General features: G+C 36.2%; 4 protein-coding genes across 4 annotated transcripts; all 4 read left to right on the forward strand.

Annotated features, from left to right (window-relative positions):
• Positions 1–8,500: 8,500 nt before the first annotated feature.
• On the forward strand, positions 8,501–10,552 carry LOC148212404 (uncharacterized). The gene is made up of 5 exons (XM_088122214.1): positions 8,501–8,649; positions 8,864–9,248; positions 9,347–9,538; positions 10,160–10,298; positions 10,395–10,552. Exons 1-5 carry the CDS (start codon positions 8,501–8,503, stop codon positions 10,550–10,552), a joined length of 1,023 nt encoding a protein of 340 aa, XP_087978340.1.
• A 2,913-nt stretch (positions 10,553–13,465) lies between these two features.
• LOC111023535 (DHBP synthase RibB-like alpha/beta domain-containing protein) lies at positions 13,466–19,547 on the forward strand. Its single transcript, XM_022300997.2, has 6 exons — positions 13,466–13,697; positions 14,691–14,876; positions 14,962–15,193; positions 17,055–17,230; positions 17,821–18,112; positions 19,194–19,547. Exons 2-6 carry the CDS (start codon positions 14,795–14,797, stop codon positions 19,255–19,257), a joined length of 846 nt encoding a protein of 281 aa, XP_022156689.1. The 5' UTR covers positions 13,466–13,697; positions 14,691–14,794; the 3' UTR covers positions 19,258–19,547.
• Positions 19,548–26,361: 6,814 nt separating this feature from the next.
• LOC148212405 (uncharacterized) lies at positions 26,362–26,993 on the forward strand. Its single transcript, XM_088122215.1, has 2 exons — positions 26,362–26,442; positions 26,529–26,993. Exons 1-2 carry the CDS (start codon positions 26,377–26,379, stop codon positions 26,991–26,993), a joined length of 531 nt encoding a protein of 176 aa, XP_087978341.1. The 5' UTR covers positions 26,362–26,376.
• A 2,485-nt stretch (positions 26,994–29,478) lies between these two features.
• LOC111023545 (mitogen-activated protein kinase homolog NTF6) lies at positions 29,479–32,738 on the forward strand. The gene is made up of 6 exons (XM_022301008.2): positions 29,479–29,780; positions 30,040–30,169; positions 30,587–30,724; positions 31,347–31,679; positions 31,869–32,052; positions 32,156–32,738. Exons 1-6 carry the CDS (start codon positions 29,623–29,625, stop codon positions 32,323–32,325), a joined length of 1,113 nt encoding a protein of 370 aa, XP_022156700.1. The 5' UTR covers positions 29,479–29,622; the 3' UTR covers positions 32,326–32,738.
• The last annotated feature ends 39,351 nt before the right edge of the window (positions 32,739–72,089 follow it).

Here is a 72,089-nt window from a genome sequence, read left to right on the forward strand (position 1 = left end):
GCGTATGCAGAATGCAAGGCGAAGGTGATGTTAGTGGCATCGGTGACAAGCTCAACGGGGACCAGTTGGGGCCCCAGCCCACGACCCTAGAAGTCGGGGTTTCATCGAGAGTTTGGACGAGTGGCTTTAGAGTTAGATGCATATTAGTGAGATATGCAAGCACGCCAAGTTTTGTGTCAATCGGAGTTCAGACGTGCACTCTACATTGACGAGTGACTCCTCGCCACTTTGCACGTACACGCTTGCCAGACCAAAAATGCCTTAGAATGTACTTTAAGGGGAGGCATGGTGTCAGCTCTCCACCACCCCTAGGCCCTATGGCCTGAGTGAGCTACCATATGGCACATGCATGTGTCATGGCGTGGGCAAGCGTTGCAAGACCAAGGTCTTGGGTATGTTCCTTCGAGAATGAGAATCTCAAGGACAGTGTCAGACGGCACGGGTGTGCCAGCTTTACGCCTCGTCCCATGGGCTGGAGGTTGCACATAGGGGTCGTTATGCGGTATAGTATGCTCGAACGAGCGCAAGAGTCGTCGTGCCTCGATAGTGTTCGAATGGCTAAATGTTGGGAAGGTCCCGATCATAAATACAAGTCCATGGGTCGGTTTTCGGTATGCATGCCCAAGTAAGCAATGAAGCCTGATGACATCCCGATGCTCGGGTGGCATCTTACAGTACCGGTGGGTACTCGATAAGTGAGAAAAAGCTAGTCATGGCCCGATAAGCGGCAAGACTCATCCCGGTTGCCGAGTTTAGTCATTCCTTGTCCGGATCTCGACATGAATCATCCTGGTAGTATCCAGTAAGGCCATTTAGCTCGTTATTGACTAGTTTCTCGACAGGAATAGTCTTACAGGCGCTCGATGGGCTCGATAAGTTAGTTTTGACATAGTTAAGCGGTAGGAATCTCCCGATTGTACCTGGTTGGCGTTTTAAGCTCGTTCTGATCCCGTCATAGGTAAAAACTCATCATGGTAATGTCCTGGCTCATCGTAGTAGCAGGACCGCCGAGTGGCCGAGAACCAAGATCATTTGAAATCAGTTGCGACGTCGCGTTTAAAAGACCTTGGCCTAGAGTATAGACAAGGTAGAGTCGTGTGGCTTGGCCTAGTGTAGAGTCAAGCCGGCTAGAGTCACGATAGAGTGGAAATGAAACTACGGGCGACGTGCATTGCTGAGACATGTTAGAATTTCGCTGCAAGTGAAGCTAGGTCGAGGAAGAAAGAACATCGCCCAAGGTCCGACCAAGCCAAAAAAAGCGTGAAAAGTGGATTGGGGCTAAAGTTCCCTGTAAGGCTGGCCATGGTTGAGCTTAGATCATGGTGCCGCACGGTTGAAAATTGTATGACCGTGACATTTGGTATCAGAGCCATTCTTTGTGCATTTAGTCAGACAGTTTGACAAGCCATGTGCAGATTGAAGACTCCACAATTGTGTCAAGAGTGCCAGTTTGGGCAGGGCAATTGCGTCAGTCAGTATCAGAGGTAGTAGAGAAGGGTTAAAGATGGGTTTCTTGAAACTCATGATGTCAAGAGTAGACAATGGATTGGGGGAAGTCCATCCCGTAAAAAAGTGAAAACCAAGCTTAATTGCTAAGGGCTTGGGTGTTCTGTGGAACAAGTGAAGAAACCGAAGGCGAACCAGGTAGGGTGTCTTCAAAAGAGCCAGTACCATCAGAGGGATAGTGTCAATGGCTGCAAGCAGACAAATCGAGGTCAATGTGACATGCACGGATAAAATGCAAGAGATGCATCAAGTAAATCCGCAGATGGTGGATAGAGTGGCTGAATAGAGAGCCAGTTCGAGAAAGGGAAGTGACCCGAGATAATGGGTTGCTTGCCCCAAGTTGTGCTCGAGACGTGAGCACGTGTGTCCCTTAAGTTGAAACACTCTAGTGTAATACGAGCTTGTAGGTGCGCTCAAAAGAATGAGCTAGGTTGCATGACGAGTTTAGAGTGACGACTTCGCAGAGAAGTTCAGAGGCTAGTGTTTGCTGAAGAAGGAGTGTCAGCTTTGTGCGATTGTGTTCGTGGGAAGCTGCAGGTAGAGAAGAGTCGTGTAGCGTATTCGCCATATGAAGGTGGCATGAAGGCAGTCGTGTGGGTTGTCCGTGGAAGCTACAGGCAGAGAACAGTCGTGCAGCGTTTTAGCCACATGAAGGTGGCGTGTAGACAGCCATGTGTTTGTTGGGGCAGAAGTTCCCCAGTGTTGTGTGTTGTTGGGCAGAGTTGTTCGGGGCAAAGAATTTTCCATAGATGACGCATGAAGAGTGCTCAGTTGTTTGCCGTGGCAATGTTGCGAGTCTCGGGGCCAAGTCCTAAAGTTGGACGCGTGAAGGTCCGTGGGTGGGATAGCTAATTGATAGTGTGCAAGTTCCGTATTCAGTCTGATGCACGATTATTTAAAAACCGATCAATTTGTAACCAGTCTGAAGTTGGAGTATTGGGTCGTCATCGGAATGATGCCAAGTTTAAGTAGGGGATAGTGTTACAATCCTAACTGTTATCTTTGGATTGTACCTCATGAGTATGTCATCGAGGACGATGACAGTTTAAATGGGGGAGAATGTCAAAACCATAGTAGTAGAGAGTAGGTTGTTGACTGGGCGTTTATGCTGAACGCACGCACTAAGCGTGGTAACAATTCTATAGATTCAAGCGCACACCTGTCAGAGTAATATAAAATGGATGGAGTATCCAAGTATCGATCCACAAGGACTTTTAAATAATTTCCAAACTCTAAAGTTTTAATGAATAGTGAACGTTGAAATGAGTGATTCTTGTAAAATGGGAAGTGGTCACAAATAATGGTTTTGGATTTGGGATTTGGTCTTATAATGGTAAAACCTAGCCCGAATTACTTCAAGTTAGCCAACAAAGAATCAAGGATACGCTAAGGACGATATGCATTTTACTGTAGGAACCAACGACTACGCTTTTCACTTGACTTATGTCTAAGCAAGTTCAAAGTCCTAAGACATTCCCTAATATGTCTATTATGAGAGATATCTTAGTTTTAGGATGGAAATAGTCGCAACCTCGGGTTAAGGTCCTATGTCTAGGCTACTTAAGCGGAACCCTTATGTCTAAGGCGCTCCTCTCCTCGGTTTAACCACTCAACAATGCAAATAAGCAACCTTTTCAGTATTGACTTGTTAAGACTTACAGTGGCCTTCTCTAAATCCTAACTTTTTGGAAAAACATGTTGAGCAATGAATGAAAAACAAAAACACTACTTCTTAGCAACCTTTTTTAGAAATAAAAGGCTAACTATCCATAACCGGGCTAGAGACGGGAATTTAGAAAGACATATTGAAGAAAATACAGCAAGTAAAATGGTTGAAATTGGAATGCATGTGTGAAAAACAAATGTTAACTAACGGAGAGTTTTTCTTGGGATTGAGAGCTTCGCCCTTCTCTTTCAAGCAAGGGGGAGTGTCACGTGCTCTTTCCTCCAAAAACACAACTCTCTTAACTAAAAAATAAAGTAAAGGCAAAGGGAAGATAATCAAAGTGCTGGATTTTTATATATTTGAATAAGTAGAAAATAACTAAGTACAAATGGAAATAAAACAAAGCTCAATAAAGGAATGTAAAGTGCTCGGGATTTAAAACCAAAAGCAACTAATGAAAGCAACTAAAAAGTACTTAGAAAGCAACAAAGAAACACTAAAAGTAATCAAGAGAAGGAAGCAACGCTTGATGAATTTGGTGGAGAAGCTGTGCAGAATTGGTTAGGTAGGTCCTAAAACAATGGTGAATCACCCATTTCCAACTCCTTTGACTGACTAAATCGTGCTCAAACTGATAGTGGAACACTTCTTCTACACGTATGCATCGGTTGGAACCACCAAAACGCATTGGAAGACGCGTTTCATTAAGGGCAAAGTTGGAAGAAAAACTGTTTTCTGCAGCCTTCCCAAGCTTCTGGCGCCTCCCATGTAAATATTTCCGTCTTTTTGCTTCTTTTGATTAATTTGCACTCCCAAATGGTCCTAAAATGTCATAAATACAATATAAGCCAACCACAAACCATCATATATGAATTTTGCATGAATTGGAACTCAAACGACCGAGAAAAAGTCCGAAACAAAGTTAAAATATAGTAAAAACAGCATCTAAAACCTTCTTTTTACGCATGTAAACAAGCGTAATCACACCCCCAAACTTAACTTTTTGCTTGTCATCAAGCAAAACTTAGCAACTTTAATCAGCTTTCTAACACATGGATAAGGTAAAGCAAAAGCAACCGAGATGTTCAATCATAAATTGTCTCAGGGAAAAGATGTCAAAGCCTACCATTCTATTGTCTTTGTAAGCTTAGTCACTATAAACCAAGTTTGAAATGATAAAAACTCTCTTTCAAAATTCTTTTTCCTTTCAAAAACAGAAAACGTTTTCAAATATCCCTAAGGAATCTGCACACTCCCTTCTTACATTAAGACTTTTACATCTGAAAGACAGGCTACTAGCCCCTGAGGTTTCCACACACTAACATCGGTTTCAACCACAGCTACTCGTAGAAAGACTTTGAAACTAACAGCTAGGTCATAAGACGACGACAATGAGAAACACGAAGTCACTTATCACCATCCTTACTGCTATTTTCAAAGTCAACACCCAACCTAAAACTAAATGAGTGTCTACAGTAGGACTCGGGAATCATAAAACATTTTCTTTAACTCTCATTGTTTTTACCACTCTTTTCTTTCTAACACAAGTCTTTTCCCCACTCTTATTTTCTCTCAACAAGACTCTTTTTACTCTTTTGCAACTTTTGTCTTTTTTTTTTTTAAGCTAAGTGCTTTTCAACACTTTCTTTCTTTCCAACTGACTTTTTTTCAAAAGAAAATAGCATGATTTTTCAAATATAAAACACTTTATCTTTCTGAAACAATGACTGACACAACGACTGTCCCCCCCAAACTTAAGAGAGACAGTGTCCTCACTGGGAAAAGACTTTTGCATCTGATGAAAAAGGCTTAACAGTAAAAAGGACAAGGACTTTCTATATAGGGGCAAAGAAAAAGCTTAAAGTCTGTAAAGATCAAAAAGACATAAAAGAAAATGAGTTTATCACATAAACGAAGGAAATAGCTCAAAGCTTAGTCAGGCATAGAACAGAAAACTCAACAATCTCTTAGAATCATCATTGACATGAAATCACATGCACAGCACAGATGCTTCAAAGTAGCCATGTGAAAAAGCTAAACTAAGGTTAAGTGAAGGCATACTTTAAGTGTTCAGAAGATAAACGATACTAATTTATGCATGCTTCAACTGAGCTTGAAACATAATCAATACAAAAAACATGCGTAGTAAGGCTAGAATATGCAAACGACATCATTAACCAAAAGAATAAAACACAAAAAATAGCAAAGAAAGAACCTCCCTTTCATGAAGTTGGAGGTTGTGGACTAGGATCAGTGTCGATTCTAGAAGATGGATGACCAAGGATAGCAGCTAGCACTGGAGGCCATGAAGGTAAAACCGCAAAATCCAATGAAGCCCTCAAGTTGTAGATATGTTGCACGACTTCTCGAACCTGATCTCGCAGCTGTTGGTTCTCCTCTCGGAGACGACGGATCTCCAATGTATGAGACGTCCCAGTACCTTCCCTTCTTTGTAGCGCATGGGCGATAATTCTCTGAATATTCTTCTCGTCCACAACTGGAACATTCCCTAATATTTTTCGAAATGCACGTTTATGCTGAACGCACGCACTAAGCGTGGTAACAATTCTATAGATGCAAGCGCACACCTGTCAGAGTAATATAAAATGGATGGAGTATCCAAGTATCGATCCTCAAGGACTTCTAAATAATTTCCAAACTCTAAAGTTTTAATGAATAGTAAACGTTGAAATGAGTGATTCTTGTAAAATGGGAAGTGGTCACAAATAATGGTTTTGGATTTGGGATTTGGTCTTATAATGGTAAAACCTAGCCCGAATTACTTCAAGTTAGCCAACAAAGAATCAAGGATACGCTAAGGACGATATGCATTTTACTGTAGGAACCAACGACTACGCTTTTCACTTGACTTATGTCTAAGCAAGTTCAAAGTCCTAAGACATTCCCTAATATGTCTATTATGAGAGATATCTTAGTTTTAGGATGGAAATAGTCGCAACCTCGGGTTAAGGTCCTATGTCTAGGCTACTTAAGCGGAACCCCTATGTCTAAGACGCTCCTCTCCTCGATTTAACCACTCAACAATGCAAATAAGCAACCTTTTCAGTATTGACTTGTTAAGACTTACAGTGGCCTTCTCTAAATCCTAACTTTTTGGAAAAACATGTTGAACAATGAATGAAAAGCAAAAACACTACTTCTTAGCAACCCTTTTTAGAAATAAAAGGCTAACTATCCATAACCGGGCTAGAGACGGGAATTTAGAAAGACATATTGAAGAAAATACAGCAAGTAAAATGGTTGAAATTGGAATGCATATGTGAAAAACAAAAGTTAACTAACGGAGAGTTTTTCTCGGGATTGAGAGCTTCGCCCTTCTCTTTCAAGCAAGGGGGAGTTTCACGTGCTCTTTCCTCCAAAAACACAACTCTCTTAACTAAAAAATAAAGTAAAGGCAAAGGGAAGATAAGCAAAGTGCTGGATTTTTATATATTTGAATAAGTAGAAAATAACTAAGTACAAATGGAAATAAAACAAAGCTCAATAATGGAATGTAAAGTGCTCGGGATTTAAAAACCAAAAGGAACTAATGAAAGCAACTAAAAAGTACTTAGAAAGCAACAAAGAAACACTAAAAGTGATCAAGAGAAGGAAGCAAGGCTTGATGAATTTGGTGGAGAAGCTGCTGGAATTTATAGCTGTGCAGAATTGATTAGGTAGGTCCTAAAACGATGGTGAATCACCCATTTCCAACTCCTTTGACTGACTAAATCGTGCTCAAACTGATAGTGGAACACTTCTTCTACACGTATGCATCGGTTGGAACCACCAAAACGCATTGGAAGATGCGTTTCATTAAGGGCAAAGTTGGAAGAAAAACGGTTTTCTGCAGCCTTCCCAGGCGCCTGGTGTGATGGTCGTACATTCTTCAACCGTGCGGCACCATGATCTAAGCTCGACCATGGCCAGCCTTACGAGGAACTCTAGCTCCAATCCACTTATTGCGCCCCTTTGTGGCTTCGTCGAACCTTAGGCGAGGTTTCTTCCTCGATCGAGCTTCAACCGTCCCGCTCCTACGATGAGCCAGGACCTTACCAGGATGAGTTCTGACCAATAACGGGGCCAGAACGAGCTTAAAACGCCAACCGGGTACAACCGGGAGATTCCTGCCGCTTAACTATGTCATAACTAGCTTATCGGACCCATCGGACGCCTCTAAGACCATTTCTACCGAGAAACTAGTCAATAACGGGCTAAACGGCCTTACCGGGTACTGCCGGGATGATTCCTGTCGACTTCCGGACAAGGAATGACTAAACTTGGCAACCGGGATGAGTCTTGCCGCTTACCGGGCCAAGACTAGCTTTTTCTCCCTGTAAGGCTGGCCATGGTTGAGCTTAGATCATGGCGCCGCACGGTTGAAAATTGTACGACTGTGACACTAGGCGCGCCTCTCGCTTGAGGCAATCTGCCCTATTATTTTTTTTATATTTTTAATGTGTTTTTTTTAAACACCCTTCTCCTTCGAGAAAAACCTACAAGGCCTAACCCTTCTCTCTCTACCTCTCCTCTCGACATTCATCTTCATTTCACCACCCTCAATCTCCATTCGCCCGCTCCCGTCTTCAACCATCGCCGTAGTCGCTGTCGTCAACTGTCACCGTCGTCTCCTATTGTCGCTGCTGCCTACTCCGTCTGTTGCTACCTCAGCTCATTCGTAGGTTTTTTTTTTTAAATTCTTTTATCTCATTTGTTCTTTTTCTTTTCCTCTCTTTCATTGAATCATTTCACACCCATTCTTTCTAAATCTTCACCATGGTTTCTTCACAGTGGATCTTTCCTTTACCTTTCTTTTATTTGTTTATTTTTTTATCTTCCAAATTTTAATTTTAATAGGATGGAAGAAGATGGAAACAAACGTAAGCATCTCAGTTGGAATTACATCATATTGGATGATCCGCAAGATACAAACATGTGCAAGTGCATGTTTTGTGGAAAAGTTTCTAAAGGTGGAATTTGTTGAGCAACACAACATTTGGTTGGGAGAAATCGAAATGTAAAGGCATGTTTGAAATGCTATGTGAGAGAAGAATTGAAGGAGTATCAAATAAGAACAAAATTAAGAAGGAAAGAGAGTAATGCCCTCCCAACATATGAGGATTTAACCTTGATTGAAGAAGATGAAGAAGATGAGATGGAAGTAGTTGGTGGTAATGGATCAACATCAACCCCAACGGACAAGCGAACAAGTACAGGTGATAATGTGAGTAGTATGGGTGGAAAGGGAGATGAAGAGGAACTGAAGGAGGAAGTTGTAGTAACTCTTATAGTCAATCACAGTTAAAACCACCTCGACCAAAAGGGCCAATGGATAAATTTGCTTATCAACATCCTAGAAAAGTTGTTGATGATAGAAATCGATTGAAGAGGTTGAAGCAATCCACTATTACTGAAAAATATGATAAAGAGATGAGGGATGGTACAGTGCAATTCATCATGCATTGGATATCAAGCAGGTATTCCTCTAAATACTAATTGCTTGAGAAGTTTTGAAGTAATACTAGAAGCTGTGGGACAATTTGGTCCTTGTTTGATACCTCCTTCTTATCATGAAGCTTAAGTAACGTACTTGAAAAAAGAAATACAGTACACAAAAAATATAATGGGCGATCATGAGGTAGAATGAAAGAGTAATGGTTGTTCGTTGATGTCAGATGGGTGGACTAACAGGAGGGATAGGACACTAATCAACTTTTTGGTTCATTCATCTGTTCGAACGATATTTTTGGAATCCATCGATGCATCTTCATGCATAAAAACTGGAGAAAAGATTTTTCAACTTTTAGATGGCATGGTAAATAAAATTGGAGAAGAAAATGTTGTCCAAGTTGTGACGGATAATGCCTCAAACTACGTCCTAGCTAGCAAACTTTTAGAAGCCAAACGACCTCATCTATATTGGACACCATGTGCAACTCATTGTTTAGATTTAATTTTAGAGGATATTGGAAAGATTGATCAGGTTAAAAGGTGTCTTAGAAAGGCTGTGGCACTTAGTGGTTTTATTTACAATCACTTGTATGTGCTAAGAGAATTTACTAATCAACATGAATTGGTAAGACCAGCAGTGACTCACTTTGCAACTTCATTTTTAACCTAGTTAGTATTCACAAAAATAAAGCTAATTTGGGGAAGATGTTTATTTCTGAGAAGTGGACAACCTCTAAATGGGCGAAGGACCCAAAAGGGAAGAGAGCAGCTGAAACCGTTATGATGTCGTCCTTTTGGAATTCGGTTGTGTATACTTTGAAGGCATCGAGTCCTTTAGTTCGTGTGTTGAGGCTCATTGATGGTGATAATCCAGCTATGGGTTATATTTACGAAGCTATGGATAGGGCAAAAGAGGTGATTAAGAGTGGTTTCAATGAAAATGAGGCGAAGTATAACCGATTTGGGAGATTATTGATAAAAGGTGGGATTACCAACTTCATCGGCCTTTACATACAACCGGATATTATTTGAATCCATCTTTTTTCAATGACAACAAAGAGAGAATTATGCAAGATCCTGAGGTCATGGATGGTCTGATCAGAGTTGTGGAACAATTAATACCATTTATCGATGACTAAGTTCAATGTACAATCGAATTAGAATTGTACAATGAAGTGAAAAGCATGTTTGGGAGTACTTTAGCAGTAAGGATGAGGGGTGTTAAAACACCAGGTAATGATATTATTTATTACTTTTAGTTTTAATAGACATATCTAAGTTTGAACTACTAAAAGTCTAAATCATTTGTTTAATATGTGCACTACTGCATGGTGGTCTCTTTATGGCGTCAATGCTCCAATTTTACGAAAGTTAGTCATGAGAGTCCTTAATCTAACGTGCAACGCTTCTGGTGTGAGTGCAATTGGAGTGTTTTTGCACACGTAAGTGAGAATAATTTGGTTTTTCCATTGTTAATTGAAGATTTAAAAATTCAATTTTGACTCTAAATTCGTTAATAATTTATTAATTTTGTAGATTCATTCCAAGGAGAGGAACATGTTAGAGCAAAAACGTCTTAATGACTTGGTTTATGTAAAATATAACCTAGCACTTAAAGAGCGCTATACTCTATTGGACCAACTTGATCCGATTTCTTTGGATCATATTAATGAAAGTAATAAATGGTTGATTGGAACACTCGAAGAAGAAGGTAGTTAAGAAGAAAATGAATTGATCTTTGATGATGATGACCTCGCATGGGGAGATGTAGCCGAGGCTAGTGGTGTTGGAGAGCCCATAAGACAAACTAGATCTACATCAACAAGATCTAAAGGAAAGTCGTCTGCTACTCCCACTCCCACAACTTCTAGAGTTCGAAAATCAGTACCAGTGGTGGTTAGTGATGATGATGATGACACCAAAGAATAAGAATTAGAAAAGGAAGATTGTGAGGACGACCAAAATGAACGGAATTTAGATTTAGATGAGGATGATGATCTTTGATCACTTATATTTACTTTTGTTCTATTCCAGACTCTAGTATTGCTTAATGTTGCTTGTCTTTATTTGGAACTAAACTTATAGAATTTGGTTTTTTTATGTATCTTGTTGACATTTACTATGATACTATTTTGGTATTGATTTTTTAAAGGTTTACTATATAAATTTATGCACTATATATATCGACCCCCAACCATTTACCATTTACTATGACCAAGATGAATGGTCGGGGGTCGATATGCCAACTCTGGACAAAGATGAGTGTCTAGGCCTTAGCTATGCGTGGTTAGGGGTCGACGTAGTGAGTCTTAGTGGAAGGCAAGTATTGGGGTCTTGAGAGGAAATGACAATGGCCAATATGTTGCAAAGTCATTGATGTCTTAGCTATGCGTGGTTAAGGGTCAGTGTAACAGTTCGGGGCCTTGGGAAAATGGTCAGGGGTAGAACGCCAAGCGCCATAGAGAAGTGTCGAGGCATTGGCTATGCGTGGTCAAGGATTGGTATGACTCGAAAGAGTAAGTCTTGGAGGAATAGGAAAGAGAACTGTAGTGAATTTTGTCATATGAGACTTGGACTGCGCATGTAGGATGCATGTTTAATCAAGCATGTGCATAAACTGTTTCTTTTATTTAAAGCAATGATATTAACGATAAGCATGATATTTTTGTTGTTTTATAAACATGTTGTTTATATGTGACCCTTCAAGTAAGGTATGCTTATTGAGTACTAATGTTAGTACTCACCCTCCTCCCCTTTCTCCTTCAGATTTTGTAGATAATGAGGTAATCTTGCGAGAATGGTGATAGAGAGAAGGAAACTTGACTGGAAGGACTATATAGCGCTGCATCATTTTATTTTCACTATCTAGATAGGATAGTTGGAGTTGTTTCTTATTTATTTATTTTTCTTTTTTTTAGTTTGAGTTGTTATTTGGTTGATAGGTTAGTTTTATTTAGTTCCTATTTGAAGGATTTTTTAAACTGCCAAGTTGTAACTCTTTTGAGAACTCTATTTAACAGGGTTGAAACTTATTGAGGTTATAGATTAATAATTTTGTTCAAATCGAAAAATAAACTAAACTAGCTTTTACTTCTTTGGTATTTTGAAAGTTGATTTTGAGACTTAGTAAGGTTAGTAAAGTTGCTTAATTGAAGTTGCTGTTTAAAATGTAGTTATGTTCTCATGTTCTTTGGGTTGTGTTGAGCTGAATAGGAGATTTTAGTAACGTGTCCCTTTTGAGTTGTTAGAAATTTGAGGGGCGTTACAGACTGGTCTAAAAACTAGGTCGTTTAGTTTTATGGTCTTTCTTGGTCTCCTTTCTATCACCAGGTACGTGGACTTGTTATCTTATGGTTGATTGACTTACGGACTTATTATTCTTTATGTTTTTACTTGATTTGCTTATGTTTTCTTATGTTTGTTTTATGAGTTGTTATGTTGATGCTTGTGTGTTAGTTAGACATAGGATGCTCCCTAGTTAACTAAATAGTTGTGTGCTTAACTTCGTGATGCTTTTGCTAATGTGTATTGTGACTCAAGGTGAGTCATTCTCTTATTTTATTGTTGCTTATTAGCGAGTGAGCATAGAGTTGGAAACTGTTGGATTAAAGTTCTAGTATAAGAGTAGTGCAGTGGAAACGTGGTGAGAATCTATTATCGTTTTGTGTTGCTAGTAGTTTAATTCTCTAATACGAGTGGAACTTTTAGGTTTTTAGTAACAGTCCTTGTTTGTTTGTACCCTTCTTCTCTTGAAAGTGATAGTATTGTAATTATCATAGCTTTAAGTATTCTTTTTTAAATTGGTCCTTGTTCCCTCTATTCAGTTTTGTAAGCGAGTCTTAAGTTAGAATCATTAAGTTGTTCGGTAGGTTATGATTGACCCAAAATTTATGGTACTACAATTCCTTTGGTATATTTTTTTTTTTCTTACCATTCACTCTATATATTTGCTTTCTATGTTGTTCATTAAAAAGAACGATTTTATATAAATTTGAGATTTTTTAAATAAATTATTTAATATTAAATAATAATATCAATTATATCTTTTTTTTAATTATACAATTGATGATACTTTCAATGGATTATATATATATATATATATATATATATTTACTTCCAGTGGATTATATTTATAACTTATCAAATTAGAAGAATAATATTTATTTTTAATGGAAACCATTTTTATTTGAATTATAAATTAATACTAATTTCAGAAGAAATCATCATGTCCACTTAAGATATGTTTGAAAGTGATGGTAGGATGAGTGATTTTTAAAAAAGAGTTTTAAGTATAATTAATTTTTCAAAATAACCTTTCAAATGATACTTTAAAATCAATTTAAGGTGATTTTAAACTTTCCTAAAATTAAATTTTTAATTTGTCAAGTGTGCTTAGTAGTGATGGTAGAATTAGTAATTCTGAAAAAAAAAATTTAAGTATAATTGATTTAAAAAGACTTTTCATGTCATTCCCATTTAGGTCCGATTTTGATCTCAATTTAAGGGACACTGATTTTAACAACGACAAAAGTAATTTTGATTACTCCCAAATACACCTTAAGGTTTAAATTGTAATCCAAATTTTCTTCTTGATATATTCGTCTTTAGGGAAGAAGATTTTAACTATATATATATATATATATATTTTGTAGTAGTGGGCGTGAGGGATAACTTACAATCTCTTGGTTGAATTAATTAGGTTGAAATAATAAATTAAAATTTTCAGATCTGGAAAAAGGAATTTCTAATTAAATCTTAATTTAGAAATTTAATTTTCATTTTTTAGATTATATAATTAATTTTCATTTTTTAGATTATATCTTGTTATATCTTTAGGTTTCAAAACCAAATCATTCTCCTAAATTTTGGATTTACACGCTGCCCCCTCCTCCCCAGCCCCACCCTCTCGCCTGCGACTCCCTGTGCGACGGCGAACGGCGAACGGCGGCGCAAACCCCTACGGCGAGGCATCCCCTGCAGCGGCGGCTCAGCAACAACAGACTGGCAGCGCGTTCCTCTCTGTGAAGGAGTCATCACCCGCAGTAGACTTCTTCCACCGGGTGGAATTTTGAAGGTAAACTTGAAATGTCAAGGAGCAACTAAGCTCATGGATTGCTATTCATTGTTCTATAGCTACCTAGACCATTTATCACTGTTAGGTATTTCTTTCAATATTGTTGTGACTTGTGAGTAACAAATGAACTGCATATTCTTTTTCCATAGAAAAAATTTATTAGGATTCAAATGTTCTTTTGAATAACCATGCTGCCTAAAATCTAGTGTGGAGGGGAGAGCATATTCCCTACTTTGCTGTGGGATTGTTTGCTATAATATGTTATTTTAACATATGATTTAACATTTGGTCATCAATAATTCTTGTGGTCTATTGTGGTATGGTATCTGAGTGATTTGAAAAGCTTGAATTCATGTGCACCTAAGGTTTACTTTCCTTGTGTCTTGTGGTTCATGAAAATATATCATAGTGGTATACCATATTCTGTGCCTATTTTATTTTTCAATCAAAATAATTAGAGTAATTACATTTTTGGTTGACATTGCCAAAAATGTTTTACCTCTCGCTTTGATATGCCTTCCTCGTTGTTCCTTTCACTCTCTTCAATAGAGCTTCTCTATTGAAGAGAGAAGCTCATGATTGTATGCTTCCCAATTAGACATTGCAAGACGAAATTTCATGCATCAGTGAGACAGTGCAAGACAAAAGATAAAAAATGAAACTGATGTGGCCTTACAATCCAAAAACACAGCAAAAACCCCAGTCCAACAAAATCAAATCAAATTAAAGGTGACAGAGTGAGATTGATAGACAAGAGAGAGCTGAGGTGAGAGAAAGAGAAATTTTAATATTTTTATGGTTTTAAATCTAGGATATAACTGTAAATCCTATGATGGCCACCTACCTTAGGAATTCATTTCTATGTATTTTTCGGCACCAATGTCTTTTACGCATAAGCTTGCCCAGACACTCACGGATATAAAAAAGAACGTCTAGGATATAATTGTAAATTCATGTTTAAAAGTTCTAATATAATACTCTTTATAAACATAGGGTGTTTCTCTTTGCTTTTTACAAAAATCCCCCTTGGGGTTGGCTTCTTGGTGACGAATGCTGGAGCTGATAGCGCTCAAGTTTGACAACAGTCACTACAGACCATGATGAGCACACTATCGGTGAAAATGGTTGAGTCTTTCTCTCTATTCAGAACCTTTGCAACCTTTCCCTCTTCTCAGCGAGGTTTGCTTTGATCTTTTCGTGCTCTCTATTTTGTACAATTTTTAAAGGATTGAAACTCAGAGTGACACAAATTATGATATTATAGGTGTTCCAAATTATGGGCTTGTTCCATTCTTGCATCAAAATAGAGGATCAAGGGTGAGTTTTTCTAAAATGACATGGAGTTTGGAAAAATGCAGAACACGTGTGGACAATAGTTTGCAAGCCATTTGCCCTGCCTCTGAAGCTTTTGCTCAAGCGGCTGTTGAAGCACTTAAAGCTGGAAAGGTGATCGCCGTCCCAACTGATACTCTCTACGGGCTCGCTTGTGATGCTTGGTACACCATTCCCGCTAACGAGTTGTTTACGCAATTGCCTTTTCTCTTTTTAGTGTTCTTATTCTTTTCGTTGTGGAAATTCGGGTGACAACGCCTTTATTTTATTCTTTTCCTGATGATAAAAGTATTTTATCAATAGTATTACTACCAAAGCCTTCATCTGGGAGGTCTAGGTGGAACAGAACCTCCAAATCTTCCACATTTATTTTTTCGTTTCTTTTTCTTAAATGAGAAATTGAGCTTTCATGATGGACTTCATTAAAAATGAAGGTAATGTTTCCGATCCTTTTTAGTACAATGTTTCTTTTGTGGTGAGAGGTCTTTACTGACGAGTGCGTGTCTCACTCCATTGGTTTGGTCATTGCCATGGGTGGTGAGCGTATGAGTGCTGATGGTAGGTCTCTGGTGGCAGCAAATATTGAGAGTTTTTTGAGTTGGTAGATAGTCTTCAAGGAGAATTGTGGTAGTAGTGAAGAGCAGTTTGGGGAGGTCATCTTACCCAATTCTGTTACTAAGTGGCATCAGTGACAGAGTTAGGGTTGTAATTCGATATCATATACAGTAGGCGGCTCTTCTAGAAAAGATGTCTTTCATTTCTGTGGGAGGATGTCAGTTTTTTTGGGCTTCTGGGAAAAGAGATGTGCTCATTTTGTTTGGGTGTTCCATCACGTTTGAAGGATCATCTTATCCTGTGCATTTCTTCCTGGATGATGGTCCAGTGGTTGGTGTTGGGGTAGGTTGCTGGAAGTTGCAGGGGCAGACAATTCAGCTAGAATGGGCCTGATAGAACGTGTCACTGATGAAGGAGGTGTTGTATTTGTGGATAAGGGAAAGATCCTTTGGTGTGCAACATTCTCTTATTATTTTGTTGATCATCTAGCTCGAGAGAAATAAGAGAATGTTATAGTGATTGAGAGCCCTTGGGAGAGGTGTGATCTGTGGTTGGGTTCCCTTAGGGGTGTTAGTTTCTAAGGATTTCTATAATTATCCTCCATTTCTCATTCTCAGTGGCCAGGCTCCTTTTGTAATCTCTTGTTTGTAACTCCGTGTATTTTCTGTACAGGATAGTTTTGTGGTAGACCTTTGTAGCTTTTTTGTATTGAGTCTGTTTGTATTCTTTCCTTTATCTTGATGAAAATTTGGGTTTTCATCAATAATAATAAAAATAAAGAAATAGACCTTACATAAGATTATATTATGGAACTCCAATGTCAATATTTGTAACCCTGATTTATGCCTAGACAGTTGACTGTTTGAAAAGTAGATAAAATTATCTTTGATTATATTCTCAATTTGTTCCTCAAGATAGTTTGGTCTTTTCAATGATATATTTACTTTTATTCGGTTGCCCGTATCTCTCTTTCTGCCCTATTCTTGTTCTCGAATCCACTATTTTGCATAAAATAGTCATACTATGATTTGGATTCTGGGGGTCAATACTTATGAAATACATCATTGTGTCAGGACATAATACTTACCACACTCTTAATGATCCAAAATTGAGGGATTTTTAGGAAATACATCATTGTGTTAGGCCGAAATTGTTACCCACACTCTTCTGATCTGATAATGGTTATTAACTATGTATCCTTGTTGAATAATCTTGTACATCTTTTAAGACTTTCTTCTTTAGAGGAAGCATATCTTATAATTGTGTCAAATCGAGAGATGTGTTTTTCAGAAAGGAGGGTAACATGGTATTCATTTCAGAAGCGCATATGCAAAATGTTTGAAGAAAATATAAGAGAGATGTTTTCCTGTTTGTGAAGTTATATAATACACAAAGTAACCATCTCTAAACTTAATAATGTTGCATTTTGAATTTATTTAACTGTGGTTTCCATGGGGATTAATTTTGCAGTTCTTTGGAGGCAGTCAATAGGATTTATGAGATTAAAGGACGTAAACTTACGAGTCCTCTCGCCATTTGTGTTGGTGATGTTGCTGACATAACTCGTTTTGCTGTAATAGACCATTTGCCTCCTGGTTTGCTTGATTCTCTCCTTCCAGGGCCCGTAACTGTTGTACTAAAAAGAGGTTTGTATTACAAATCAGCTTCTTAGTGTTTAGGTAATAAATACTGCATTGAGTTTGAAAGTACTTTTGACAATAAACCTTTACGACATTATTTGACTTACAATAAATGAAAAATAAGCAGCTTGAATAATTATTTTTATGTGTAGGGTACTTGATAATTTTTGGCAGGTTATAATAATCTTTTCGATTTTCAGTTCTTTTTATCTGATCCCATATCATTTCAATCTTGACGGCTTGTGGCTTATACTCAACAAGGGAGAAGCAGCTAGGCTTCTTCTCTTGGTTAAAGAAAGACAGGCAGCTGGTTCTTGCTAATAACTTTTTTATCCCTTAATCTCTTTTGAAGTTTTAGTAGAAAATTATTTTCTTCAAAAAGTAATTTCAAAATTCTGCTTTCCTGGTAACTTAGTGTAGGTTAGAGTACTTAGGAGGGGTTTTTCGCCTGTAAAAATTAGATGTTCATTTTATATATCTTTATTAATGGTTTGTTCTGTAAATTGCCACACCTTCATATCCAAGATTATGTTCATTTACATTTTAGTCTCTAACCTTCCTATATTCTGAGTTTTTTACATTTAGGTATTTTGCAGGCGAGTCGAGTACTCTTGAGAAGTCTTTGAACCCTGGATTGGACAGTGTAGGAGTCCGTGTACCCGACTATGACTTCATTCGGCTTATTTCTCGTAAATCGAAGACAGCCTTGGCCCTTACAAGTGCTAATTTAAGTGGGCAACCAAGTAGTGTCTGTATAAATGATTTCGAAAGCATATGGCCACACTGTGCTTATGTATATGATGGTGGCGTTCTTCCTGCTGGGCGAGCAGGTTCTACCATTATCGACCTCACCAAGAAGGGGACATTTAAGATTATCAGAGCTGGAAGGTACGTCTCTTTTCTCATGTTCGTCTATTTCTTTGTAGAATTAGCGAAAAGAGTTCCTACCTGCAATGACTTTGTCCTGTGATTCTGAAGTTGTCCTGAATTTTTCTCCTTTCTTGATTGATTGTCATGGTCTATTTATTACCTTTATCTGCAGTGGAGCTTTGCCAAAGTCCAAGAGTCAGTAGTACTATCTGAAGTCCTTTAATTCTCCTTTAGAGAGTTTCTGAGATGGCATTACGAGTTCTATCCTCTTATCGTTTTGTTTTCATTAAAAAAGAAGACTGATTAGCATTGAACTAGAAAAATATTTGGATTTTACCATCTAGTTTTGACATATAACAAACAATTGACTGTTCCATCATGTAAGTAATATCTTTATCAGTTCAGCTGAGCTATACATTCTCATGTCAGCATTCAAAACCAGAAAAATATTCGGATTTTACCACTTTAATATAACTCGAGTCAATGTATATAAAAAGAGAGAGAGGGACATCAATAATTGGAAGTGTAAAATATATGGAAAGTAAGCCAAGTTTTGGTATTTGATCTTCCTTTTTTGGATAGTGATAGTGGATTAGCCTCGAGGGGTAGCCCAATTGGCAAGGACCTGGGATCTCTTGGTTATTTGGTTTAGAGGTCTCAAGTTTGAACTTTCTGGTAAGCTTGATATAAAAAACGTCCGTTCCTTGGGGCGGGAACGGGTACTCCTAGGTATAGAAGAGCAAAACTCTGACTCCCAGTTTTTTAAATCAATATAACAAGACCTATTAGGTTGAACGGTAACTCTACCTAGTTACTGCTGTTAATACTATATAATGATGTGATAGGTATCTTGTGCAAACTTCGATTGATTCGTTACGACGTAACGTAACAAATGGCAGAAGAAAGTCATATTCATTTTTAAGCTACCTGTCAAATTCTTTTTTATGTAGACTGCTATTTTGTTTTGTTTGGCTCTCAACTTTCTGGGATTTAATCATGATAAAAATTGTTGGTTGTGGCTTCTGTTTCTTTGAGTACCAAATATTAAACTCTGCCTATGAATCATGATGATTTTTTTTTTTTTTGTTAACATTTGCAGTGCAAAGGATCTGACTGTTGCAACCCTTGAAAGGTATTCCCTGTTGGAAGAAGCAGCTAATTAATATTTGAGCATCACAATCATGCCAAGTTTTTCCAAACATGTGTTAATTATTTTAGAGGTTTCTGAGTTTTTTTTTTCCTTTTTTTTTTTCTTTGAGGCCGAGTAAAAGTGAAGATGAGGCCTATGGCTTTATTACCACTCCATTTGTAACAATTATATTGCACTTTTTTTTTCTAAAGTTGTGATTTTTATTTGTATGATTATGTAACATTTTGATTATTTGTCAAATTTACTATACCCAATGATGAGAATGACTTCATGGAATGAGAATCAACTTCAATTTTATGTATAGATTTTGGATCATTGTACACAATTAGTACCATTGTTTAACTCGTTTTAAAAACTTTTTTCTAAAGTTTGACTCAATTTAACTAATTAATGCATTCATGTGTGGAATGAATTGTGTAAAAAATAAATTTGAAATCAAATACAATTATTTAGCACATTTCAGGATTATAGAAATGTTACTTAACACAATTAATTTCCCCTCAAATTAAACTAAGAAATTAATATAACAATAAATTCCAGGCAACCTTATTAAATTCTATGAACTTGAATGATCATGTAAAAGCAATTAACTTTAACACAATTGTCAAAATGAGGATGTAAGTTCGATCCTCACCCCACATATTATATTAACAATGAATTTAAGCTTAAATTAAACTAAGAAATCACTATAATAATAAATTTCAAGCACCCTGATTAAATTTTTTGAACTTGGATAATCATGAAAAAGCAACTAATTCTAACACAATATTCTGGCCAATCAATAATAGTTCCTATTTGTACTAAAAAAAAATAATAAATAAATGTAGTTACTAACAACTAATGTCATGAATAATAATAGAAAATTAACTCCAAAAACCAAAATATATGTTTGGTCAAATTTGACCTACTCCTTTCTCCAACTTGTTTTTAGATATTTTACCATATTACACAAGTTCAAACTTACAAAAATTTTGTAAGAAAAATAAAAGAAAACACGACTATAAATAAATTTGAACCAAGAGAATAAGACAGAAAATAGTGAGAGAGGAAAAAAGAGGCATATTTAACAAACAGAAAATGTGAGATAGGAAAGGTAAACAGACTAACCAACTATACAACAACTTCTAATACTACCCTCAGGTAATAAACGCCTAAAATCCCTATCTTGGATAACAGAGGAAAGAGAAGACGAGCAGGAAGAGCTTTTGTATAGACATTAGCCAGTTGGAGATGAGAACGTATGGGAAGCAACTTGATAAAACCATCAGGTTCACAATCAAGCTCGATATGCTTTGTACGTTCATGGAATGAGGGATTAAATGCAATATGAACAGCAACCTGATTATCACAAAATAAGAGAGCTGAAGGAGTAAATGGTATATGCAAATCAGATAGTAGATGAGACAACCAAACTAGTTCACATGCAGTGATAGCTAAAGCACGATACTCAACCTCGGCCGAAGAACGATAAATGGTGGACTGCTTCTTTGATTTCCAAGAAACCATAACATCATTGAGAAAGACACAAAAACCCGTAGAAGATCGGCGAGTGTTAAGACACGATGCCCAATCAGAATCTACAAACACTCGAAGTTGAAACGATGATGAACCTGGTAAAAAAAATACCTTGTCCAGGAGATAATTTTAAATATCTCAACAAATAAAGGGCCGCATCCATGTGAGCCTTGCAAGGCTTAGCAATCTATTGAGTGAGCCTATGTAATGCAAATGTAATATCAGGTCGTACTTCAGTATAAAAGTCTGCCAATAAAACGATGATAGGTAGAAGGATCTGAATGCAAGTCTGAATTAGAAGACTGGAGTCGCAAAAGAGGATCCATAGGTATAGTAGATGGCTTACAACCATGTAGTCCATAATCTTCAAGTAATTGCAAAGTATAGTGTCGTTGAGAAAGACAAATACCAGAAGAAGACCAAGCAAGCTCCAAACCAAGAAAAAACATGAGAGAGCCCAGATCCTTCAACTTAAAATGACCATGTAATGCTACTTTCAAACGCTCAATATGAGGAAGTGAAGCACCTGTAATGATGATGTCATCCACGTATATTAATAGAGCAATGAAGTCAGTATCATGACCACGAACAAATAAATAGTAATTAGCTTTAGACTGAACAAACCCAAACAAAATAAGAGTCTCAGAGAATTTTGCAAACCACTGTCTGGAAGCTTGTCTTAACCCATAAATGGACTTATGTGATCGACAAACTAAACGCTCCCCCTTAGTATTAGCATTGGGCACTAGTCGATAACCTAATGGAAGATACATATAAACTTCCTCAAAGAGATCCCTATTGAGAAAAACATTATTATCATCCAACTGAATTAGTGGCCAATGAGATAGTAAGGAGCACCTTAACGGTAACCATTTTCCATTTTAGCAACTGGGGAGAAGTTCTCAATAAAGTCCAACCCTTCTTGCTTTATGTACCACTTGGCAACAAATTAGGCTCTATAAAGTTCAATAGAACCATCTGCATGATGCTTAACTTTGTAAAGACATTTGCATCCAATAGAGTATTTTCCAGGCAGTAGAGGAACTACAGACCATGTATGATTAGGTGAGCCTGGATAAGCTTAGCAATGTATTGAGTGAGCTTATGCAGTGCAAATGTAATATCAAGCCATGAAATAGTTAAGTATAAAAGTCTGCCAATCAAACGATGATAGGTAGAAGGATCAAAATGCAAGTTTGAATTAGAAGACTAAAGTCGCAAAAAAGGATCCATAGGTATAGTAGATGGCTTACAACCAAGTAGTCCATAATCTTCAAGTAATTGCAAAGTTTAGTGTCGTTGAGAAAGACAAATACCAGAAGAAGACTGAGCATTGCAAAAACTTGAGAGAGCCCAGGTCCTTCAACTTAAAATGATCATGTAATGCTACTTTCAAACGCTCAATATGAGGAAGTGAAGCACCTGTAATGATGATGTCATTCATGTATACTAATAGAGCAATGAAATTAGTATCATAACCACAAACAAATAAAGAGTAATCAACTTTAGACTGAACAAACCCAAACAAAATAAGTCTCAAAAAATTTTGCAAACCACTGTCTGGAAGCTTGTCTTTAACCCATAAATGGACTTATGTAATCGACAAACTAAACACTCCCCCTTAATACTAGCATTAGGCACTGGTCAATAACCTAATGGAAGATTCATATAAACTTTTTCAAAGAGATCTCCATTGAGGAAAACATTATTAACATCCAACTGAATTAGTGGTCAATGAGAAGATACAACAATAGTAAGAAGCACCTTAACAGTAACAATTTTAGCAACTGGAGTGAAGGTCTCAATAAAGTCCAACCCTTCTTGCTTTGTGTACCCCTTGGCAACTAATCCGGCTCTATAACGTTCAATAGAACCATCTACATGATGTTTAACTTTGTAAAGACATTTGCATCCAATAGAGTATTTTCCGGGAGGTAGATGAACTATAGACCATGTATGATTAGCTTCCATGGCATCAAGTTCCTCACGCATGGCAGTTTGCCAATGAGGAAATGGCATGGCCTGATGATATGATTGAGGTTCAAAGTGGAAAGAGACTTGGAGAACAAAAGAACGAAAATTGGGGGACAAATGAGAGTAAGAAATAAAGTGTTGCAAATAGAATCGAGTAGAAAAAGAAGGATGAGAAGAATTCGATAAAAGGTTGCAATGATATTGTTGAAGGTATGTGGGAGGTTTATAACTATGGGTGGAGCGACGTAAACATGGTTTTGAAGGAATCATGGTGGAAGGATCAGTGGGTAAAATATGTGATTCTTGCATAGTATGGGTGTGGGTGTGGTCTTGAGAAAGTGCAGGTGGTTGTTCAATAGTAGGTGAAACAACAGGAGGTGTGTAACGACCCGACTTTTTGGACTTAGACTAACTAAGGATGTTACTACGTACATGCTTTCAACGTTTTAAATTTAACAAAATGGTAACTAACAAGAACATCGTAGTAAAAATTTCATAACTTACTAAATAGTTAGAAACCTTTATTTGGGATTAAAAAAAAAGTAAACAAGATGAAACATTTCTAAAAAGAGGAAAAAAAAATAATACCAATAGTAATTAAATTGTGAATAAAATGAAAACTTTGTCGCTAAATCTTAAAATAAAAGTTGAACATAATTCAGTATGGAATGCAGAAATAGAATTATGCTGACACGGTCCCCATGGCACACTCAGCAAACGGTCTGTCACTTGTCTCATATGTTCTTGCCATTACCTAAAAAAAATAGAATTAGAGTGAGTATTAAAAATACCCAGTAAGTAACCCCGCTATTAGGGTCAGACATGCATACACAAACGACATGAACATGTGAGACCTAAATCTTTATTTAGTCAAATTATTTTCCTTTCATTTTCCTTTTCTTTTTTTGGCAAAAGTAAGCAATTCAACCTTACACAAACAATACCAACTCCATTATGGTACATAAGTGAGTTTCTTGGGAGACTCTACCCCAACTGAAGGTAGTTGGCACCTAGTCAATAGAGCCAAGTCTCACCCACTTTTAGAGCCTCAATTTCAGTCTAGTCTGTGCATTAGAGTCAATGTTTTCGAGGTGCACCCGGGCGCTCGTCTCAGGTGAGAGGCGAGGCGTTTTCGCCCAGGTGTGCCTCGCAAAGGCGCTCGCCTTTGGGCGCATTGGCGCGCCCGTCGCCTGAGGCAAGGCGATCTCCTCCTTCAAGGGGGCGATCTGTCTTTTTTTTATTATTTTTAAAGTGTTTTCTTTTTTTAAAAACCCTCCCTTGCGCGTGCGACAAACCATTTCTGCCTCCCCTCCCTTTCGACATTCACCTTCAGGCTTCACCACCGTAATCTCCGTCGGCCGTTGCCCGCTTCCCCGTCTCCGACCATCGCCGTCGCCTCTGTCTCAATCGGCGTCGTCGTCTGCTACCATCGCAACTGCCGCCTCCTCCTCCGTTACCACTGCCGCTCACTCCGATAGTCCGACTTTTTTTTTTTCCTTATATCTCATTTACTCCTTTTCGTTTCCTTTATTTTATTTCACACAAATGTTTTCTAAATCTTTGGCTTTCTTCACACTTCACAATGACTCTTTCCTTTACATTTTTTTTATCTTCAAAATTTGAATTATATTAGGATGGAAGAAGGTGGAAACAAAAGCAAGCATCCCGGTTGGCAATACATCATATTGGATGATCCGAAAGATACAAACACGTGCAAATGCATGTTTTATGGAAAAATTACCAAAGGTGGAGTTTGCCGAGCAATAAACCATTTGGTTGGGGGAAATCGAAATGTAAAGGCATGTTTGAAATGCCCAACTAATGTGCGAGAAGAATTGAAGGAGTATCAAACAAGAACAAAAGTAAGAAGGGAAGAGAGTAATGCCCTCCAACGTATGAATATTTAACTTTGATTGAAGAAGATGATGAAGATGAGATGGAAGTAGTTGGTGGTAGTGGTAGTGGATCAACATCAACCCCAATGAACAAGCGAACAAGAATAAATACAGGTGATAATGTGAGTAGTATGGGTGGGAGAGGGAGAGGAAGTGGAAGTGGAAGTGGAGGAGGAAGTAGTAACTCTTGTAGTCCATCAGTGTTAAAGCCATCGCGACCAAAGGGGTCAATAGATAAATTTGTTTATCAACATCGTGGAAAAGTTGTTGATGATAGAAATCGATTGAAGAGGTTGAAGCAATCAACTATTACTGAAAAATATGATAAAGAAGGGAAAGATGCTACAGTGCAATTCATCATGCGTTGGATATATCAAGCATGTATTCCTTTAAATACTATTCGCTTGAGAAGTTTTGAAGTGATGCTAGAAGCTGTGGGACAATTTACCCCTAGTTTGATACCTCCTTCTTATCATGAAGCTCAAGTAACGTACTTGAAAAAAGAAGTACAATACACAAAAAATCTGATGGGCGACATGAGGTAGAATGGAAGAGAAATAGTTGTTTGCTGATGTCAGATGAGTGGACTGATAGGAGGGATAGGATACTGATCAACTTTTTAGTTCATTCATCTGTTGGAACGTTGTTTATGGAATCCATCGATGCATCTTCATGCATCAAAACTGGAGAAAAGATTTTTCAACTCTTAAATGGCATGGTGGAGAAGATTGGAGAAGAAAATGTTGTCCAAGTTGTGACGGATAATGCCTAAAACTATGTCCTAGCTGGAAAACTTTTAGAAGCCAAGCGACCTCATCTATATTGGACACCATGCGCTGCTCATTGTCTAGATTTAATTTTGGAGGATATTGGAAAGATTGAGCAGGTGAAAAGGTGTTTTAGAAAGGCTGTGGCATTTAGTGGTTTTATTTACAACCAGTTGTACGTGCTAAACATGATGAGAGAATTTATTAACCAACATGAATTGGTAAGACTAGTAGTGACTCGCTTCGCAACTTCATTTTTAACCCTAGCCAGTATTCATAGAAATAAAGCCAATTTGAGGAACATGTTTATTTCTGAGAAATAGACCACCTCTAAATGGACGAAGGACCCAAAAGGGAAGAGAGCAGCTAAAATCGTTATGATGCCATCTTTTTGGAATTAAGTTGTGTATACTTTGAAAGCATCGAGCCATTTAGTTCGTGTGTTGAGGCTAGTAGATGGTGATAAACCGGCTATGGGTTATATTTACGAAGCTATGGATAGGGCAAATGAGGCTATTAAGAGTGGTTTAATGAAAATGAGAAAAAGTATAAACCGATTTGGGAGATTGTTGATAAAAGGTGGGATTGCCAACTTCATCGGCCTTTACATGCAGCCAGATATTATTTGAATCCATCTATTTTCTTTGACAACAAAGAGAGAATTATGCAAGATCCTGAGGTCATGGATGGTCTAATCAAAGTTATAGAACGATTAATACCATCTATCGATGATCAAGTTCAATGTTCAATCGAATTAGAATTGTACAATGAAGCAAAAGGAATGTTTTCGAGTAATGTAGCAATAAGGACGAGGGGTGTTAAAACACCAGGTAATGACATTATTTATACTTTTAGTTTTAAATTTTTAATAGACATATTTAAGTTTGAACTACTAAAATTTTAAATCATTTGTTTAATATGTGCACAGCTGCATGGTGGTCTCTTTATGGTGTTAATGCTCCGATTTTACGAAAGTTAGCCATGAGAGTCCTTAGTCTAACGTGCAGTGCTTCTGGCTGTGAGCGTAATTGGAGTGTTTTTGAACACGTAAGTGAGAATAATTTGGTTTTTTCATTGTTAATTGAAGATTGAAAAATCCACTTTTGACTCTACATTCGTAAATAATTCTGTAGATTCATTCCAAGAAGAGGAACAGGTTAGAGCAAAAGCATCTTAATGACTTGGTTTTTATAAAATATAACCAAGCACTTAAAGAGCGCTACACTCTACAAGACCAACTTGATCCAATTACTTTGGATCATATTGATGAAAATAATGAATGGTTGATCGGAACACTCGAAGAAGAAGATGGTCAAGAAGAAAATGAGTTGGTCTTTGATGATGACGACCTCACATGGGGAGATGTAGCCGAGGCTAGTGGTGTTAGAGAGCCCATAAGGCAAACTAGAACATATGCAAGATTTAAAGGAAAGTCGCCTGCTACTCCCGCTCCCACAACTTCAAGAGTTCGAAATTCAGTGCAAGTGGTGGTTAGTGATGATGATGATGACACTGAAGAAGAAGAATTGGAAAAGGAAGATTGTGAGGACGTCGAAGATGAAGAGAATTTAGATTTAGGTGAGGATGATGATCTTTGATTACTTATATTTACTTTTTGTTCTATTTCAGACTCTAGAATTTCTTAATGTTGCTTGTCTTTATTTGGAACTAAACTTATAGAATTTGGTAGTTTTATGCATCTTGTTGACCTTTACTATTTTGGTATTGATTTTTTTAAGGTATTTTATGCACTATATATATAATCTTTACTTATTTATTAAGGTGCACCTCGCTTCAATCGGGCGTCGCCTTTGTATCGCCTCTCGCCTCAAGGCGATCGAAGGACTCGTCGCCTTGCGGTGCGTCTTGTGCCTCGAAAACGCTTATTACAGTAGGGTAGTTGCCACAAACCCTTTATATAAAAAAACATTTTTTACATTCATTTCATGCATGAGGTCCCATAATTAAACATTCTGTAATGCAGCACAACAATTTTCACGTAGCATTCAGTTCATACAAAAAATAAAATAAATCATCCATCATATAGCTATTCAAAACATCATATAAAAATTTCCAACCTAGCCCTAAGGTCATTCTGAAAGTAGAGTCACTTACCTTAACAACAAACCAAAATAATTATCGGTTCAATCGACCCAAAGTTCTTGACACAACCTAAAAATTAATTCCCAAAGAAAAATCAAATAGAATAAATAAATTTTTCCTGAACCTTGAAACTTGTCCTATGGAATATATGATTCTAAGAAAATATAAAATCATAAATTTACCTTTTTGCTTACTGCTTAAAATTGAGCAACAATTGGCGTCCGATTGCTTGCAAGATAGAGAAGAAACTAAAAAAAATAATGTCGACTGAGAGAGTGAGGGACTTGTTACAGCAAGAGAGTGGAGGAATAATGCTGATCACTACCTAGGTGAAACGGCAGGAGGTGAGAAAGTAGAATGTAACTGATCATTAGTAGGCTAATCAATGGGCATGATATCAAATGAAATAGTAGGTTGTACAATGGGAGGCTGGTTAGTAGTAGAACTAGGAGGTAGGACAGTAGTAGATTGAGTGGTCATGTTGAAATTGAAAGATTCAGGAATAGAAAATTCAAGGAGAAAATCAAGCGGTTTAGAATTCAAAGTAAGCGTATGAAAAAGGAAAACTTTCTCATGTAAAATAACATCTCTTGAAATGAAGAACTTACTTTTTCCAATATCAAAGAGTTTGTAATCTTTTATGCCAGGGGATAGCCAACGAAGATAGCTGGGATAGTAATGTGGATGCAGAACACAAGCAGCCAAACACTCTTATTAAACCATAATCAGGCAAAGAACCATTTAAAACTGTAAAAGGGATACACCACTGTAGCAAAGGAGACGAAGTCTGATTAAGTAGACAGTAGTAAGTACACAATCACTCCAAAATGAAAGAGGCATGTGATACTGAAAGTAAAAAATTTGAGGGCCATTTTTCTTTTAGAATCTTTCCTTGAGGTCAATCCAGATTTTCCGGGCTGAATTGGAGAAAATTATGCCGGCAGAAATCGGCTTAGATAAAGAATTAAAGATCCAAGCAATGATCTCCTGATTGTTTCGTATCCATGTAGGTAGCAATTTGTCTGAAGGTTTTGTAATTGTACTATTTATAAATCCAAGCTTGTTCCAAATGGAGATAGCGATGATGATAGATCGACTCCACGAGGTGTAGTTATCATTCGTGAGAGGCTCAGTAACGAGAACAAGATTGTATGTATCAATGTGATGGAGGAAGTAAGGATTGTGAGAAGAATCTGTAGAAATGAAAGAAAAGAAGACGACGGTACTTGGGTCGAAGAATTAACGTAAAGTGTTGTGTTGATTCCCCAGGCGATCCCTCATCCACTACGCCACAATATTCATTTTATTTTGAAGTGTTGTGTTGTATATATAATAGTTGTTTTGTTTCTGTTTAGAATAATATTGTCGAATGGGGGGAATGACTACCTGTAATAAAGCACAGGCTAATACGAGCCGACCAGAAGAAGCAAGGCTTAGATTATCAGATCTTGGACACAATCTTCCTAGAAATGGAGAGCCCATTGCCTCGCCTTTTCTAGCCTCTCCTTCTTGCTTGCTTACCTTAACTCTTGTCTTAGTGACTCTTCCTCTTTTCTAGGTTTTTTTCTGGTTAAAATGGTCGATTTTTCATTTGCTAATGAATTGGATCCGCCCCGATTTGATCAATAATGGGATTCTTGGCTAGAAGAAAGGTTCTGTGACATGGACGCTCTGCCCAACTAACTCGATCGTCTCTATCAAGAAAATCCCGCCAAACATGTTGTCTCTCGAAGAGACGACCAAGCCTTTAAGCGCTACGTTAGTTAGTCGACATTATTTTTAGAAATAGTTTGGGAAGTTCCATATTTTCATAATTACTATCGAAAATAGCATTATTAAAAAAAATACTAAATATACCAATAGAGGGATAAAAAATAGTATTTTAGCTTTTTTTTTTTCCTTCTTCCCTTAGTCCTATTCCTATTCCGTTGATCACAAAAATAATAAAAAAGTGAGGAAAGAATATTCAAATTTCAAAGTTTCAAAATACAAAGCGCAAAGTGAAAATGGCAGATCAGATGGCGACGCTTTTTCTTCTCCCTCCCCAATACGAAACCCTCTTTTTAACGCTCTCTTAGCTTTCGTTTCACAATTGAAAACTACAGCAACAACAATAAGAAGAAGATGGAGAACGAATCCTCGGCTATGGAGGAGATCAGAGGCCTCCCCACGCACGGAGGAACCTACTTGCTCTACAATGTTCTCGGCAACTTCTTCGAGCTCTCCGCCAAGTACGCCTCTTCCATTCAACCTGTTGGTCGTGGCGCTTACGGCATTGTTTGGTAATTACCACTTCTTCTTTCTTGATTACCACCTCTGCTCTGTTCTTAATTTTCCATTTCTCACTCTGATTTGGGTTCTCAATTCATTCTTGTACTGAGTATGCTGTTTTGTTTTGTCATTTGATTTTCTGTAATACACCCTAATTTCTTTTCTTCTTTCTTTGTTCTTCTTTTTCTCAGTAGGGTGGGTTCATTTCTAGTGCTTCCATTTTCTTTGTTTCAATTTGTTTGTCAAGATTTTGATCATTTGATGTCTCAGTTGTACGACGAATTCGGAGACGAAAGAAGAGGTTGCGATAAAGAAGATAGGGAACGCATTTGACAACAGGATTGATGCCAAGAGGACCCTTCGCGAGATTAAACTCCTGTGCCATATGGACCATGACAATGTATTTATCCGAACTGATGCTCAATTACAATCTTCAATTTGCTGTTATATAACCAAAAACTCTGAAGCTATTTTTGTTATGATTATTTGTTAGCAATTATTGCTTATTCAGGTTGAATTTTAGTTTAATTAATGTGGCTAAACGTGTGGATTGATTATTAATTTTAAAGGGGAGGGAATTTCTTACTTTACTCCATGATAAATTATTATTGAATTTGAAAGCTTGGACTTTTCAGTTACGTGTTTTGAATCTTGTTTCTATATCAGCTGTGCTTTTGTTTTATCATCAACAGATTTCCTTAGTGTTTGATGAAGGGATGGAAAATTTATTGCTGCTATAATTACTTGGAGAGTTTGCCTTGGGGACTTATTTCGTTCTGCCATTGAAGCATAATAATCTCTTTTTTCCCCTTTCCAGATTATAAAAATCAGGGATATAATTCCTCCACCAGAGAAGGAAAAATTCAGTGATGTGTATATTGTGTATGAATTAATGGACACTGACCTGCATCAGATTATTCGCTCTAGCCAGGCTCTGACGGACGATCACTGTCAGGTAAGGGATAACATGAGAGTTACTTTTGATTTGTTGAGGTTTCCTAGTTGATATGCCTGAAACCTACACCTTAGTTTTCTAACAATGTAACTTGCAGTGATTGAGTTTGTTTTGTGGATAATTCTTTTGGGAAGTTGGATCGTGAAACCTAACATCTTGAATTGCATGAATAGAAGACTCTTTTCAAATTGATAGATGGCAATTCCATTCTTTCTTACAGGATCTAACGTTTCTACAAGAAAGAAGCATTTTTCTTATACATATAATTAGAATATGCCTAAAAAAGTTACGCATCCTGTCTATGAAAGATGAGCGATGCCCTAGAGAAGAGAAGAATGATGTTTAACTGGTTCAACTTCCTTGTCATGAAATATTATGCATTGCTAAACAAAATTTTCTCCGGGTGTCTTGTATGATCTGTACTTATAATGTGCTATATACTGAAGGTTTACTTGGAAAATGTTACGTTCCAGTGAGATTTGTTATCAAAAGTCTGTTTCAATATTTAATTCTAGGCTTTATGTCGATAATAATTTTGTTGGAGCATCAACAAACTATCTGAAAGGTTGGTTAGAAATCTTATTCTCCCTGTTAAAGCTGTATCTGTTTATTGTTGGGACAGTACTTCTTGTACCAATTACTGCGAGGTTTGAAGTATCTACACTCTGCTAATGTCTTGCACCGAGATCTAAAACCAAGCAACCTTCTTCTCAATGCAAATTGCGACCTCAAGATTTGTGACTTTGGGTTAGCAAGAACGACCTCGGAGACAGATTTCATGACAGAATATGTTGTAACCCGATGGTATCGAGCCCCTGAACTGCTGCTCAACACTTCTGAATACACTGCAGCAATAGATATTTGGTCTGTTGGATGTATTCTCATGGAAATTCTAAGGAGGGAGCCACTGTTTCCTGGTAAAGACTATGTGCAGCAACTCGGGCTTATAACCGAGGTACTTAATCATTGCCTATCAAATTTCTGCCTACTGTTTAAATTATTTGTGTAGCACTGAGGTGATCTTGTTGTTTCTATAATGTGCTGTTTCATAAATTTCCTGAATTATTATCCGCATTGGTTGCAACTTTAGCTTTTTAATGCTTGTGAATGGAGTTGTTTCTTGATCATTACTACCCCAAACCAGTTGCTAGGTTCACCAGATGATTCAGATCTTGGGTTTCTAAGAAGTGATAATGCAAGGAAGTATGTTAAGCAACTCCCTCATTTCCCGAAGCAACCGCTGACCGAAAAGTTCCCAGATCTTCCTCCACTGGCCGTTGATCTTGCAGAGAGGATGCTAATCTTTGATCCAAGCAAGAGAATAACTGGTAATGCAATGCACCCACCTTTGCATCTAACATAACTTAAACTACCTCTTTTTCTCTTCTCTCCTATATTTTCCTGATATGAGATGTATTTCCTGTCTAAAAGTCGAGGAGGCGATGAGTCACCCATATGTAGTAAGTCTTCATGAAATCAATGAAGAACCAACCAGCCCTGCCCCTTTCAACTTCGATTTTGAACAGGCATCCTTGGATGAAGAAGATATAAAAGAGCTTATATGGAGGGAGTCTCTCAAATTTAATCCAAATTACAAATAGTTTCAAACATTTCGCTCATCTTCAGTTTATTGGGTCTTGATTGAAGAGTTGATTTCGTTTCGAATACTAAACGAGTCCAATAGTGTGAATTGATGTTGTATTAGCGGTTGGCAAGTTGGAACCGAATTTGGGAACAAATAGTTCTTGTATATAATATAATCATGAAGAAGGTTCATTTATCAGGGATTGGATTCACCATCTTGTGGATGATGGCTGGTGTGACATAAGAAAGGGCTGCATCGTCCTCGGCCTCGCATCGAGTTTCTTTGCCTATGTTTTTTAGTACTCTAGGAAGTGAAAATTGTGACTCCTACAGGAAAAAGAAAAAGACAAGAAGATAAAATGTTATGGTTTGCTTCTCTTTTCTGGTATTATTGCTATTGTTTAATACCACAACATACAGTTTTGTTTTTTGGGGATTGTGAGTTCATGTTGACAATGGAATTACTGTTATCAACATTCAAAGCTGATCTTGTTACTGTCACTGTAGAGGCAGGGACTTCAATTAGAATAACTTTAAGGAATCTCATTTTCTTAAATTTTTCCTTTTTAGTAATTAAATTCTAATATATGTGCTTTCACTGTACAATGCCTTGATGTCTTTACCTTTTTGTTTTTTCAAGTGCCTTGCTCTTAAAAAAAAAAGTCGATCTTATATCGCAACTCGGGTTGATATGTTCAAGAGTCATGGTAACGAAATTAATGAACCTTGGAGGAGAATGATGATGGAGATGTTTTGCAATTTTCTCTTGTTCATTAACTCAAACCATATGGAGTCTGTTAGAGCTTCTGGAAGAGAAGCAAATAACAAAATTAATGGCAAATTATATTTTTAGTTCTTAATAATTCTCAAGGTTTAGAAAATGAACCATATGGTCTTGATATGTGCTTGGTCGTTATTGGACTTACAAAACAATTGACATGATGTGATAATTAAGTGGTGATTGAGACTTTACTTCTCTGTACTATTCTAGAACGATGTGACTTAAAATTTATTGTGACTTTTATTGTTACAACTGTTTGGCAAAATTGAAGGGGTAGAGAGGTAATTATAATGCCCCTCCACCTATAATTAATCTAATTTGTCCTGACATCTTTTTACTCCGACAAAGGAGATTAAGGGCTCAATCTTTTGGTTGGAGGTATATGTGAATTATTGTTAAGCTATGTTTGCTTTGGCATTAAGGACTTGTTTGTTATTGTTTATGATAATATGTTTTTGTTGTATTTTTTTTTCTTTCTTTTATTTTTTTGATTGACAAAAATATATATATATATATATATATATATAATTCTTGTGTCTTTCTAACTGTGATTTGGATGGTTGATTGAATTAAATGAAATTTGTTAGGTAAAATATTCACCTATGATTTTTATATGTTATTTATGCTAGAAGAGGTTCTTCTATACATGTGGTTTATTTGGTTTATTTATAGGTACAATCTTGAATTTGATGAATGTGGAAATAACATCATAAGCAATTAAGATGATGAATTGTTACAGAACATCCCTATTTTCACTCAGAGATTCTTCCTTTTTCATGAGGAATCTAAAGAAAAAAGGGAAATCTTTTTTTATTTTTGAGTACAAACAGCAAAAGATAAAGGAAGAAAGCATGTTGGGTGACAACTGATAGAGTATATATTAATATATTTTATATTCTTTTCTTGTATTAATATTAATTTGTCATTTACGTTCTCCTTAGAGGATTAGGTCAACCTTGTATATTTGTCTATATATAGACTTTAATAATGAAAATAAATAATATTGGATTCTCTCCAACCTTAGTCTCGTATCAGAGTTCTAGGTTTCTTGCCCGTTAGGGTTTTGATGCCCATTAGGGTTTTGATGCCCATTAGGGTTTTGTGCCCGTTAGGGGTTTTGGGCCCATTAGGGTTTTGTGCCGTAAGGTTTTTTTCATTGCTAGCCAACACAAATCACCGCCGCCGCCGCTGTCGGTCGCTGCCGTTTGCTGATTCGCCAAACGCTGCTGTTTTCGAATTGCTATTCGTGGGTTTCGTCTCGCCGTCCTTCGCACCTTCATCGCCGCCAGTCGCCATGCGCTTCCGTCACTGCCAATCGCCTTCGTCTCTCTGGTTGTCGTGGGGTAGCACTTAGAGTTTCTGGTTCTAGAAAACACCTGATTCGGTTCAAGTGGTCCAGTTCAACCGGTTTGGTTTCAAGTGAAGTGGTTTGGTTCATTCGGTTCAAGTTCGGTTCGATCTGGTTCGTCACATTCCGGTTCGGTTTGGTTGATTTATACCGGTTTTGGTTAGATTTGGTTTGGTCTGGTTCTGTCGTTTTGTTCAAATAAGTTCGTTTGTTTGTTATGACTGAGAAGAAATCAATCGTAACTTCTGAGGTGATCCCAATGATATCAAAAAATCACAGAACACAAGTTGAATAATATATTATTTGTCTAACAAGTTGGGCATGATTAACATATATGCACCAACTTGAGGGGGAGTGTTAAAGTATATATTAGTATATTTTATATTCTTTTCTTGTATTAATATTAATTTGTCATTTACGTTCTCCTTATAGGATTAGGTCAATCTTGTATATTTGTCTATATATATAGACTTTAATAATGAGAATAAATAATATTGGATTCTCTCCAACCTTTAACTCACAATGGGTCCTTTAACCAAATCTGCAAACATTTGTTTCTTCAAGCGTGATATGCTAGCTCGTGGGTAGTAGTGTTACAAGTACATGGGGTGAAGAAAGTCTTTAACGTGATGGGTACACATTTAGAGAGTTCATTTACAATCTGTTTATCACGAACTAAATGTTTTTCAAAGGGTTAAGGAATCAACCTCTATGATCTGTAATAGATGAAGACAAATTTCACGTGCCTTTTGGATGCCTTCAATCAGCATCATCGCTTCTACAAGCTCCACTGGACCTATAATGGTAAGAAATGATCCTCGAGTAACAACTCACAATTAAATTAAGACAAAGATGTAACTTCCAAAATATTAAAGAAAAGTGGTCTCAAGACATTCGAATAGATCATACCAATTTATGATAATGTGGTCCATGTTGATTGAATATCGTTTGTCTCAATTATGATAGTGTGTTGCCGTATCTGGTAGGTTAGATAATTTTATTTTCTACTAAATCTATAAATATTTTAAATTAACTATTTTTATGTAACTTAAAATCAATCATTAATAATAACTACAACTTTATACTACTAAAACTTAATATATTAAAATTAACTAATTCACACAATTTTATACTACTAAAAAAAATTTATTAACATTAAACTACTTAAATAAAAGTTATATATTTTTACGTTATTAAAAAAAACTTTTAAATTAATAAAATGTAGGTTTTTTTTAAGTACAAGAAAGGGAGAGGGGATTTGAATCTCCAATTTGTAGGCAATAATATGGCTCGGTAACAGATCGCTTCTTCCTTAACTAATTGAGTTATGCTCGTATAGATTGGTACATGTAGAATTGTAATTTAGAGAAATGAAATAAACTATAGTGAGATCAACACTGTCTACGTCAATTTCTTGTGGGGACCACAAAGGAAAGAAAGATTCTTTGAGGGTTTGGGCTTCAAAGACCAACATACTTCCAACCAATCCATTCTTACTACGAAAGTTTAAGAACATTAAAAATCCAAATAGCCTACTGTCCAGGACGTTGTGAGAGGGAGAACTACTTCAAAACTAACAATCAATTTCCTTAAAATCAGTGTACTAAATGTCGCTTGACACGTCGACATGTCGACAGGTCAAGAGACTCGACATAGAGGAAAAATCGTTTTTCCCCTATTGATGATATATAAAATATCGTTGAAATGTTGAGAAAATATCATGATTCTAAGGATACATGCCGACATTCGTTAAAAAAATAACTAAAATGCATGTCCCATGAAACAAAAATGAGGCAGGGGATTTTATAGGGTCGGTTCCCTCCTCCACATAACCTTTCCGACGTGGGATGGGGGCCTTGCACTTTTGCGCATATTTATTTTTTTCTCTTTTCTTTCTTTCCTATAATAATAATATTATTATTTAAATATATTTATTTATTTCAATTTTTATCATATTTTTCTTTCCTATTTTTCTTTTCAAATTTAATTACAAATTTTCAAATCTATCCTTTAATTTCTAATAACTCATTTTAATCCTCCACGATACAATATTATTTCATATCTTATTGTTCAATTATGTAACTAAAGACTATATTTGGTTATAAATTATTAATAAAACATAGTTAAGTAACATTGAACATCAACTTACTAATTCAAAACATCAATCTTCGTTATCTTGTTCTGACATTTCTATCGACATCGACATTTTCATAAGCAAGTTACTCGTATTTTTACATATGATAGATAAAAGTGATCCATTATAACTTAATTAACATACCATTAAAGTTTTATTTACTAATTAAATTAATTTTTACTAATTTTCATAATTTCCTTGATTTTTTTACAAATATCCGTCGACATCAACATGTCCATAAAATCAAAAACTCGACATTTTCATCGACATCCTCATCGAATCTTGCTTAGAATGCTCTAGATTTTTTAAAACTAAGCCCCCACTCCAGCCTACACATGTTGTGCGAGCTAACCAAGTATATTTTCCTGTCTCACTTTTACTAGAACCCCACCAGAATCAAGCCATCATTGGTCACTAAGAAGGCCTTTAGGAATATTTTGAAATATGGTTCATACTTCATAGTATATAGCAAGAAATAGATTTAGGACATTTTCAAGGCCTCCTGCTGATAACTCTAAAAAAAAGAGTTATTTATTATTCCTTTTAGTTCAACTAGTTAATCATAAGTGTGATGCATGGGAAATTTTGTAGTTTTATTTTAAAGTATTAAAAATATATAAAAAAGAGATAGTTAAGAATGATAATATGAGTTAATTTTATAAAAATTCTTGATTTCATAATTGAATTAATGTAAATCCTTGGAATAATACAAATTTAAAATGACAAATAAGTTGATTATAGATCTATTTGTCGATAATCTTTCATATTTTAACCATCAAATATCAAATTAGACCGTTTTTTACATATCAAATTAGACATTTTTTTTAGATTAGACATTTATGATCGTTAATATATGTTATTAATTAAATTAAAATGTCACTTAAATAATTTAATATATTTATTTAAATAATACAAGTTAGAAAATGATAAAAGAAAAATTCAACAAAGTTATCTACTATAGCCCAATAATTCAACCAATTTTATCAAATAAAACAAAATACATAAAAGAAAGATTAAACCTTAGGTACCCACTATTTCATCGTCCTTCCGCTCTCATGTACTTCACCTTCTTCTTCGTGCCATCTCCTCCCTCCTTCTTAGCAATTCAATGTCGTCACAAACAGCCTCCTATAATACATAATGTAATTCTCATAATCTTATGCTATTCTCATATTTCTATTCATTCTTAAACAAAGACAAACCACATTGACTAAAGGAGAAAAAAATACCTAAAAAAAATAGATGTCCAAGTTTTGATAAGGAAAAAGTGGGGAGTAAGAGAAAGAACAAACTCTTTTAACTCTTTATATAGTTGCATGAGATAAAAGAACTACAAAACCTTTGGAAATTAGAAAATTTTCTATCAATTATAATTAAAAATAACTCATCTTATTTTAAAATTAATTTTAGAAAGAAACAGACACAACTTTCTACATTCTAACTCTTTAGTTTTTTTTCACATAAACTATTTATATTATAAAATAATTAACTCTTCATTTATTCGTTTTTTTTTCTCCTGTCGCTGTACAGGTTGTTCTCTCTGTTTGAGAGGGTGTTGGTATAAGTACAGGTTCTGATTGATTTTCTGGTCATGGAGGACTTGGTTGATCTATGGAAGGATTTAGCGCTAACGGGAGATGAGAATAAGGATGTGTGTGCGACTGACGGGTGTCCTTTACTGACAGCAAAGAATGTTGGTCATTATGCGGTGGGGAAATGGTTTTCTAGTGGTACTGTGAACGTTGAAGCCTTTAAGGCTGTCATGAAGTTTGTTTGGGGAGTTCACTAGGGGACACAAATTGATTCGGCGGGGGACCACCTTTTCCTAATTCAGTTTCATGCTCAGGTAGAGAAAATTCAGGTTTTGAATATTGGTCCCTGGTCTTTTGATAAGGGACTCCTTGTTCTTGTGTCTTCGCATGCTGAGGATTAGCTTTCGGAACTGCAATTTTCAGAAACGTCATTCTGGGTTCAGATTCAGAATGTCCCATTCTCTTGTCTGACGAGGGCGATGGCAATGATGTTGGGTGGCTCTCTGGGAATAGTCGAGGATGTTGACTGTGGCAGCTCTCGTACGTGGCTTGGGGGCTTTTTGCGGGTTTGGGTACGCATTGATATCACGAAGCCTTTCCGTCGGGGTATTAAGCTCAAGCTTGACGCGGGGAGAGAAGTGTGGTGCCCCATCCAATATGAACGACTCCTGGATTTTTGTTACCAATGTGGTTTGATGAGGCATTCGCTTCGCGAATGTGCTATTCCTGTTTCCCCGATGTTTGGGTCCGGACAGTGTCCATACGGTGATTGGTTATGGGCTTCGACTAGGAAGAAAGTGCCTCCATGAGTGGGGGCATTTCTGTTGAGACGATGACTAACCATGGTTGTGACTGAGATTGAGCCGATGCATCTAAACAGAAATTCTTTGTCGTCACCGGCTCCCCCTCCCAGTGCTGTTAGTGACCTGGGGCAGCAACCGATTGTTCTGGTGGAGGTTAAACTGTCTGGGCAAGCTGCATCTATTTCGGTGCCATGTTCACACGTGTAGGAGGAGCACATTTTTCTTGATACAGGTATTTCAGGTGGTTCTCTGTTCCCTAACATTCTGGGAGTGGATTCGTCTCTGTCTCCGAATTTGCACTGCAGGGAGTCCAGATCCAGTGTTCCAGTGCTAGCCCAAGACTCTGCCCCCTCAGCCTTTATGTTATTGGACCTCCTAGCACCTTTCGACCCATCACTGTCTATAGCCCCTGACCAAAAGAAAAAGAAGTGGAAAAGAGTGGCATGTGAGCAGTCCAAAAATACAGTGTAAAACGTGGTTATCCAAGACAAATTGGGCAAAAGGAGGATTCCAATCGACGATTTGCGTTCTGAGGTAAATTCACAGAAGAAGGCTCAGGTTCAAATTCCCGCGTATGATGTATTTTTGACGGCTCCTTCAAATGCTTCTTTCTCGGTGTCTTTATCGACGGAGGCTGGATCCTAGCCCCACCAGGCATTATGATCGGGTTATTTTGAAACGTTCGAGGGGCGGAGTCCCCTCATTCGTTCAGGAAATTGTACAAGGTTGTACAGCTACGAACCTCCAATTTTTGTTCCTCTTGGAAACAAAATAGAACAAAGATAGAATGAATTTCATACGAACACAACTTGGTTTTCATGGATGTATCAGTGTTGCTTGTATCAGCAAGAGTGGTGGTTTAACTCTTCTTTGGCAGCAAGATTTGAATTTTCAACTAAATTCACTTTTCTCGTCCGACATTGATGGTTGGGTACATCTGGATGGTAAGAAATTGCGCCTTACTGGGTTTTATGGCAGCCCTTCGCATGTTGCCTCCTCTGCCTCCTGGACTCTCTTGAAACATCTTCGTGGTAGTAATGATGTCTCTTGGCTTGTTGGTGGGGATTTTAACAAGGTTCTCCACCATTATGAGAAAACAGGTGGTCAACCCAAAGCTGATCAGGATATCCTTTAGTTGGAGGAAGAAGTCTATTGGAAGCAGTGTTGGGATTTTCTCTATCTTTAAAAAGATTAGAGACTCGTGCAATCGCACACGGTCACAAGTAATACTCGGAAGTAATCCAAGGTCGAATCCTCAAGGACTTGTTGCTTTTCAAAATCAAGTAATGCAGTGAAATGGTTCAAATATGCAATTATGATTTAGGAAGAAAATAATGGTGAAATGTTGTTGTTTGGGGTTTTAACTATCAAGCAATTTAATGAAACTCAACCTCCTTGTCTCCTACCTTAGTTTTGATGCAAAACATGGAAAACACACTATGTTGGAAAAATGCACTAGGTGCAATTCCTGACTATTCTTGGGATTTGAGTTCTACTCTTTCACTACCGCTTTTGGTTGCTGCAGAGGCTAAGGTAACATACAATCATATTCCTATGTGTGATTACAATCCTAGAGAATGTCTACCAACTCATTTGCATTATGGGTCAGAGGGTCTATGCCTAGGATCATGTTTTATGCCCTTATTCCTAAGTCACATCCCATATTTATTTCCTATTATTTTACCTAACTCACATTTTCCAAGGTTGGGCTTTGGTGTATAAATCAAGTTCCCACTGGCCAAATGGAAAAAAGACGTAAAGAGAAGTTTTTAGAAACCAAACCAAAAAAGTGCCAGGCGCAATCTGGCCAAAATCCCGAGCGTGTTGGAAAATCAAATCATTTGACTAAGGCATTCCACGAGGAGGTTGATAACTAATTTAGAACATGATTAAATGAAAGTAAATGCACGAAAACATAAAGAAAGCATTTTTCATTGAATTTAAATGAATTAATAAGCCGTACAAGAAGTTCTAGCTTGACCCTCTTCTCTTCCGAGCGTGAGGGGAGTTGAAACTCGCTAAAGAACTTTAAAGGAATAGAATGAACAAAGAACGGAAGTAAGAACTCGAATTAAAAGCACTACGAAAGGTAAAAGCGTGAAAAACGAAGAAATGAATAACTAGAACATCAATATAAACCCTAAAAACGTGTTCTACAACTAGAGAGCATCTGGAAGAAGATGAAATGAAGCTTGGAAGAGATGATTTGCTGAGGGATGAATGACTTCCTTTTATAGCACCATAGGTTGGTTGAAACTCCCCTCCATTTTGGGTGGAAAAGGGTTGAGATTCACCTAACCACCTCACTTGGACTTGGACTCACGGTTTTAAACATGTGGGAAATGTCCTCCTTGCCCTTCATTAATCAAAACGTGCGTTTTGACAAATTGCCCTAAAAAAATGCGCCAGGTGCAATTCTGCAAAAAACAAAATTCTGTTATTTTCTTCCAACTTTGACTGCGTTTATCTCATATTTTTCCTAAAGTACCATAGTTTGACTTTTATGAAGAAATAATCTATGTATGTTCTACTTTAAGAATATGTGATCATTTTTGGTAAATAATGATGGGAAATGGGTCAAAAACGTGGTCAAACAGGACTACCGACACATGTTTCTGCAGTAAAAAGTCAACCCTAACACCCCCAAACTTAGCCATTTGCTTGTCCTCAAGCAGAAACAACAACAACAAATCTAAAAAAATCAACACGCTAGAAATATGAATGATCAACAATCCAAATGTTCTAAGTAAATGAATCATATAAGTCTCAAGAAAGGCTCCACAAGCTAAACGTCCTAACTTTACTCCCAAGCCAACAAACCATAGACCATCCTTTGTTTTGAAAATAAAAATGATTCTAAATCTTTTTCTTTTCTTAAACACAAAACTCTTTACAAAACCATGGAATATGCACACTTCCTTTTTTATTCAAAAATTTTTAACATTAAGTGGACCGGCTACTAGCCGCTGGAGTTTCAACATACTAACATCGGTTTCAAACCACAACCACTCATAGAAACTTGTTAGGTAGCAACCCGGCATAAAATGATGTCGACAGTGGTTTTCACGAAGTCACATTAATATGTAGGCTACCACCAGCCAAGATGCTAACGCCACCCATTTAAAGAAAATGAATGTCTATAGTGGGACTCATAAAAAAAAGTAAATGCGTTTTCTTTCCTCTCATTTTTCTTACCACTCTTTTCTTACTCTCACTTTTATTTTTCTTTCCCCCACTCTTATTTTCTCTCAAAACTCTTTTTTTTTTTACTTGCTTTTCTTCTTTTGTACTCTTTTTCATACTCTTTCTTCCCTAAAAATTTTCTTGCATATGACTATTTTATTGCTTGCATTTTCTTTCTTGACTCTTTTTTCCAAAACATAAAATGCATTTTCTTTCTTAAAACAAAAAGACACACACCGTCCCCCCCAAATTTAAGGGAAACAGTGTCCTCACTAGGGAAAGAAATTTTGAGAGATGCAAAATTTTGGCACAAAAAGGACAAGGACTTCCAAAGCAATGAAAAAGTTAAGGTTTCAAAACAAAAAAGAAGCAGAACACAGTTTTATAACCAAAAAAAAAAGAATGGAAAATGACTTATGGCTTGATCATAAAACTAGGAAATCTAACCTATTCATGCCCTTAGGAATTCTCATCGACATGATACAAAAACAAAGAACAAAGTAAAGCATTTCATTAAAAAGATGAACATGTTGATAGCTTAGAAAAGATGCATTGAAGAAGCTAAAGACAAGCTAGTAGCTAGAAGAAGGAAACATGCAAGCTTGAACTTTAAACATATGCAAAAACACAACATATATTCCTTCCTAACAGCACAACATCCCAACACTAACCTAAAACAAAAACTAAGCTTAAACAACCTATCATGCAAACTAAAAGAACAAAAACAACCTACACAACCTAATATGCAGACTAAACTAAACAATCTAACATACAAAATCAAGATCCATATATCAAAACAAAAAAAGAGGGAGATACTCCCCTATTCATCATCGGAAGACTCATCGTCGGTGGAATCGATAGGAAGATGGGAAGAAGATGGTAAATCGGCCGCAAGCTCATCGGGGAAGAAGGTACTTCATCACCATATATCTTCTTGAGGAAAGCACATGTGGCACGTTGAGTAACCAAATGAAGCTCGTACCTGTGCCTAAGCTCATCATATTGCTCCCTAGTCACCACCCCTCGGGTCTCGGGATCCGCGGCGGTAATGGGAGAATCTTCCTCTCGAACAATGGAATACCCCTGAACTCTTATTAGGGATGTGAACGGCTTCTTGGGTATCACAACATTAGCATCATCGGCCGCCACTCCCGCCTGCAAGCATAACTCAGTTATTAGTCCAGGAAAAACAAGAGGACCTACCATTTTCTCGGAGCAACTCCGAATCTCGTTCCTTATGAGCTCCTCAAAGTTGAACTCAATGCCCTTCACGAGAATGTACACCATCATCGTCCTATTGCGCTTAATGGAGGAATCGTGAGAAGTGGGTATCAAACGGTTCTTCACCACATACAACTGTCGCTTGCTCATTAATGTCAAGGGGCTTCAAGGAAAGCTTCCCCATGGTTGAGACGGTCCATGTCTTATGTGGTCTACAAATAAGCCTACGTGCCTCTTCCACTTGCTCGTCCGATGGATGCACCAAAATTTCATTACTTATGACATTAAAAACATCCAACAAACCATAGTGAGTATTAATAATGGAAGGTGAGAATTTTACCACTTTACCCCGTCCTCTCACTACATCCCTTCGGTTTGGGTTGATGGCAGTGTAAAATTCTTTCACCAAGGCCTCTAATACACCTGTAGTTGGGGCAAACAACGCCTCCCAACCATTCTCCACAAGCTTTCTCCTAACATATTCTGGCACTGGCTCTTGTGCTTCATAAAAGCCTCTCTCAAGGAAAATATCACATGTTGTGAAGGTGGGCCTCCTCACCTCTAATCTCACCATTTTTACTCTTGATGGTGTTTATTCGGTAGAATCGGGCTCCTCTTCGTTGGTCTCCTTAAGTGGCTCTTCTGTCCCTCTTTGCATCCTAGCCCTCTTGGCTTTTTTAGGTGGACCAACCTTGGGTTCTTTTTATGCAGCTAAACGTGCTACAGCGGCTCGAGTCCTAGGCGTAGAAATTGCACCAGCACTTTTTTCTTCTTTTGTGTTTTCTTCACCACTTCGGCCAAGCTCACCTCCTCATCTGAAGTCTCTGCAGTAGCAACAAAGTTTGGGTCAGAAACATTCAAACTCGACAAAGAAGGGGTCTTACCTTGTGAAGAAGAGGAAGACGATTCCTCCACGGCCTCACTAAGGATATCCACAAGACCAGATGTTCATTCTTGCTGTTGTGTAGGGGGCTCCTCATCATCTTGCTGAGATTCATGCACCAGAATTCGTACTCTCACTTCATATTGAGAGATATCGTCATTTTATTCTTCCTCTTCAAACTCATCTCCATGCGCTTTTTTGGATAATTCTCCAAGATCTTCATCCTTTCCATCAACATTCAATTGTCTTTGTGCTGCCCCACTGTTTCCATCATCCTCTAATGGATCTTCTCCCCTTGCTTCATTCAACGCCACCAAAATTTCGGCAATTCTCAGTGTTGTCCTTTCCTGTTCTGAATCATAAAAAACTAGGGACTTTTTAGTCAAGATAGGATATGGAAAAGATGGAGACAAAATACCTTGTAGAGTGGCCGGTGGAGTCTCATCCAAAATTGCGCCAAGCGCAATTTGGCTTTGAATTTCGACCGTGGCTGAATCTGAATGCTCCAAGGGCTCCGTGTCGTGTTTTGAGTCTCCACTAACATGTTCTTAACCTTCAACATGCATAGCAACAGTAGTGGAAAGAGGGTAGGGATAGACAGTTCTAAAGACTCGGAAACGGGGTTATCTTGAGAAAGATTCATTCTACGACGTATACTCATGCTATTTAACTCAAGTTGAATTTCCTCACTCACTTTCTTTGAGTTTTCCATGAATTCATGCCATTTTATGTTTAGTTCCTCAATTTTCACAAAAACCCTCTCATTCTCTTTATCCCTAATTTCGTTATTTTTACTGAACATCTTCGCTCTCTCCTGAAGTCTAGCTATTAAAGCAGCACCTATTTCCTCTAGAGATTGATTTTTTTGAAGATAGACTTTACTAACACCTCCTAATTTCTTCTCACTAGAACCTTCTTTATTAACCCTAGCATCATTAGATTCCATATTAATCTTTTCAGAATTTGTACCACCTATGGATAGATTTCTCCTAGGGTTCATTCTTATAGCTTCCTCATATTTTCTTCTTTGTTCCCTACAATCAAAAACTAGTTTTCATGAGAAATCCTAGGAGGTTCAAAAAGAATCATACCCGATTTAGTTGGTGGAGGCAACAACATTCTCTTCTTCTCCTTCTCTTTGTCGTGTGGCTTGGAGGAAGATGAACCTTCCATGGTTCTTGATGTTGCTTCATGATCAACAACGAAAAAACCCCCCAATAAACCTTAAGTGTGTCGAAAAAGAGAGAGATGAGAGAGATTTTGAGATTCTTTGAGATTTCTTAAGAGAAGATTTGAAAACAAGTGAGAAAATCTTGGTGAAAAATCGTGAATGAGGTGTTTTCAAATGCTAGGGCTTTTTGTTTTATGTTTTAAAACATATTAAAAACATAATTGGGTTTAAAATTAGGTCTCCTTTTGATTTAAAAACAACACAAAGCCCATTTAAACATAACCCACATAAAGCCCACGAAAGCCCTAATCCATAACTCAAAAATTGAAATTTTTTTTCCTTAAATTGAGCCTAGTGCAATTTTGACGAGGATCGGATCTTGATCCTGCAAAACTCAAATGCAAAAACAAAAATTAGATTTGGAATCTACACAAAAAAGCCTTAAAGAAAATGTAAAAATTTTGCAAAAAGAAGACAAAAATATTTTGCACAAAAACGCCCTTAACACGACTGATGGACTGTTTTCACTGTTTTTTTTTATGATTAGGCGTGCTTAACAAATAGACAGTTGTTTTAGCATGAGCAAACAAGGCATTAAGTATGATAAGGAGCCTTGGGTCCATAGAATTTTAATGCTTATATAACCCTAACTTGTAAGACTAAATATGATATATGTTATCCACAAAACATCCCAGCATGCTGTCTAGCTTATCCAAATATTTCTACCTAGAAAATATCATGACTAAGCACACATGAACAAAACAACATTATATCAACAACGAAACAAGGGTTAGAAAACTCCCTTGATTAATCCGATGAGAAAATAACAGCCACCAAGTGGCATTTTTTTCTAGGCATTCCATATTTAAGTCTTGTTTTGTTCTTTCTTATGGAATAATGCTCACTTCTCTTTCCCTTATGCCTTGCTTATTTTCTTGGGAACTCCAATCCTGTACTAAGAAAATGAAATTATTAAAACGTTAAGGACATAATAAAAAAACTGGAAAGTAAACAAACATGACACTAATGTACAAAACTTCCCTCCTATTGATTTTACTTTCAAGAACGTTGGAAGCTTTCAACTTTCACTCGTTTCCTCAAGCTCATTTGATCTCTCTTCTGCTACTACCATGTCACAGTTTTGCTCTTTCAGAGCACAATATGCTTTAAGGTCTAGCTCGAGGGGTAGATGACTTACTTGTATGCATTGGTTTTTTAAAATTGGAATGTGGTGTGAAACTTTAACGTAGAACCCTTCATCTGAACCTATCTTATCTTCTCCTATTTCTTCATTTACTTGATCCTTTACAGGTTTGGTCAACTCTTCCTTCTGTATGTATTGGGTTATCTCTAAAGAGCATCAAGGGAAAGGAAAAAGCTGTCCAATATTTAGAGGTGATGGGTTTAAGTCTGTTGTAACCTCATGCTCCATTACCTTTATCGGTTTCTCATGTTCAACTTCTTTATTCTTCCATACCTCGTTTATCACTTCAAGGGTTGGTGGATCATTATTGTCTATTGGAAGCTCAAATTCGTCATCTTCAAGCTCGCTCCTTTCATTAAATGCCTCACCTTGCTCTTCCATATTGGTAGGCAATGCTTCTTGTGGACTATTCCTCAACTCATCGGCCACTTGCTCAATTTGGCTCTGCAGCCTACGTAACGCTCCATCAGTTCTTGCCATAAAATTTATCATAGTTTGTTCAAGGCTAGAAATTTCCAATAATTGCGTTTGTTCTGGCATCCATAGTTGATTGTATTCCTGTTGAGGTTGTGACAAGAACTCTGGTGGGAATGCATGCTCATACAGATGAAATATACTTTCAGGTTGAAGCTCTCCCCATGAGAAATTCGAATGATCCCTCCAATCTTGGTTGTATGGATTTGAATAATGGTTGAATTCTTGTTGGTTCCCTTATTGACCTGGATAATAAAAAGATGAAGGATTAGATGGACAATATTGCAATGAATGACGAATATCACCACAATATAAACAACATAATTGATTCACAGGAGCTATGGGCATGGTACTTCCCATTGGAAGATTATACATAAATTGGGACTCCATTTCAAACACTCCTGCTGGTTGTTGGCTCAATACAAGTAACCTCCTATTTATTTTTTTATTTCCTTCTCTTTTTCAGTTTTTTTCTTTTGTTTTCTTAACCTCTGCTCACGCCTTATTCTTTTAAGGGTTCTTTCAATCTCTAGATCAAAGGTCAACCAACCAGACCCTATGCTCATACACAACTCCATTAAAGGTTAGATATAACAATTAAGTCCGATGACAGAGGTATGCAACAATCACACATGAAACAATTCACTTGAAAATAATATGATTTTGAAGAATAAGTCCCCGGCAACGGCGCCAAAAACTTGTTGGGATTTTCTCTACCTTTAAAAAGATTAGAGACTCGTGCAAGCGCACACGGTCACAAGTAATACTCGGAAGTAATCCAAGATCGAATCCTCAGGGACTTGTTGCTTTTCAAAATCAAGTAATGCAGTGAAATGGTTCAAATATGCAATTGTGATTTAGGAAGAAAATAATGGTGAAATGTTGTTGTTTGGGGTTTTAACTATAAAGCAATTTAATAAAACTCAACCTCCTTCTCTCCTACCTTAGTTTTGATGCAAAACATGGAAAACACACTATGTTGGGAAAAAGCACCAGGTGCAATTCTTGGCTTTTCTTGGGATTTGAGTTCTACTCTTTCACTACCGCTTTTGGTTGCTGCAGAAGCTACGGTAACCTACAATCATATTCCTATGTGTGATTACAATCCTAGAGAATATCTACCAACTCATTTGTATTACGGGTCAGAGGGCCTATGCCTATGTAACGCCCCGAGTTTTCGGGTTAATTTCATTTTAAGATTTAAATCGAGCCTTTGGATTTCTTCCCTAAGAGGTTAATTTATTTCTTGGATTTTATAGTTTTAGAGTTCTAATTTTAGGTCAATTAGAATTTAAGGTTTAATTCCCTTGTGAATTTAGGGTATTGGGTTTCAAAATTTAGTTAAACTCTCTTTTGAATTCCCCAAAATCTTTTTAAAGAAAGTTTCATTTTAACAAAAGGATTAGGAATATTTCCTCTTATTTAAGGTTCTTAACCTTTTATTTGGTTTATTTACTTTTTGGAAAAGGAAAGAAAACAAACCTAGGATTTCATCTCTTTCTCCTCTCCCACCCCTCTAGCCGCCACACCCCCCTCCTCTATTTTCTGGCAGCCCGTACCCCTCCTCAGGCGACGACAGCAACAGCGTGAACCTTCAAGCCGGCAATCGGCGACCCAGCTCCACGGTGGTGTTCTCTTTCTACGGCGGCGATCCATTGCAGCAGGCACGACTTCTTTTCGGCGTCGTTGGTAGCAGCAGTTGCGGCAGGTGGTGAGGGGTAGCGGGTCGCGCGATTTTTCCTCTGGCGACGTGTTCTACGGCTAACGGTAGACCTGCAGCAGCAAAAATCGAGCAAACCCGACGCTCCCACAGTGTTTCGATGGCGGCGTTTTCCTCTAGGGGCTGTTCTCCAGTGATAGGCGCGCGTTTGCAGCGTTGCCGACGTGTTTCTGACGAGTTTCGACGTGTACTCGCACTAAAACGAAGCTTGATTTGAGTTACCCACCCCCATTGACGTTGTTTCGGTGTTGACCCACCCTTATTTGGACACAAATCGGCATTAACCATCGCTTTTTGGCTTCGGACCAGCAAGCTTAAGGCTTGTTGAACTCGAATTTGGGAGCCCGAACCTTCTTGGAGTCGACCCGCTCTTAACTAAAGCTACACATGAGTTAGTAGGTAACGACTCACCTAAATTAGTGTTTGTGCAAACTATGTGTTTTTAGTTAGTTTATGACTCAAGCTTGGTTGCCTTTGATTTAGGGAATCCTTCGTCGAGCTTAGTAGCGTTAAGGCCATTTTTTGTAAGTAGTTCTTACTTGTGGGGATGTTTGTTGTCTGAATTTGCATGTATTGTTTGGCGTGTTTTATGTGTTTTATTATGTCTAGCAATGCTTATCGTATATGGATGTTGGATGTTTTCTACGAATGTTGGATATTAAGTGCTTGGATGAACTGTGTTGGGCTCCAATTGTTTAAAATTTGTTTGACTATGCTCTGTTATGACTAAACTCATTGTGGCGCTGTTGTTAAGAATTGATATGTTATGAAAGCATGTTTGGTTTATTGTTTCGCTATTAGAATGTTGTTTATGTTGTCGAAGCATGATGAATTGTGTTGGTAAGCTGAGTGATGCATGAGTCATGGTCTAAGAAAGCATATAGTAGGACTCCGGTGAGAGTTGGTTTCGTTATGAAGTGAATGGGTGAGTGTCAGGGCCAGAGGGCTGACACGTTACTAAGGACATCAAGGCTTCGAATAAATGGTCAGAGGTCGATACGTCAACTTTGGTCAAGATGAGTGTCGAGGCTTCGAATAGATGGTCGGGGATTGATGTGATGAATCATAGAGGGAAGACAAGTATTGGAGCCTTGTAGGAAAAGGACAACAACCAATATGTTGCTAAGTCATCGAGGCCTTGAATAGATGGTCAAGGGTCGATGCAACAGTTTGAGGCCTTAGGCAAAGGTCGGGGATCGAATGCTAAGCACCGTAGAGAAGTGTCGAGGCTCTGAATAGATGGTCAGGGGTCGGTGAGACTCGAAGGAGTAAGCCATGGAGGAATATGAGAGAATGAGTGAGTCGTGATGTGAGGATTGGGTTTCGGCATGTAGAATGCATGTTTAGACAAGCTTAGGCATAAATTGTTCATTCTTATCTAAAGCATGTTGTAAATGATAAACGTGACGTTTTGTTTGGTGTGTACGTATGCTGTTTGTGCGTGACCCTTCAAGTAAGGGCTGCTTACTGAGTACTAGTTGTTGTACTCACCCCACTTCCTTTTTCCTTCAGTTTTTGTAGGCAACAAGATAACGCGCAGGAATGGTGATGGCGGGAAGGAGACTTGACTAGAAAGACCATATAGCACTGCTTCACTTTATTTTAGATAGGATATCGGACTTGATTCTTTGTATAGATTCGTTATTTGTTCAACAAGTTTTTTTTCCAGTTTGTTTATTCATTTATTTGTTTTTGTTAAGGATGTTTAAGATGTCGGTTCGTTATTCTTGTGAGAACTCTGGTTATGTTTAGTTATTTTGGTTGTGATATTGGAACTTTTAGGGTCAATAAAGTTTCGTTTATGGACATGTTGAGCAAGTTGTAGTTATTTTATTTTGTTGATGTCGAGCTGAGATAGGAGATTTTAATAACGTGCCCCAACTAGGTTGTTTGGGGTCGTTACAGCCTAGGACCATGTTTGATGCGCTAATTCCTAAGTCACATCCCATATTGGTGTCCTATTATTTTACCTAACTCACCTTTCCCAAGATTGGGCTTTGGTGTATAAATCAAGTTCCCACTGGCCAAATGGAAAAAAACGTAAAGAGAAGTTTTTAGAAACCAACCCAAAAATGTACCAGGCGCAATCTGGCCAAAATCCCGAGCGTGTTGAAAATAAAATCATTTGACTAAGGCATTCCACAAGGAGGTTGATAACTAATTTAGAACATAATTAAATGAAAGTAAATGCACGAAAACATAAAGAAAGTATTTTTCATTGAATTTAAATGGATAAATAAGCCGTACAAGGAGTTCTAGCTTGACCCTCTTCTCTCTCAAGCGTGAGGGGAGTTTAAACTCGCTAAAGAACTTTAAAATAATAGAATTAACAAAGAACGGAAGTAAGAACTTGAATTAAAAGCACTACGAAAGGTAAAAGCGTGAAAAACGAAGAAATGAACAACTAGAACATGAACATAAACCCTAAAAATGTGTTCTACAACTAGAGAGCATCTAGAAGAAGATGAAATGAAGCTTGAAAGGGATGATTTGCTGAGGGATGGATGACTTTCTTTTATTGTAGCACCATTGGTTGGTTGAAACTCCCCTCCATTTTAGGTGGAAAAGGGTTGAGATTCACCTAACCACCTCACTTGGACTTGGACTCACGATTTTAAACATGTGGGAAATGTTCTCCTTGCCCTTCATTAATCAAAACGTGCGTTTTGACAAATTGCCCTAAAAAAATGCGCCAGGCGCAATTCTGCAAAAAATAGAATTATGTTATTTTCTTCTAACTTTGACCGCATTTATCTCATATTTTTCCTAAAGTACTATAGTTTGACTTTTATGCAGAAATAATCTATGTATGTTCTACTGTAAGAATATGTGGTCATTTTTGGCAAATAATGATGGGAAATGGGTCAAAAATGTGGTCAAACAGGGCTACCGACATATGTTTCTGCAGTAAAAAGTCAACTCTAACAAGCAGCGTTCTAGAGAATGCTGGCTCAAATGGGGCGATAAAAAGACAAAATGATTCCATAATCGGGCTTCTTACAAGAAGTAGGTCAATACCATTTCGGGTTTGGAGGACAACGATGGGCAATGGGTCCATCACCCGAAGGGGATTGAAGGTATTGTGTTGGACTATTTTCCCACATTTATACTTCTTCGTTGCCTTCTGTGCATGATATTGAGTTGGCTATCTAGAGTGTTAACCCTAGCGTGAGTGATAGCATGAATGCTCACCTCCTTCGCCCTTTTTTAGAGGATAATAAAGCAACTAGGAGGTCACCCAACCGAAGATTGCTCCAAGTCAAGCACGCTTAACTTTAGAGTTCTTATGATTAAGCCACCGAAAAAGAAGGTGCACCTTATTGCTATAGGTAATGACTATCAATTCTTTTAAGCCTTTCTTGACCATTCTTCCACGATCTTAGGATTTCTCTCATTCGATGTGGTATCGGTTCATTCATGACCCCTCATCTCTGGTCAGATTGTTGGGTGTGTTGCCCTAAACTCGTAGTTTGTATTTTGTAAAAACAAATGTCTATTTAATAAAGTTTTATTCAATAAATTTGTTGTTAAATCATAGCTTTGTATTATCCAAATCCAATACACTAAACATCCAAGGTTATTTGTGATGTAATCGGGACAGTATATATACTGGGTATATAGTTGATATACGGGGTATATATTTGATATACCCCTGATATATGAATGGATAATGTCCCGTGAATAACCTAAAGGGTCTATAGTATATGGATAAGGCTGGGTACCTTATCCTGGCAACACTATGGATACGGCCCACTCTGTAAAGGTTACAGACGACTCGATCCAGGTCGTTCCTGTGGAGACATGCGAGTGGGGGTATCCTATACAATGAGTTTGTATAAGACCGGACCACGAAATAGGCAATCTTTAGATGTAACACCGTTAACTAATAGGTTACCATTTCTTAGGATGACCAGGCACCTCATTCTCAATCCTGAGTGAGTTATGGATTCCTGCCCGTGAAGGCTCGTCTTTTGATCTGTATGGGTGAGAGTGGCCCGAGTCGCCGACTCAACATTCCTACCATTTTGGGGACGAGACCAAGTGGAGAGCTGGGAACATAACTTCACAAGATGGAATTCACTTCTCCCCGACTTTAGGGGAGTAGATGAGTGTTCCCTTAAATGCTGACTCTGGGACTTGAACAAGGGGCCCCACCCTCTCATTAGCCGAGAGGGACTTCCAGTTATTAGTTGGACCATAACCGGGTTGTTCATTAGAGGAGCAGTGGTGTTTAAGGAGTAAGATGTAACTCAGAGGTAAAACGGTAATTTGACCCAACTTGAGTTATGAACACTCGTGAAGGATTGACTCGTCATTAATGGTCGTATATCCATGGACACGAAAACATTCTGTAGTGAGAAGAGTGCAACTGCGGGTCTTTAGTGGAATGACCCGTAGTTAACGAATCTAGATTAACTCGGTCAATGAGTTTGACCGATTAATCTTGCATCGTTGGAGCTTCGGATCTGTAGGTCCATTAGGTCCCCTTGCTAGCTCATAACAGGTAAAACGAGGATCAAGTTTTTGGAAAAATTTGAATTGTTCAAATTACGTAAGGGATTATATGTATATTGATACATTACAATATATAATTAATTATAAATTAAAACTATATATTATGAGAGAAATTATTTGAATGAGATTCAAATAAAATTAATATGAATAAGATTCATATTAAAACTATAGGTTAAAAATAATGTGCATAAGATGTACATTAGAATTATAGGTTATACGAGAGAAATGCTATAGAATATGATTCTATTTTTGTGATAAATAATTAAGTGTTAATTATTTATTTGATTTATATATATATATATATATATTAATTCTTAATTGGATTAATAATTAATAATTATTTATTAATTAATATGATTAATTAATAAATTATTTTTTATATTTTAATTATTATATATATATTATATATATATATATATATTAATTATTTATATATAAATATAAATATATATATTATTAATATTAATAATATTAAACTCCCCTGCAAAATTGCAGGGGAGTGGGAGGTTAGTGTGACGTGAGGAGTTGCCCCACGTCACTGCTTCTGTTTTGTTTTTGCAGTTCTGCAAAATACAGAACACTGAATAAGAACACCCAACTGTTTTCTCTCCATCAAAGAACTCTCTCAATCTCTCCCTCTCGTTCCAAAGGATTGCTCCCACCAGCACGATCTCGAGACCCAAGAGGATAGCGAGGAAGACATAGTGGTGGTGTTCGAGGGAAACTCGTTGAAGAAACGTTCTTCAAAGGTAAAGTTTCCCCTGTATTTTGCTTCTTTGAAATTTCGATTTTGTATCCCGAAAATCAGCAATGGAAATCTGCTTCCACTCCGGGATTCACATCCCTTCACAGATGTCACGTGAATAAAATCTCTCTCCAAATTTTGAAAACTTAATTTCTCTTAATCCGACGAACTTAATTCTAATTTACCCAAAATTAGAACTCCAAAACTATAAAATCGAAGAATTAAAATTATCAGTGCAGGGAAAAATTCAAAGGCACAAATTAAATCTTAAAATAAAACTAACCCGAGAACGCGGGGCGTTACGGACTACCCACCTTAACAAAACTTTCGTCCTCGAAAGTTGATTTGTTGCACAACTCTAAATGTCGGGGCGTTACAACATATGGTGTCCCCTTAGATATGAAAAGCTACTAGATTTCTACTATGGATGTGGTAATATTGGGCATTCTATTAGAGAGTGAGAGAAATGCCCCTTGAATAGTACTACCAAAGAATTTAAACAGTACGGTGCTTGGCTACGAGTGTCTCTTTTGAAAAGGAATATGGGCCATATAGACGAGGATTATAACCGTAGAGGCGGGTGCCCTGATAGGGGTTATCGAAATAATGGAGGTAGAGGGGGACGAGAAGAGCGGTGACAAGGCGATGAGGACGGGAATGGTAGGGATGACCCAGATGCAAATCGATGCAGGCCGTTGGTGAAAGATTCTGACGGGCTGCCAACAGAAAATCTGGATGCAGGAAAGAAAAATTAAGGTGGAAGGGAGGATATCACGACATAATCTTCTCTTGTGCAGTCCTTTTCTAAAAGAGATATTAATTTGAAAGGAAAGTAAGATATTGTCGTGGAAGGAAATTCAAATTTTGCCAGGGAAGGAAAGTCAGATAATACAGATTTGCAAGTCCTTTATGGAGAAGATTCTGAGCTGATGAAATTTGAATTCAATACAAAGTCAATTAAACAAAAGCAGCAAAGGAAAAAATGAATAATATTAAGTTTCGACTCGGCTTCCAAAATTGCTTAGTTGTTGATTGTAAGGGAAGGAGTGGTGGCTTAGTAATTTTGGCAGGAGGACATGTCTTTTGGTCTTATGTCATTCTCGCAGAATCACATCGATGGTTGGGTAGACTTTGAAGGCCATCGGTGGCGCTTAACCGGGTTTTATGGTAACCCCGAGGAGGAGAATAGAGGTCTGGCTTGGAATATTATAAGATGGGTTCGAGGTAGTGATGATAGTCCTTGGCTGATAGGGGGAGATTTCAATAGTATCTTTAAACAAATTGAGGGGGGGGGGGGGGAGGGGCGAAGGAAAGATGATAAATTAATTAATGATTTTTACAGAGTGGTGGACGATTACAAACTAATTGACTTGGGCTACTTTAGTGATCATTATACCTGGTGTAACGGTTGACCAAATGGTCAAACTATTTTCGAACAGCTAGATCAAAATTTTTGCAATAAGGCTTGGACGAACCTATTTCCTAATAGCTTTACACATCATTTGGGGTTCAGAACATCAAACCACAGAACTTTGGAATTGAATATTTGCAAGTTGTCTCTTGAAAGGACCAAAAACACAAGAAGAATTTTTAGATTTGAAGATACTTGGTTAGAAGACATGTTCTATAAAAACAGTAATCACAAGTGGGTGGATGGTGTTATTGAGGGCAGCCCTTAGGCTTTGGTCTCAAATCTTGCTAGCTGTGCAAACTCTCTCATTTAGTGGGGGATAAATAAAACTGAGAATTTTAAAAATCGCTTGAAAGAAGTAGAGGCCAGGCTTCAACAAGCAATCCAGAACCTGCCACACGCATCTGATCGAATGGAAATTCAAGAGGTATAAGCTAATATGGAACAACTCTTAAAGGAAGAAGAAATTTATCAGAGACAACGATCCCGAGACCTTTAGCTAAATTGGGGAGACCGAAATACAGGATGGTTCCACAACAAATCTTCTCACAGAAAGTGGAATAGTGAGATTAAAGGACTGTTAGATCATCTAGGAAGATAGGAGGAAGATAAGAGTAAAGTGTCAAGTATGATTACTAATTATTTCAATCATTTATTCTCTTCAACAACTCCGAGTGAGCACGATATTCTATAGGTAACTATATGTATTGAGCCTCACGTCTCTATTGCTCATAATTAGGAGCTTTTAAAGACTTTTAGAGAAGAAGAGATTCTTGTAGCAGTAAATCAGATTCACCCGAACAAGTATCTCCAGACCCAGACGACTTCTCAAGGGCTTTCTTTAAAAGGTTTTAGCACATCGTGGGTAAAGATGTATCAGATTGTTGTTTGAATATTCTTAATAACGGTATGGATATGACTCCCCTAAATGAGACGATGTTAGTCTTAATCCCGAAGATTAAATTCCCTTTGCGGGTCTCTGATTTTAGACCGATTTCATTGTGTAATGTGTGTTATAAAATCATATCTAAAGTGATTGTGAACAGATTGAAGGGAATTTTGGATGTAATTATTTTCCCAAGCCAAACTGCTTTTATCCCTCGTAGACATATTACGGATAATGCAATTTTGGGCTTTGAATGCATCCACTCAATTCGTAACAAAAGAATTGGAAACTCTACTTGGACAGCCCTGAAACTAGACACGAGCAAGGCTTATGACGTGTTGAGTGGAATTTCTTGGAGGCAGTTATGTTGAAATTGGGTTTCGAGAGAGGTTGGGTGGAGCTGGTAATGTGTTGTGTTCGTTCGATCTCTTTCTTCTTTAAGCTAAATGGCCAAAAAGTAGGCCACCTGATTCCTAAATGGGGGCTCCGTCAAGGGAACCTGCTCTCGCCGTATTTATTTATTAAGTGTGCAAAAGGACAGTCAAGCCTCTTCCATCAGGCCGAAAGGGAGAATGGTATCTCGAGGCTTTCTATTTCTCGTCATAGCCCACCGATCAGTCACTTATTTTTCACAGACGATAGCCTTTTTTCTTTAAGGCTAAAGCTGGGGAAGGTCGAGCTATTAGAGACTGTCTCCATAAATATGAGCGAGCTTTTGGTCAGGTGGTGAATTACAATAAGTCTGCAATTGCTTTTAGCCGAAGTGCCAAAGAAGTTCCCACGGGAATAATTAGAGACATCATCTCGGTTAGAATGGTGGAATGCCACCATCAATATCTTGGGCTTCCTTCTTTTATGCCATAAATTAGAAGGATGCATTTTTATTATACTAAAGATAGAGTGTGGAAACAACTTCAAGGGCGGAAAGGACGACTCTTCTCGATAGGGGGTAAGGAGGTGCTTCTAAAAGCAGTAGTCCAGGCAATTCCGTGTTACTCTACCCAAGAAGCTCATTAATGAGCTGCACACAATCGCAGCTCGTTTTTGGTGGGGGTCGATGATAACTCTATAAAAGAGAGTTATTTGGGCAAGAATTTAATATAACTTAGCTAAGGATAGCCACAAGAACACCCATTTTCTAAACGTAGTATTGCCTCAAATGATTCAATATTTTTCATTCTTCTTAGCTTTGCGATTTTTGTTACAAGTTCTAATTTTTGGTTCTTTGTTACAACGTCAACCTACAATATCGCAATTAGAAAAAGTACAGAAAAGCAGCAGACTGACAGTGACAGAGTTGTAAAAAGGGGAATTACTGTAGTAAATGAAGAATCACCTGAAAGTGAGAGTTGGAGGCCAACGAATGTTACTTGTTGCCCTAAAAACAAATGGGGTATAAAAGCATCATTTAATGAAGCCTCCAAGAGGAACTTTTACATCAATCATCCCTGACTTCAAGATATTCTCCTAAGAAACCAGTTCGACAAAGACAAGAAGAAGGTGGAGTTCCAAAGCTGTTGCTAGAGTAGAGATAAGAGAGAGAGACCCTCAAGGAGCTGAACCTTCAGCTCCTTTGCTTCGCTCTTGCGCCCATTTTCCCTTTGTATCACTCTCTTGTTTTATTTTTACTTTTTTTTCATGACTGCGCATAGCAAAACCTATTTGTAAGGGGGAAAGGTTGTGAACTCTTTTCTTGAGCTAAATATTGTGCTGTTGGTATTAATGATGAATGAGTATTGAGTTGTTGTTGTGGTTAACCTTATTTTCATCATGCTTGATCACCATTGTTGGAATATCTCTTTGTTAACTCTTGAAAAAGTGTAATGAGGAGTGAGAAACTTCAGCTTGTACTAGATTCTGCTTGTGTTAGAGAATGAGTGCTTAGGAATAGGGCTCACCTAGTATGGCTATAAACTGCTTTTAAATGTTGTGTAAGTTTGTTGATAATAACAGCAGAAAATCTGGGAAACCTAGAAAGGCTCCATGTCTGTTTGGTTAGTACTCACATTGTTAATGCTACAACATTATTTAAACAACCAAGGGAAAGTCACATTCAAACCTTCCCCCTTACCCTGTTAAAAAGAAGTTAATTAACTTTATTCACTGATTATGTTTTTCTTAGAAGTTAATTGAACCCGGCTTTCATGTGGGTTGCAATAGTCAGTGTGCAGAGTAGTTCTTTAGTTTTTCATGACATTCTATTCGTTTGAGTTGTACAATAATTGTTTGTATCTATATTCTAGCTTTCCCGAGACATTGTTAGAGTGTCTAGTCAACATTCCTTGTGGATTCGAACTTTTTATTACTTGCTACAATGAGAGTGTACACTTGCACATAAGGTTGGCGATGGAGACTGGGATTTGGCCGTACAATTGGAAACAGACTCCTCCTATATCTTCATCCTTTTTTATAGGAATATGGAAGACCTTTTAAAGACGGGAAATTATTTCCAACGCAAAATATTCCATGGCTGGTTTGTTGCATGCGACTTTTAAGTTCACAAAAAGAGAGGAAAATGGAGCGGCTCACCTGCTGGCGTGAAGAGCTCTGGAGTTTCATGAAGATTCAACCTGGATTGTGTCTTGTTCATAGTTCGCTGTTTTTACGATTTTTGTTTTTCCTGTGTTTTTATGTTATTTTGTTAAAAAAAATAAACAAAATTCTCATTGTTCCGTGGGCTTCCACAATCCCATAAAATCGTGCCTTTGCCTCCATGTCCTAAATTCAAATCTGAGGTGTTACATCCTTGTTGTTTTTAATTCAACATTTTTTTGGTTTTTAATTATATTTTTTCAAAAAAGCACATTTTTTTCATTTAAATAAGTAGTTTTAACATTTATGTCATATTAAATTTATAATCCTAAATCTATACTATATCTAAATGGGGCTACGGGGGAGAATTTTTCTCTACCATTTTTGCCCTCAATTTTTTAGTATATACCAAATTTGCCCTTTAAACTTCGAGGGGATGCGATTGGTCGAGGTGTCTATTAATTCAATACGAATGTCTATTTTGCCTTTTTAGATTTCTATGAGATGCGACTATTTGGATCAAGGTGTCTATTGAGAGAATCGATGCAATCAAGATCGTTGAGTTGTGCTTATTCGCATATTGGTGCAATGGAGATTATAAAATTGTGTCACACATCCTTTCACACATGCAAATAAGAAATTAATACAATAGAAGTGCAACTCTTCGACAAAGTGATGCATCTATCCACATATAGGTGCAATTGCAGACCATCTATAAAATGGAAGAAAACTAAAGTGGTCATACATAAAAATTGTGTCTTTTTTTTTCTTTCCTCGAGAATGTCTATGAAAGTTTTTTTCTTGATCAAATAATTTATCGATATTTAGTTTGAATGTTGGTATCTATTATAATGTGGTTTTCTTAATTGATGTTGGTTTTAACTACTATTGGAATCTGTTTATGTATTGTTTATATCTCTTTCATTATTTTTTAGAATAATTTGTTTTTATTAATTAATTTGAGTTTCTAAACTAATGTGTGGTAGTTTTGATTAATATTTGTGTACTGTGATTACATCTAGGTGTAATTGGTCCTAAAACCAACAAAAGAAGAGAAGATTCAATCATCAAAACCTCTTGGAGTAAGAGATGATCTTATCATATTCTGGAAGGAAAGTCAACAAAAATTGGAGGTCCTACCAATTTCGTGGAAAAAAAAATGAAGAAGAACACGAGATTATATGAAAAGTAAGTCTTCAATCATGTGTATCTATAATTTATTTTTCTGAAATTTTACAATTTATCTTTTTAATTCATTTTTTTTCCTTTTATTATCTTCAACAACCTCCTCATTTTTTCATACCAACAAGTTTCAAACTTTTTTTTGTTTTTTATATATTTCAAAATAGCTTATTATTTGATCTATATTGAACTTTTTTTTTCATTTTAAATCATATGTATATTTCTAGATTTTAATAGATATTAATTCTACAACAATGTCATTGTGTCAAACATTTGTTAGAAAATTTTCGTGCATATGATTTATTTTTCCTAAAATTTGTAATGATAAAATTTTATAGTATCGTTATTTTTTTTTAGATTTGATTAATATCTTATTTTCTTTGACTAGATAAAATATTACTAACAATTTTAAAATATAGTAGAAGTAGTCATAAAATGATTTAAAAGAATAAGAGGTAGATTTTTTTTTCAAAAACTAAAAATTTAACAAAAATTTTAAAATTAGGTTTAAAGTAATTATTTTCTTGCCTAAAAGTGTTATAAGTAAAATATATTTTATAATTTTACAATGTAAACCCAATATCTCTTTTATGAAAAATAAATCTTTTTTGTAAAAACAATGATAATAAGAATTAAGAAAAACTAAAGAATTTACATCATTTTTTTTAATAAAGATCTTCCGCAAAATATCTTGAATAAATAAAAGAAATTACCTACTTCACTTTTTTAGTACAATAATTACCTATTTATCGTTACATTTAATGGCTATTCCACGCATAATTCACATTCACATTTTCTTTTTTTTATGTCAATCATGCAGTATATTACTATTTTAAAATCAAGATTAATTTAGATGTTAACTATCAATATAGAAAATGTTCTTCGAAAAAAAGGTATGAAGCTATACATTTATATATATTTAAACTTTAATTATCTATGTTGTTTTTTATTATTTTCTCGCTTTCATTGTTTTAAAAATTAATGTCAAATATTTAATAGTTAAACATTCATAAAAGGTATATTCATTCGAATATGAAATTACCATAAAAAATTATATTCTAAAAATGTTAACCCACGTACAATGCACGTGAAACTAACTAGTTTAGATAAGTGTCATAATTTTCATGTTCTATTAAACTTATAACAATTTGAAAAAAAAAATACTGTACTTAAAAAAAAAAAGAAAATTTAAAGAAAAAAACTCCACAAAAATCTCACTAATTTAATCAAAATTAAGTTTCTCAATTATGTTTGATTAAGGTACAAAATGCACTATTAAATCTTTTAAAAAACCTACAAATTTGAGTAAAAAAAAACCAACTATAATGTTAAAAAAAAGAAGCCAAACTATAATGATTTTTTGTCTAAATTCTATCAATTTCATTCCAAATATATGTTTTCTAATTTGTTTGAAAATTTGAAATTATTTTTTCCAATGATATTTCATATGGAAATCTATCAAAAGATTAAATTTGAACAATTTTTGGTCGAAAATAAGTGAGTTAACCAATTGAGTTATGATTGGGTTGGCGTGCACATTCATACTAACGACAAAGTGCAAACTTAAAGAGTTAAAATTGACATTTTTCCATTATATTTATATGCATTTTATGCCCCTAACACAAAATTATGGATCCGTCACGGGAGATGTGAATGGGTAGGTTGAAATTTGAGAGGTAGATGTTTGCCAAAGAAAAAGAGAGTTTGAATTCATATTATGCTAATTTGAACTATATTTTAGCATGGTTTATTCTATGAGAATTCAAGGATTGAATGCCACAAATATCAAATATTTTTGAAGTATTTATATATAAAACTATCTTGCTACGAGAAAAGCAATGCAATGAGATCAAATGTTGCAGCATCAAAGATGTGGATTCTAGAGAAATCTTGAAGATCAATCTGCACCAAGAAAAAATAAGGTATTTCTCTTGCAGCACTTCGTAACACGAAAGCTAGGTCATAGGAAACGTGGTTCTAAGGTATTAATATTCATGGGTTCCATATCAAAACCAATTGGTAATGAGAGTAGTAGCATACTTATATTATAAACTCTTGTTAGGTCTCTTTTCTTTTCAATGTGAGATTCTTAACATGCCCCTCAAAATCGTGGCTCTTTTTTGATTTATCGATCTTGACCAGATCTCACTTTTGGACCGGATGCTCGTTTGAACTTAGGCTGTTAAGGATGAATAAACCACCACTCAACCCAAAAGTGAGTAGAGGGTTGAGATACTCGTAAATGAATTAAGTTTATCCAACATATCAACTTAAACTTTTGAGTTGAGTGGTGGTTTATTCATTTTAAGACAAGAATCGATTAATGAAGTTGTTTTTCAACTCGCCAGTTGTTACACCAAGTGAACGAATGACCCTGAAAACCCAAATCCTTCAGATTGCGTTCCTAAATATTCCAATTAGTCATGTGGACAATGCTATGTAGATATGCGTTTGCTTTTTAATTTTTTATTATTTTATTCAAGCTCAAAATCTCGTAATTTTTAATAAATCGTTGCCCCTTCGTCTCTTCTTTTCTTTAAATTCTAAGAATCCTCACATTTTCTGTTTGCTTTTGTCTGAAAAGGTACCACTGCTTTTTTCTTTTCCTTGTCATTTATCTTCATTTGCTAAATGAAATATTACCATCAGTTTTCAATTTTGTAACTAAATTGAGAGGTCCAAAGCAACAACGTGAAGGAGTACATCTCATAATCCATAAGTAACAACAACTAGCTTAGTAGTTAGAACAAGTAGTTTGTTTATTTAGTTTTGTTAATTAATTGATTAATTTTTTTTGGTCAATTTTCTCATGTTTATTTTTTCTTTTTAAATATGTTTATGATTAACTTTTAGTTTTGTTAATCACAATTCCTTGATTTTTATTTTTTTCTAAATGGTAATTTAAATAATAAACTAATTCTTGATTTTTGTTTCTTTCATAGAATCATTGATTTGTAGTTGCTTAAATTGTACAAATGTTACGACATGGCGGTAGAAATGTATACGCTATAGATGTTTAAATTATTCGAAAAAGAGTATATGATGTTATTAATTGTAATCATAAACACCGTATTTGGTCTGGTTTATTTTTAATTTTAATTTTAATTATTGTATTTTACTTTATTAATTTTTATTTTAATTAAAAAATAACATAAGTTTACTTTATTATAAGTTTTAAGGTAAAGTTTTAATTAAATTAAATTTAAGAAAGAAGTAAATATATTTGTTTTAAAAAGGATTTGATTTGATTTTTTTTACTTTTATTTAAATGATTGTTTTTAATAACAATTTTTTTTCCTCTTTGATTTTTTTCCCAAAACCAGGTAGGTGGTCTCCTCTCCTTTTACTCCCTTTCTTTTCTCTAACGTGACCTCCTCTCCCTTTCCTTCCTTTCTTTTTCTCTAACTCTCCCTTCTTTTCTCTAATTCTCTTTTACCCTCTCCATATTACCGTTGTCTTCCATGGTATTTAAGAGGAGGCTCTGCATAGACGGGGGAGGATAGATTAGAAAAGCACAGAGAACAGAGGGAGCAAAAATAGAGAGAAAGCGTGTGAAAAGCTCTTCGTTTCTCCAGTTCATCTCATTTTTCTCTAGAAATCAACCACCACCACCCTCATTCGTCTTCCTTCACCTCGACGATTAAATCTATGTTTTCCATTACATTGGTAATTAAGGTGAGTTAAATGGTGTTTGTGTGTTTATATTTAATTGTGATTTCTGTAGCTTTTTTTTTTTTCATTTTTCCCATTATTTGGGATTATTTTTCATTGTTTTTCATTGCTGAAAGTTGAAGGTTTTTGGAAGGTTTCACGTTGTTTTATTGTTGATTTTGAAGTGTTTATGAGTTGTATTTCGTTAACTATTAAAGATTTTGAAGTCGATTTATGGGAGGTTTTCTTTTGGAATTTAGTAGATCTTTGAAGAGTTCAAAAATTGTAGTAGATTTTGGGTTTTTTTTTTAAAAAAAAAAATTGGTTATTCTTTTTTTTTTAATTATAAATTTTTAGATTTTGAACTTTTTTGTTTATTTTTTTGGGTTTTCAAATTTGGTAATCAAAAGGTTGTTTTGTATTACCCATTAAAGTTTTAAAAAGAAAATAAGTCCTTTAAATTAAGTTTTTAAAATAGGTTTTTAGAATTTCTTTTTTTTTACAATAAAACGAGTTTAAAATAAAGTACTGAAAGTTTTTATTTTGAGTAAATAAAAAAAGTTTAATTTTAAAATAAAAGCATTTGTTTGTTTTTAAATAAGTTTCGTTAAAAAAAAAGAATTAAAAGATTCGCCAAATCACTTTTTTTTTTGTAAAAAATGAGCAATATTTTTTACATAAGTTTGGTTATAGAGATAAGATTTTTTTTTTAAATAAAAAAAATTTAAAACAAATTTTAAACTCAAAATAAATTAAAGGTTTAATTTTTTTTCCTTTTTAATAAAGGATCCCGTTTACCTTTTTTTAAAGCAAAGTTTACGTATAAAATTTGGTTGTTTAAAAAAGAAATTTAAGTACATATGTTAGAATATGGCATGGTGGCAAAAGGTTTGGGTATTGACATCAATTATACAAGTTGTAGCCTTTATGTGTCTTTTAAAATGATTTTTTTTCCTTTATTTTATTTTATATTTTTATCATTGTTTTTACTAAATAATCATTTTAAATAAAAGTTTCCTTCTTTTTAAATAAAATTTTTTCGTTTATTTTTTTTAAACAAAATTAAAAAATAAAACGTTTGTATTATAAAAAGAATTTTAAGTTGCATCATAAGGTCTTGACACAATGGCAAGAGCTTAGGGTGTTTACAATCACAATAAAAGTTTCGAGGTGTTAAAATTTTTTCTAATGGCCTTTGTGCCACTCATACATATGAACTCATATTTTATAACAAAGTGTGAATTAATATAACATGGGACATTTCGATCAAAACAAAAATATTTTTTTTCCTTGGACCAAATAAAATAATAGGATAATTTATGATAAAATACGGTATTGTTTTCGAACGAGTGTCGTAGGGTGCTAACACCTTCCCTACGCTCAGTCGACTCCCGAACCAACAATTCTGTTTTTCGCAAACCGTTTTTATTTTTTAGGTGACCAATCACATCTCGTAGATGATTGGTGGCGACTCCGAACCCTTATCTCGAAAGAAACCCTTTAGGGGATGACGTCGGCCACTCCGCGTCGCGATGACGTTGCGACAGCTTGGCGACTTCGCTGGGGATATTTGAGAGTCAAGCCATTTATTTTGTCATTTATTATCCTATTGTAATATGTTTTTGGGTCCATTTTCTTTGTTTGTTTTTTTTTCTTCATTTAATTGTATTATTATTTTATTTTGCATCATCGTGCATCTCACACACATTCACATGCCTCCTACCCGGGCTTTACCCTTAGGATTAGATCGGAGACTGAGTAGTGTGACCTTCGTGGAATTTCGGTTCCCGTGCAGGCGCATGAAATTCTCCTCTCAAGTCAACCATATTGTCAAAGCATATGGAAGATTTGAGGGCCATTATCGTATAGGATGCATTAGTACATAACTTCACACCATATTCATATTGCATTATATGTGGGTTGTTGTGTCATTCATGACATATTGTTTTTTAATAAAAAATTTATGGTTGATTTGGAGTTTTAACTATAAGGTTTTAAATAAACCACTTTTTAAAAAATAAAGGAAAAAAACAAAAAATCATTTACCTTACTTCTTTCTAGCTATTTGTTTAAGTTTTGGGTAGAAGTGTTGTCTTTCAAAAAGGTTATAAATGTCCCTATGAAGGCCCACCAAAGACTTTCAAATTCATTCATTTTTTATCCAAAAACTTAGGAGTTAAGTCTTAACCCCTAGAATTAAATGTCATACATATCCATGTCTCTCTCTTAGGATGAGTTAGAGTCTAGCATTGCATTTGCATACACTAATAATCGCATGAAATATTGTTTAAAAAAAATTAATTGCATGAAATATATATCATATCATTAGGGAACTTTTGTAACATATTTAAAGAAAATCAAACAAAAAACTCTATATCATCTCATGCATGCATCATTCCACATGTTCATAATCATTTCAAAATTTTTCTCTAACTTATATCCAACATTTGCATAACATCGTCTCAAGTATATAAATTTCTCTCTTGAAAAAAATTAAAAAATCTGTGCATTCTCCATTACATCATAATTAATACGAACTCTTAGAAAAAATAGCTCAACAACCGCATATTTACTATTCTTTATATACAAGGTACATAAAGCAGTATAACATGGAAGAATTTAATGTTGACCTAAAGAAAATTAGAGACGAAATCTACGAACGGGTCATAGAGGAATTGAATGCTGAGTTAAAGAAAATAAGAGACGAGATTCAAGAACAGGTCATGAAGGTGTAGGATATTGAGATAAAGAAGATGAGAAAAGACATCAATAAAACTCAAGGGCAAGTTACGGAAATTTTCAATATCTTAAAGAATATTGTTACAGTTGGGGACATTTCTCAACCTAACAATTTAGTCGAACCTCATGATAATTCATCACCTAGGGTGGACCCGCCTCTTTGTTAATCAACAGAGGGCTTCCCCCAGCATAATTCATCACATGAAGCTCAGCTTTCCAAGACAGGCCAAAAAGCTCCTACAAATCTGGCAGGTTGAATTTACATTCCAAGATGGACAGACATCCAAGATCAATTACTCAAATAATTTAAAAGGAAAAGATATTGTTAACAATGGAAATGCTGAAGAAACTGGGGAAGTTTCTTTTCTAAATAATGACATAGGTATAACCCATGCTGAGCACGGAATAGAAAAAGAAACTGCAGGAAAAGAAAGTGCACGGAGATGGAGAGAGGCAAACGAACAACTGCCAGTGCCTTTAATTAATAAAGAGTAACTTCCTGAAACGAATAGAAGCTCTACTAAGAGGAAAAATAAAGTCTAGGCAATAATCTCGAAGCGGAAGTGGAGGCACCAACAAGGATCTGTGGTATACAGTCCTTCTACAGCACCTATAAATTCGCTATCTTTGCAGTATGACCCACAACTAAGATTGCCAACATTACCAGACAATCATAGTAGTCGGAGACAACTAAAGCGAGAGAGTTTTCATCCGATCCCAATATCTTATACCGAGTTGTTATCCCAATTATTTCAAGGTAATATATTAGCTCCAGTACTCGTAGAGCCATTACGACCAACTTATCCAAAGTGGTACGACCCGTAAGTCCGTTGTGGTTACCATGCAGGAGCTGTAGGTCATTCAACTGAGAACTGTACTTCACTAAAGCATAAAGTGCAAGTTCTGATGAAGACAGGATGGCTAAAGTTTTCAAAGGAAGATGATTCACACATGAAGCATTAGAATCATGAGTTCACGAGACTATGGAAACCAATGTGGATTTAATATTTTTCCCACTATCAATAAAGTCTATTTCTTATTTGAAGTCATCTTTGAGATTGTTTGCTAGTGTTAAAATGGCAATGAAGCTTTAGTCACCCATGATTTAGCTAAGTACTTGTAAAAAAGAATGTGAGTGTGTAGAAATTGAGCTATTTTTCTTAAAAAAAAAAATCAAAGTCAAACATTCATTCATGCATCACTCATATCATATCATTGGTTGAAAAACAAAAAAAAAAACAAAACAAAACAAAACAAAAAATACAAAAAACAAAAAAAAATGTTTTCTTTGAAAGGCTCTCGATAAAAAGGAAATTGCATGTTTTGAAATTTCTCAATAATATTTTTAATATGGTCTACTCTTATCATTCTTGTTAGTTGAGACTTTAGCAGGAATCAAACAATCATTGTAAGTCACTTGGAGGAAACAAAAAAAGAAGTGAAAAAATAATAAAAAAAAAAGGTTGTGAAAAAGAAATGAAAATTTGAAAAATTGTGAATGCCTTCAAGGTCCTCAATGAGATATAATTTTACCAAACTTTGTTCTCAAACTAAACCCTAACTAAAAGCAGCTTTATGTTGGCCTCCCTATTCCTTCTCATGTGCGAACCAATAAACCACTAAATTCCATGCTGGGGCAAGAATGCCTTTTCGAGGTGAAAATCTAAAATTACTAGCTCCCTATAAAACATTGAGCCTAATCTACCTTGAGCCTAGTCTACCAATATATGGTAAATATGGTCAACATTGCGAGTTGACCATTTAATGCAAAAGATCATTTCCTTAGTTCGTCACATACAATTTTTGTGATGAATATCCATATTTGCCAATTTACCATAAAAGCCTTTTACTAAGTCTGTCACATCTAATTACGTGATAAACGTCCAAAATCCACCTATTGTTACCCTGAGAACTTTGATAGTAATAAAATAACATTGGGCTCTTATGATTGTCTGCTTCATGAATTGGTACTTGTAATGCTAAAAAATTTCCCTACTAATACTTCTTTCACTTTCTATTTCATCTTGTTCTCCTATCTCAATTCTTGGTCTCTTATCTTCTTTTGAGTAAAAGTGATTTCAAGACTGAGGATAATAGTTTTGAGAATTGGGAAGTTAGCGACCTGACAAATAGTATCAATATCTCAATCTTCTTTAATGAGCTTCATTTGAGAACAATTTCATCATGTTATTGGAGCAGCAGCAAATAAATAATTTGGAATAGCAGTCAGAGTTGTAAAAGACGACTACGCAGGATAAAATTTTTTTTTTTTTTTATATGTGATTGCACCCTACTTTGTTTATAAAAAGGGTTGTGTTTGGCCCAAAAAAATAAAAAAAGAAAATAAAAAGAAAAAGAAAATAAAAAAAGAAAAAGAAAAGGGAACGAAAAAGAAAAAGAAAGATAAAAAGGCCACGACAATTCTTCAGTTCAATGACGGGGGCAATCAATGTAGATCAACGAAATCAGTTTCAAAGTCTTCAAGGTCCTTTTTACAAATTTTCAAACTGGGGCAAAGTCGAGAAATGCTACGTTAGGACAAAATGGTAACTGCATTATACAAACCTTTGAGACAAAGGTCATTTAATTTAGACTGAGATTGTTACATTACACAAAATCTTTCAATCTTGAGAAGTCCTCAACATTCACAAAGTGTACTCTACAATATCCATAAAGAGTTACACTTTGAGAAAATAGAGGTCTCTTGTATTCAAAAGTGGATTACATCAACTGCACGTCGAAACTAAGGCTAAAAAGATGGTCTTTACATTCAAAGTGGACCACAACAAAATTTTCATGAAGAATAACATGCAGCTAGAAAGATGATTTCATCAAATGTGTCCAGCTAAGCTCAAAGAAGAAGTGAGGTACATGAGATGAACTCTTGGGAGAGTTATGCAACCAATTCTCAAGGTTATCTATCAAAAGAAATTGGGTCATTTCTACTTTTCTATTCATTTGGTCATACTTTAATCTCTCACCAAAGCTTTTACAGATATATTTTAATCTCTTATTGGTTAAGAAATTTGTCAAATATATGTGAACTCTTATTTTTCATGTTCTTTAAAAAGAAAACTCTTTGACTTTTCTCATCGTTAAGCTTGATGGAAAATCATGATTTCCATACTCGTTTGTTCATAAAGCCAAATCATTTTTCTTGTATCCAACATTCTTGTCAATTACAACGCTGAGTTTATGACACAGTTTAATCAAACAAGATGTACAATGCTATGGATTACCTTTGATTGTTCTCTAAATTGGCACATGACCACTAAAACAGAAACCCACCAAACCGATATGGTTGAGAAATCACTTTGATGCATATATCTCTTATCAAGTGGAGGCATTCATTAAAAAAAAATTAATTAAAAAAAATATCAAAAGCAAAAGAAATGGAAAAGAAAAATAGTTGACAGGTTTCCTCCAATGTCAATATTATTGTTTTCTTTTGCTAAATAATTGCTAATAAGATGGATGAGAGTAGACAAAAGATAATATCTTTGCAAAATATGAAAAAACTTTTTGTTCTCTCAAACATATTTTCACAAATCATGCATTCATATCATTTGTATCAATGTCCTTTGAAAAGGAAATCGTTTTTATATCATGGGTAAATTATGCAAAATTTAAATATCATGCATTGGGTATTCATAGTCACAATCTAGTGTTTGAGCACAAATAAAAATGAGTATCATGCATACATGTTGCAACCATTTAACTTTTAGAATGCATATACATTATTGCATCATGTATTGAGGGTCAAGTTCATTGGTTAAGCTAAATAAAAAACATATCATATACTGTCACACATTGTCAAGTGATAAAAATAAATGGAAAATAAAATGGAACATCATTTATCATTCCTGACGTTGGGGCAGTGCACATTTGTAGATGCACCCATCCTTCATAAGATAATTGTGTCAGAGGTCGCGCAACAGCTTCCCGTGGAGCCTCCGGCAGATCTCTTTAGCTATTCCTCGGCCTTTAGAGTTAAAGCTAGTTTTATAAGCTTCACTTAACTGTCAGTGACAGGGTCCCGATCTTCATTAGCTATTTTTGGCAGGAGCTCCTTCGTTTACAAGGGGACGCAACTGAATATGAGTAAAGTTTTCCATCTGCCCCATCTCTTTCCCATCATTTATGATCCCTGGGCGTTCAGTTCGCTAACTCCTCACGCCGCTGCAGCCGTTTTTAGGATCAATCGACAACTCAGTTGCACATGTACCTACGTAGTGTAGTGTCGTTTGCTAGGATGAATAGAATTGGTTTGACCTCTCGCTCGGATGTCAGACTCCCGCTACGATAAGTACTCCATACTGCCATTGGAAGTTCACATTTGCATGAACATGTGATTTTTGTTAGTCTTATCATCATGCGTCAAGTGCATATCCCATGCACTTAACAAGTATAAAAGAATCTCTAAACCCAACACTTAGGTAAAGAGCTTTCAAGTAAATCAAATCACTTCACCTTTTTCTAGAAATTGTTTTTTAATATGTTCGAGGTGGTTTTCTATCTCACATGTGGCACATCTAGTTGGGAGAAAAACACTTGGCTTTAAGTCTATGAAGCTAAGTTTTATCACCTCGGTATTTATACTATTTATATATATATAAAAAAAAGAGGCTTTGAAAGATATAGCATATTGTTTTATTTAAAACAAATGTGTGCATCTCACATGCATAATACTTGTACGTTTAATTATATATATAAAAAAAAAAAGGCTTTGAATGATATAGCATGATACACAAAATTACATAATAGGTTCCTTAAATAGCTAAGATTGTCAACAAATTTACATCATAGACAACATATTTAATTAAAAACTTCAAAAAGTGTTGGAATACATAATGGTTCACAAAATTACATTGGTTCCAACTTGTAATGACGAAAAAATGAAGCTAAAAAATTTGTGCGGTAACTAGTTAATCCACAAAATTATATTAGATTAAAAAACATACGAAAATATTGTTTAGAATAGCAATGGGTCATTTCCTAGACGCATGCAGTACCTGTACTTCCAATTTTAGTGGAAAGTCAATAAATGTCCTTATTGGAGTCCGTAAGTAAAGTGCCTCTGACTACCAAACAGTCCTTCAATCTCATTCCAGAGATGGACTCAAGTTCTACGAACACTAGTCTCCTTTGAGCTGAGGCCCTCTCATCTCTTTTGATTGGTCAAATTGTGATTTTGTTTAGAACAATTGTTTGCATGCGCATCTCTGATTGGACTACTTAACTAAATATCCAGACAAAGATTGCTTCCTCTTGCTTGGTGTTGATGTCCCTATGCCATCCGACATGCTCAAAGGGGTTTGACGACAAGTCTTCCTCAAGAACGTAATCGTAAGCGGGAGGTTCTGGTATGTAAGATTCTTCATTTTATGTATTCAAATCCTCGTCAAGATTCAAGTTTGCAGCTGATGCCATCTCAGATGGAGTCTCTACACCTGCACCTATGGCCCTATCCTTCCCAAATACAATGGTAAAGTCATAAAGTTAGGGAAGGAGTTGTTTGGAAGACCCTTGACATTCGGTGAATTTGCACAGATTAATAAGCGTAAATATAATAGATATTGATTAAATGACTAATGATTGTATTCTCATGCATCGTACACATCTTTCTCTGCCTTAATGCATTTAAGTACATCGTTCCAAATCGAATC

Source organism: Momordica charantia (genome assembly GCF_013281855.1).
Source record: "Momordica charantia cultivar OHB3-1 chromosome 3 unlocalized genomic scaffold, Mcharantia_2.0 BLBB01000003.1, whole genome shotgun sequence".
Taxonomy (NCBI): Eukaryota; Viridiplantae; Streptophyta; class Magnoliopsida; order Cucurbitales; family Cucurbitaceae; genus Momordica; species Momordica charantia.

Coding starts and splice junctions, on each gene's coding strand:
- LOC148212404 (XM_088122214.1), top strand. CDS start 8,501: ATGGATAAATTTGCTTATCAACATCCTAGAAAAGTTGTTGATGATAGA. Junction 9,249..9,346: donor TTACTAATCAACATGAATTG/GTAAGACCAGCA, acceptor ATTTCTGAGAAG/TGGACAACCTCTAAATGGGC. Junction 10,299..10,394: donor TTTGGATCATATTAATGAAA/GTAATAAATGGT, acceptor GGGGAGATGTAG/CCGAGGCTAGTGGTGTTGGA.
- LOC111023535 (XM_022300997.2), top strand. CDS start 14,795: ATGATGAGCACACTATCGGTGAAAATGGTTGAGTCTTTCTCTCTATTC. Junction 15,194..17,054: donor GGGCTCGCTTGTGATGCTTG/GTACACCATTCC, acceptor TTAATTTTGCAG/TTCTTTGGAGGCAGTCAATA. Junction 18,113..19,193: donor AAGATTATCAGAGCTGGAAG/GTACGTCTCTTT, acceptor TAACATTTGCAG/TGCAAAGGATCTGACTGTTG.
- LOC148212405 (XM_088122215.1), top strand. CDS start 26,377: ATGAGAGTCCTTAGTCTAACGTGCAGTGCTTCTGGCTGTGAGCGTAAT. Junction 26,443..26,528: donor ATTGGAGTGTTTTTGAACAC/GTAAGTGAGAAT, acceptor ATAATTCTGTAG/ATTCATTCCAAGAAGAGGAA.
- LOC111023545 (XM_022301008.2), top strand. CDS start 29,623: ATGGAGAACGAATCCTCGGCTATGGAGGAGATCAGAGGCCTCCCCACG. Junction 29,781..30,039: donor GGCGCTTACGGCATTGTTTG/GTAATTACCACT, acceptor TTGATGTCTCAG/TTGTACGACGAATTCGGAGA. Junction 30,725..31,346: donor TGACGGACGATCACTGTCAG/GTAAGGGATAAC, acceptor TTGTTGGGACAG/TACTTCTTGTACCAATTACT.